At 38.2% G+C, this 67116-nt stretch overlaps 1 protein-coding gene across 1 annotated transcript; it reads right to left on the bottom strand.

The window, feature by feature from the left end:
* Positions 1 to 9848: 9848 nt before the first annotated feature.
* Positions 9849 to 12471, bottom strand: prmt6 (protein arginine methyltransferase 6). The gene has a single exon (XM_047349085.1). The coding sequence runs from the start codon at positions 11236 to 11238 to the stop codon at positions 10183 to 10185; it is 1056 nt and encodes a 351-aa protein (XP_047205041.1). The 5' UTR covers positions 11239 to 12471; the 3' UTR covers positions 9849 to 10182.
* Between the last annotated feature and the right edge of the window lie 54645 nt (positions 12472 to 67116).

The following is a 67116-nucleotide window of genomic DNA, read 5'->3' as shown; positions in this document are numbered from 1 at the left end:
GTTGTGAAGCTCATCTTTAGACTATTTGGCTCTGTTCTGTATTATACCTTCAAGGCTCACACACACAAAGTTCATGGTCTGTATGGGGATCATCAACATGTAGCCAATAACTGGCTGAAGTACCTAAACACCAATTATCAGTGCATATTAATATGTGAAAGAGGGATGTGTTATGAGATGTTCTAGAGGTCACATATGAGAATGTCTGAATGTGGGGAAGGATTTCTATTCATGAACCGGCGACGAATGTGCCCAAAAATCCATCAGCAAGTTTGGTTGATGGCTCTTAGACTGAGTGACCCTTGATCATGGTTCTGTTTTTCAGCATTTCACTTCCTCTCTTGTGTATTATTTACTTATTTTTTATTTTTCTCTATCATATTCTAATGGTTACTAAAAGACTGATGGGCTAAGTTGTGTATTTTTTTCATATCTCTGTCGGAAACCAGGAGCAGAAGTATTGAATTTTTGCGATTGCTCAATGGAGGGTAAAGTTGCCTTTAACCGGAAGAAACTGTTAGTCGATGAAGTGGAAGAAAAAGAAGAGGTTGGACTAATTATAATAAAAACCTTGCCAGGTTCTTCAAAAAAGACATTTACAATTCACACAAATGTTTAGAGTAATAATAGAAAAATCTTGTTAGAACTACCATACTACCAGAGAGATCTATTCATTTATTAAGATTATTTTTATTAATGTGCATTTAGCTCTTAGCTGAAAATGTCAGGTTTTCCCTCCAGAACAAACCATGTAAAGCAAGAGTCATGTCTTTTTTCCTAATAGTAGATTGTATTGTTTGAACCTGACCAAGAAGATTTTATTGCCTGAATCCAAACAAGTACATTTTAACACCTGACCCGAACCAACCAAGTAGATTTTAGTACCGGAACCTAACCAAATAACTGTTTTACCTGAACCTATCCAATTGCCTAAACGTATACAGGTCCTTCTCAAAAAATTAGCATATTGTGATAAAGTTCATTATTTTCCATAATGTCATGATGAAAATTTAACATTCATATATTTTAGATTCATTGCACACTAACTGAAATATTTCAGGTCTTTTATTGTCTTAATACGGATGATTTTGGCATACAGCTCATGAAAACCCAAAATTCCTATCTCACAAAATTAGCATATCATTAAAAGGGTCTCTAAACGAGCTATGAACCTAATCATCTGAATCAACGAGTTAACTCTAAACACCTGCAAAAGATTCCTGAGGCCTTTAAAACTCCCAGCCTGGTTTATCACTCAAAACCCCAATCATGGGTAAGACTGCCGACCTGACTGCTGTCCAGAAGGCCACTATTGACACCCTCAAGCAAGAGGGTAAGACACAGAAAGAAATTTCTGAACGAATAGGCTGTTCCCAGAGTGCTGTATCAAGGCACCTCAGTGGGAAGTCTGTGGGAAGGAAAAAGTGTGGCAGAAAACGCTGCACAACGAGAAGAGGTGACCGGACCCTGAGGAAGATTGTGGAGAAGGGCCGATTCCAGACCTTGGGGGACCTGCAGAAGCAGTGGACTGAGTCTGGAGTAGAAACATCCAGAGCCACCGTGCACAGGCGTGTGCAGGAAATGGGCTACAGGTGCCGCATTCCCCAGACCTGGGCTACAGAGAAGCAGCACTGGACTGTTGCTCAGTGGTCCAAAGTACTTTTTTCGGATGAAAGAAAATTCTGCATGTCATTTGGAAATCAAGGTGCCAGAGTCTGGAGGAAGACTGGGGAGAAGGAAATGCCAAAATGCCAGAAGTCCAGTGTCAAGTACCCACAGTCAGTGATGGTCTGGGGTGCCGTGTCAGCTGCTGGTGTTGGTCCACTGTGTTTTATCAAGGACAGGGTCAATGCAGCTAGCTATCAGGAGATTTTGGAGCACTTCATGCTTCCATCTGCTGAAAAGCTTTATGGAGATGAAGATTTCGTTTTTCAGCACGACCTGGCACCTGCTCACAGTGCCAAAACCACTGGTAAATGGTTTACTGACCATGGTATCACTGTGCTCAATTGGCCTGCCAACTCTCCTGACCTGAACCCCATAGAGAATCTGTGGGATATTGTGAAGAGAACGTTGAGAGACTCAAGACCCAACACTCTGGATGAGCTAAAGGCCGCTATCGAAGCATCCTGGGCCTCCATAAGACCTCAGCAGTGCCACAGGCTGATTGCCTCCATGCCACGCCGCATTGAAGCAGTCATTTCTGCAAAAGGATTCCAAGTATTGAGTGCATAACTGTACATGATTATTTGAAGGTTGACGTTGTTTGTATTAAAAACACTTTTCTTTTATTGGTTGGATGAAATATGCTAATTTTGTGAGATAGGAATTTTGGGTTTTCATGAGCTGTATGCCACAATCATCCGTATTAAGACAATAAAAGACCTGAAATATTTCAGTTAGTGTGCAATCAATCTAAAATATATGAATGTTAAATTTTCATCATTACATTATGGAAAATAATGAACTTTATCACAATATGCTAATTTTTTGAGAAGGACCTGTACAGGTACATGTTTGAACCTCATCAAGTATATTTCAATGCTGGAACCCATCCAAGTAGATTTTAACAACCAGACATAACCAAGAAAATTTAAATAAGTAAACCTAAACAAGTCAATTTTACTGTCTAAACCTAACCATTAACATTGTATTGCCTAAAGCTGAATAAACAATACCTGGAAGTGGAAGCAAATGTTGAGTAATGTTAAACGTTTAAAAAGCTGAGTCAGTTGTCGCATACATCCAAACAAAATCTTGATCTCCATACCAGAGTTTAGTAAATCCTATGTTAGTATATTCCTTTTTTGTTGTGTCAGTATGATAAATTAAGAGAAACTAATTTATAGATTTGACTTTGAAAATGTTATACCAACTCCAGTTATTAACATTTCTAATCCTGTTTATTGTTGGAGGTTCAGAATATTATAGAGTTTTGAAATATAGATGGACTGAGATAAATTGTTGGAAACAACATCTAATCTAAGTTCAACATTTCATTACCATTATAAAAAACTGTATTTGAACTGTAATATACGGATTCTGTGAGTTTAAATTGTGGGCAGAGGCAATAGGTTACTTGAGGAGAGGTGTTTATGTTTATCGAATAAAAAAAGAGCAAATGTTAATGTTTAAGATTCCATCCTGCAGTCGAAGGTGAGGTAAGTTGTAGAAGATGTTTTGTGAGTCAGATGGTTCACAGTGAAAAGCAGACTGACTCAGAAAGACTGAATCAGGTCATTCTTGCCACGTTTCTGCACCTGCTCTGTTTGGACTTTGGAGTCAAAGGTTTATCAAGGTCCTTTCAGCCTGCCACTGACGCGCAGCTCCAACCGGCTGCTTACAGACTTCTGCTGCTCATCCAATCCTCTGCCGTGTCCTAAGCCCATAACCCACCTCACCTAAATTGAAATATAATATTAAGTTATAAAACAATACCTGAGAAGAATTACATGGAGGTATAATCCAAAAAGTGCATGATTGAAAATGGATTAGTGGGGAGGAGGACGCGGCCATACATTTTGGTAGATTTGTACCTCGCTCACAGGCTGAGAGCCGTCTGCCTAGGGCTGATTGTGAATCAGGGCCATCCCGTTCAGATTTACGTGCCACGTCGAGCGATTTGGGATTTACCTTCTTAACAGGCCCCATCCAAAACCGTCCTTGTTTTGCTGTGTGTATGTGTGCGTGTGTGTGTGTGTGTGGGGGTGTGTGTGTGTGTGTATGTGTGTGCATGCGTGTGTGTGTGTGTGTGTGTGTGTGTGTGTGTGTGTGTGTGTGTGTGTGTTCGTCCATGGAGTCAAGCCTCAGTGCTTTCAGCTGGATGCATTTCAGATAGGCAGCGGCTTCGTCAGCTGAGCGTTTCAGCTCAGGGCTAGAATAAATACTGTTTCTGTTTTTCATTTAAGTGTATGTATCTATTACTCGCAAGGAACAAATGTGTCTGTGTAGACACAAACAGCACACTGGTGTGCTGTTATTTTGGGGTTGAGAAGTGGCCACAGGGGTCAGTTCTTGTTGCTAATGATAATGATGACAAACGGTGTGGTCTGCTGCTCCCCCAGATTAGCTTTTGTCAATAATATATTGTTAATTTGTCCTCACAGGATATGCTGACAGAAATATCGGTTACTGTAACTGACGGTGGGAATTGTATCCTATCGCCTAATTTGTGATGTTATTAGCTTGCAAGGATGAATGAGTAGCTGTGATTAGATACTGTTTGCAACCAGAGTCCAGTCAGCTTTCAGCAGCAATTGATATATAAAAGAGAGCTAAAAACATCTTATATTTTTTGTCAAAAATGTAGCTTTAAAAAAGGATTTAGGTTTAAACTAATGTTTTATTTTTACCAACATATTTCTTCTGACAGGAAGTCAAATGAAGGTTTTTGAGTCCTGGTTTGATTCTGATTAAGAATCTACAGAGGTCTGCTTTTACATTTTATATTATTTTTTGAGAGATGCCTGTCTCATTTCCTATCAGAAACAAACTTTTTGGTTGAATTTGAGTCTGCAAGAGGGTTAAAGAATTTTAGGCTTTCATTCCTTCATTCTGAGCAAACATTTGGTGACAGTGTAGAGGAATCCCTCCCTTGAAACTGGAAGAAACCTCCAGCAGAACAAGCCAGATAGTTAATAGGCATTCCAAGAAAACACACCTTTCAATTTAATTTATTAAACTAAAATTAGACCTTCAGTGTTGGTGGTTTCATACCACATCTGATGTGAATACCAAACATTATCAGCATAAAAAAGACTGTAACCTGTTAGAATATGCAAAAATCCTCAGCATGAGTGCTAAATCATAGAGATGCAGTGACATGGCTTTAAAGTTCCATATTTTATGCTAAGATGTGAAGATCATTTATAGCCAATCATAATTGTTTATCATTCATCTTCTAACACAAAAAGAGTAGACACTAGAAATCCAAAGAGAACTTTATTTGTTGCCACTTCTTCCTCTATAAATCTCCTAGTCTTGTTCTTCAGCTTTCCAATGAACAATGAGTGTTGAAATGAGTTAGATTAAGCACATAGTCTATTGATTGGCCGTTAAATTGCTGTGTGATACAACACAAATAATCCCATTTCAAGTACCAACACTCCTTTCTAATGGTTTCCAAATTATTTCAGACAGGAATGGATCACAATTAGTTTACAATCTACCAGCAGAGAGTGGATACGCATGCGAGAGTGAGATTGTCCACTCAACAGGCTGCCTGCGCTGCATTTGACATTTCCATTCTCTTTCGAAACCTTCCTTTGTCCTGTCTGCAGTTGTTTTTTTCTACCAAGATATTGAGCCGATTGCAACTTTATCTGAGTGGAAGATTAAAGAATCTGCCTGGCACAACAAATAAAACTAAAGGATTCGCGTGGCTTACTAATTGCAGAACACAGTTCATTTTTTAACCTTTGTTCTGAAATCAAATAATGTTAAATTAGAATAGCATTGATTTCCATCCATCCATCCTTTTCTGCTTATCCCAGGTCCCAGGTTGGGAGAGCTCTGAGGTTTGCTGCTCCTCTCGCCATTGCATTCGCGGGGGGCGCATTTTGTGGTGGGGGGTGATATGCAGCAGGGCGTGCTTGGAGGCTGTGTGCGTGGCTCACGCTGTGTGGATGTTCGATGTCTCTCTCCTGGTTGGGGGTGTCCTGTGGGAAAAGTCAAGTTGGGGTTTATGCCAGGTGGGAGATACATGGGTTTAAGTTGCAGCCCCTCAATTCACTGGGGGGTTGCGACTCAGAACCCCCCACTTCTGAAGCAGTTCCATAGCAGTCCCAACCCCCCACTGAATTGGAGGGTTAGGACTGCTTTGTCCTTGGGCAGCTCCGGTTGCCTTGCTCATTTGGACTTAGTTCCCCTGTCTCTGGATGGGGTCAGAGGTAGTTGGGGGCTGTGGTCAAGGCAGGGGCGTTGGGGTGTGGACCAAGTTTCCATCCTCCCAGCATCCATAGAATAACAAAGCAAGTAAGCTATCACAGTGAAAGAAATTACAGACCCTGTATCTAATCTTCATTTTCTATTAGTTTTTTTTAAAATAATGACTTATCATTTATGTAAGCATTTAAACAGTAATAGCATGTCTGAAGTGCGTCAGCCAGTTTTCAGAGCCCATCATAGCACTAAAACAGTGCTATTGAAAGTCAACAAAGATATTCTTATAGCTTCAGATAATGAACTTAGTTCTGTCCTTGTCCTGTTAGATCTCAGTGCTGCATTTCATACATTTGATCACAGCATTCTCTCAGTGAGGCTTAGGCATTCTGTAAGTATCAGCACTAAGCTGGTTTAAATCTTATTTGTCTGACAGATTACAATTTATTCCTGTAAATTAAAAATCTCGACACACCAAGGTTACTTGTGGAATACCACAGGGTTCAGTGCTTGGATCAGTTCTCATTGCTATATACAGGTACGTTTAAACCCACTGTGGAATAAGCGGTAGAAAATGATTGACTGACTGAATATTGTGTAAAAGTGTAATATCTTTTGCCAGTCATCTCAGTAACCCATATATTATATGAAATCATTACACATAGTGATATATTCAAAGCCTTTATTTCTTGTCATTTTAATGATTATGGCTTGCAGGTAAAGAAAACCAAAAAATTGGTGTCTTTGAAAATTCGAAAACTGTGAAAAAGGTCATTATTGGACACTCATGGTGTCACACCCTAATCAGCTAATTAACTCGAAAAACCTGCAAAAGTTTCTTGAGCCTTTAAATGCTACACAATCATGGGGAAGACTGCTGACATGACAGATGTCCAGTAGACAGTCATCGACACCCTTCACCAGGAGAGTAAGCCACAAAAGGTCATTGCTGAAGAAGCTGGTTGTTCACAGAGTTCTCTATCCAAACGTATTCACAGAAAATTGAGTGGAAGGAAAAGGTGAATCAGCAACAAGGATAACTGCAGCCATGAGAGGATTGTCAAGCGATATCCATTGAAGAGTTTGGAGGAGCTTCACAAAAGGTGGACTGAGGCTGGAGGCGGTGCATCAAGAGCCACCACGCACAGATGAATATTAGACATGGATTACAAATGTTGCATTCTTGACATCTCTAGTCAAGAAATGTCAAGAATGCGACATTTCTTGACTACAAAGAGTGTTGCATCCCTGAACCAGAGACAATGTCAGAAACGTCTTACCTGGGTTACAGGAAAGGAACTGGACTGTTGCTCAATGGTCCAAAGTCCTTTTTTCAGATCAAAGTAAATTCAGAATTTCATTTGAAAATCAAGGTCTCCGAGTCTGGAGGAATAGTGGAGAGCCACGAAATCCAAGTTGTTTGAAGTCCAGTATGAAGTTTACAGTCAGTGATGGTTTGGGGTGCCATGTCATTTGCTGGTGTTGGTCCACTGTGCTTTCTGAAGTTCAGTCAAGGAAGCCATCTACCAGGACATTTTAGAGCACTTCATGCATCCTCTGCTGACAAGCTTTATAGAAATGCTGATTTTTTTTTTCCAGCAGGACTTGGCACCTGTCCACACTGCCAAAAATACCAAAAACTGGTTCAATGACCAAGGTGTTCCTGTTCTTGATTGGCCAGCAAACTCCCCTGACCTGAACTCCTTAGAGAATCTATGGGCTCTTGTCAAGAGGAAGGTGAGACACCAGACCCAACAAGGCAGATGACCCGAAGGCAGCTATCAAAGCAATCTGGGCTTCCAATACACCTACGCAGTGCCATGCAGTGCTACTTAGGTAAACTACGGTCATGTCACGAAGACATAAAAAGATGTATGACTTCATTTTGAAATTAGACAAGACAGAGGTTGTTGTCTTTGAACCAAAGTTTCTCAAAAAAAAAACTACTAGTTGGTCACTTACACTGGATGGCATTAAATTGGCTTCCAGTAAAAATCTGAAGAGCCTTGGTGTCCTTTGACTAGGACATGTAATTCAAATCCCATATTAAACAGGTTTCTAGAACATATTTCTCTCACTTCTGTAATATTGACAAAATTTGAACTATACAGTGGTAACTGGCCAGCTGATAGGTTGTGTTAATCTTGCTCAAATTTGCTTTGGACCCACCGCTTTGTCATGTGTGTTGAAGAATTGTAATATTTCCAGCTAGATTCAGAGATGTCGCTATGGTGGATGGTTAAAACCAAAAATCTAGCAGTTTCTTACATTCGGGTTTACATTGTGGGATGTGTACTTGCTAATTAAATAATTCATTCTCTTGGAAAAGGGATAGACATTGAAATGCATAAGAAGTTTCTAGCATAAAATATGATTATGACATTAGCCACAATGCAGTTCTTATGTTTTAAGAAGTTTTGAAAAGTGATATAAGCCATTTATAAAGTGCAACCTGGCTTTAAGTCAGCATTCATACTGTCTGCTACAATTACAACATGTTGTCCTTCTTTCGACCTGCGAGTAAGACAATATTCCATAAGAACAAAATAGTAATGCAACTACAAAAATAGCTGGACACTGTTTCATCTGACATTACAGTTATGATCACTGTTTTCCCAGCAGTAGGTAAACTGAGATCTTTGTCCAGATGTTTCACAGTTATAATCTTAAGACATCGTTGGAATTTTATTGGTGTTTGAATATATTTTGGAATAAAGTTGTAATTTCCTCTTTAAACTAGGGCCAACTCAGTCTTTTCCATTTTAAGACAGCCTGCGTAAAAAATAAATTAATACATTTGCAGATTGTCCTAAAATGACGGCACAATAACAAAAAAACGGTGCTTGTACTATTAGTGTCATTCATTTGTGAATTTTTTTAATGCAGTTGTTTAGACATGCGAACAAAAAAAAACTTCCTTTTCCATTACCTCATATAGCAGGAGACTAGCTTGTCATTTATTCACCATTTGGTAATTTCGCTCGGTTAGGCATTTTGGACCCGAAAAGGAATCATCCGCTACCGGACTGTTCCTGCAGCAATGCCTCAATTAGAACCCACAACTGTTGATTTTGACTTATGTACTTATTCTGTATTCTAATTAGGTTATTTGACTACAATAAATAATATCTCCCAACAGATGAGAGTTGTTTTAATCAAGGTTCATAATCTGCCATATTTTGTAAAAATTATCCAGCTCAAATGGACATTAGAAATACAGCCAAAGCTTACGGGAAGTAATATGAAAATATATATAAATCCATCCATCATTTATACAGTACCTGCCCATCCTTGCCAATATCCAGTACTCAGTAGGTGTGTGCCCCTCATACTGAAGGGCAAAATAAAAATCATTTAACCTAACAGTCATTTCATTGGACTGTGGCAGGAAGTTGAAAGAAAAATAAAAAAAATCTACAATGGGACTGAAATATACATATGATTTAAAGAGTCTTCTAATTATCTATGTCATGATAATTCCTGACAAGCATGAAAAAATACAGATACATTAATAAAGAAAATAATTTTAAAACATGAAAGTAGAAGTAATGAAATGTCAATATGTGGGTACCAAAAGGCAAATTGAGCTTCCCACCCAGATCAAACTAAAGTAACACATCGACCTCCCACAGGGACCCAATATAACTCTGAGTCACATAAACACATTTTCATTATCCACATTTCTACATAGTAAACTTTGAGTATATAATTACTTTTTATCACCAATTGTCACTGACTATGAAACGTCCCAAAGGCAGGTTTGGACCCACACACGTTTGGCATAAAACATCCCACTGCAGACTTTTCCTTTTCATAACTGCACAAAGTTGGGTACAAAACAAGCAAAACTATAGTCCCTGTTGTAAATGCATACACCACATAAATATATAAAAGATCCTGAAGGTCCATAAAACACATTTTAAAAAAGGTCAAAATCACAAAAATGCATAAAAAAGATGCGATACGTATGCATTTTTCATCACAATTTGCTCTTTATTGAGTTTAAATAAGCATAAGTATTTTAACAACTTTTGTCTTTCTCAAATCAATTTGTAGCAACTGCTGATAAATTAAAAAATATATTTTAGTACTTTAGCCAGAACTAATGAGTGAAGACCAGAAATTACCATATTAAATGTAACTGTGAATGTTAACAGTTTGCATTAGTGAAAGTTACAGTCATATCTCCTGTTTCGTATCAATCCAGTGAGAATAGCTGGTAAAAATAACTGAGGTCTGGAGTAATTTTGGGCACTCAAGTGTAACGGTGAATGAACTGAATTAGTTTATCCTTAAATCCCACTATGGCTGAGAGTCAGAGGTCCAGTCAGGGATGGAAAAAGTCTTGGATTGTATTTTTCTCTCTCCTACAGTGTAGTCTACATGGATACATATGTGTCTGGAGCTGTCCTCAGAGGGAAACATGCTAACCTCTCCGCTCACCAGCGTATCCTGCACCACTTCCACAGGGAAGTCCAGGTACAGCACCGCCTGCTTCCAGTGGGTCTCCGGTTTGAACGGGGACGTGGACAGAACGAGCGACTGCGGTTTGTCCGAGCAGGGAAAAGTCACCGTGAAGTAAACACAGAACGCATTCACCGCAGCCGAGCCGAAGGATTCGCACCTGAAGCGGCCCTTCACCGTCCGCAGCTCCTCCGCCGTCACCGAGTGCAGGTCGAGCTCGGCGAAGCGGGCCGGGTGGGAAAGCACGTCCTCTACGGCCACGGTGCTCACCGTGATGTCCGAATTCTTGATGCACCTCCGAGCGAAGTCGGACATGCAGGACATGTCGACGCCATACTGGTCCTTGACGGTGTACCAGAAGTACAGGCGGTCCTCCACCACCGGGTCGCTGATGGGAGTGATGTATAGCTCGGCTCTGCTCGGCAGGATGAGCCCGCCGGCCTTGAGCCACCTGTCGCGGGCGTACAGCACCGAGTTGAGCATGGACTCGTGCAGCAGAGCATAGCCCATCCACTCGCTCACTATCACCTCCACCTTCTCCGGCAGCTCCACCGTCTCCACCGTACCTCTTATGACCTCCACTCTATCCTCTACGTTGTTCTGCTTCACTATTTCCATAGCCTGCTCGGCTATGGAGCAGGCCTCCACGGCGTACACTTTCTTAGCGCCAGCCTGAGCGCAGAAGATGCTTAAAACGCCGGTTCCCGCCCCGACATCCAGCACGACTTTACCCCTAATAGACTCGCTGTTCCTAAATATGGCCGTACGATAGGTGTTGGTCCGGACGTTGTCTGCTATCATCTCTTCATGTATCGTCACATCAGAATAGCTATCAAAATAAAGCGTGTCCTGTCGGGTTTTGTCTAGTTTTCTCTTCTTTCCAGCATAAGACATCTTCCTTCTGTCGTATGTTGCTACTTCTACTATTTTGTTGTATGTTTCCGCGTTGTCAAATCTGGAACTTGTAGTTTTTTATTCCGTATGATGAGAGAGACTCGATGTAGACTGGACTACAACTCCCGCAAACAAACGGGAGCCACACTGTGTTTAGGTGGCGGATTCGAGTTCCTACTGGAAAATGTAAATACGAAAAATATTTAAAAGTCCTGCAGTCAGTTGTCTTTCTTTATAATTTTAGCGATATATATATATTTGTAGCAAGTGTTAGTAAGCTTTTCTGCAGGTGAAATGGTTCGTGCGTCTTCTGGTAATTGAAATTTCTCATCAGAAACCTATACAAAAATGTATATTTTTTATTTTGTCTTAAAATCCACATTGAAATAAAATCACTTTTTTTTGTGGCCAGACACAGCTGAGTAAAAATCTTAAAATGTACAGCAAAACACAAATATTTGCCTTTTTTTTTGTTCATTTTTCATCTTCCTATACAGGCTTCTAACTCTGCATCCAAATGAAAGGCCCGATTCCTTCTGGACACCTCAATGATGTGGCCCGCGTATATTTTCACCGCAAATCAAATATAAATGGAGAAGAACATATGGACTAAACGCATATCTATAGTTCCCATGAGTTCAGACGAAGGTCACATGAATTTCTTTTTTTTTAATTGCATCTGAGTCCAAAGTCAGAAACACCCCTACCATGTATGGACAGTGACGTCAGAGGGAGGCATTATTGTACTTTGCTTAAAGAATTCATGTAAAGGGTTTTAAAATATGAGAAAATTGACAATGTTTCTGTCTATTCTCTGTTTATTTTACATTGTATTATTTTACTTATAAAAAATAAAATTAAGATATTAGCTTATCCACTTTGTGCCGTGAAAAGAAAAGACGCATGTAACTTAGTTTATTATTTGGCATATTTAAGAAAAAGTAAAATTCTCACATGTTTTCATTTCTGTTTTTGCTTAAAAAGTCATATTACTTAAATATGCACTGAACACAAATCTTTCTTGTTTTTATTTCTGTGTTATGTACTCGGTTATAATTAAAATTTAGAGCAGATTTGTCTTTTATTTAAACTGTAATGTAAATTTTCTATTGTTTTGTTTTTAGGTGTAATGCATTTTTCATTTCTCACAGGAAATTTACATAGTATTGAAATAGGCATGGGCAGATACCAGATTGTTACCTTGAGTAACAAAGTCATGGCACTTGACAATGCAAAAAATGTGTAAGATGATAAATTGTCTTTATATGTAAATAATAAAAGCAACTTTTATCAATATCTGGCTGTGTGGAACAACTGCTTTGGGTATTTATTCTGTAGGATTATTTATTTAAGAGACCAAGCAGGCACAGTACATGCAAAAAATAGCATTAAAATGTTGATTCGGCATCTCTCTATATTGCTTTTTTTCAGGGTTTACCATTTTTCAATACGGCCATATAAAAAATATCTGAAAGGATGTTTATAGCAGATAACAAAGTGCTCATTATCATTTCAGGACCTTCCCCAACGCTGCAGCAGGCAGAGCGCAGCTGCTTGTGGCTTGACTCAGCCCCCATGAGACCCTCTGCACTCTGTTTCAGAGATCTTTGGCAAAAAGGCACAGGACAAATGAGTGGGAACTGTATCAAATTTCATGAAGAGGAAAACCGAGCAAAGAAAGCAGTGTTGAGAGGAGATGGAAGACGCTGGCTGGTTTGTGGCATTGAGGACAGCCCAGTATAATACATGAAAAGGAAAATGTCACTGAAATGTAAGAAAATTAGAAATTTACATACTGTACCCTGCAAATGCATAGAACCTATATTGTCACATTACAACTACACACTTCCTTCCACTTCATTTTATGTCAGAGAACAACACAAAGTGCAGCATACTTGTGAAGTGGAAGGAAAACAAGAATATGTGGTATTCGTTTTTTATACAAAAATCTAAGAACTGTGATATGTATTTGTACTTAGCCCTAGTTACTTTAATATCGCTAAATAAAACCTAGAACAAACAACTGTCTTCAAAACTCACCTCATTTGTAAATAGTGTCAATCTGAATGTGAGTTGATCTTAGAATACTGCTACAGTGAAGTAATGTATCAAAATTGGAGCAAGGCCTGTCGCTCAGCGTTATGACTCGGGGAAGAAGAATGAAGCATGTGATGAAATGAACAATGTGCCTACAGTGAAGCATGGTTGTGGCTCATTGATGCTGTGGGGCTGGTTTGCCTCCGCTGGCCCTGGAGACCTGCTACTTTTGGAGGATAACATGAATTCCAGTATGGATCAAGCATAAGGAAATCATGGAAAAAATGTTGTAATTGAGACTGCAGTAGTTTATAATAGTGATATTTTGTGTTGCATTTTGATAATCCACTTGAAATATTAGTTGTTTCAAGCTGTTGAAACAATTCTTGTTTTCTTTTTCATAGAAAACGTGTGCTAGCTGGTACATTTTGCCCACAAAATTAATTTGTTTGTCGGATTTATGGTTTGTATTAATTGGGTTTGAAGGATTTTTGGTGCACTAGTAAATGCACCCAAAACACTGTAGTGGGAGCATCATGCCATCACAGTTTTGCACTACTTTGTGTTGGTCCATCACATAAAATCCTGCAACAATACACAGAGATGGTTTCAACAAGACAACATGTAATCAAGTTTAAGGTGTTGTAATTATGAATATGAATATATTATTTAATATTAATACTTTTAATATTTATCTAATTATATTTCGGTCTGTTAAGGGTTATCCTGTGAATACCAGCCCAATAAGGCGATGGTATTAGGACAAAATTGAAAGGGATGAGCCGAGCTCTGACATTATTGAACAGCAAAACTCTGCACACATGGAATGAATTCACACAATTTCTTAAAATACAAGAATTTATTAACAAAAATAAGTCAACTCAAAGTCAAACAAATTTCAATCAACAAACTCTTTACTATGCTGAAACAATCCAACTAAACTACCAAGCAGAATGAAAGAATAAGGAAGACTAATACGCTATGTACAATATAAACAAGTTGATCAAAGATGGTTGAAAACCATGACTGAAAGAGTGATGCAACATTACCATGCAATATTATTTATGTTTGAGAACCAAGGATTATCTTGAAGAATCTGGAGGTGAAGTTAAGTTAGTCTTGGAACCAACTTAGGCAATAATTGGCATACCTTTAGACAACCATTCACATTGTAAGATCAGATAAAATAGTATTTTAATAAAATAATATTTTAAGAATGATTTGCTGAATAAAACCAAGCTTCTGGATGACCAATTCTCAACAGTGTTTAATTAGCTGCCTTTATTTAGTAAAATTATATTTAAAGAAGTTTTATTTTGAATAAGAACCAAATCTTTCTGCAGAAATGGGCTTAATGGTGTTAACTTAGTTTTCAAGTTTGGTAAAATAATATTTAGGGAAATATTATTTTACTGGATTGAAAACTAACAACCTTCATGAGTAAATGATCTTTAGCAGGCAAGCACGTATTCTTAGCTGTTAGCGGTTGAAGCTAACAAAACAACCTTATAGCTTATCATCAGAATCAAACACATACCTTTAAAATACCATTAATAAAAGGGGTTAAAATGCATAAGCGTGGATTGCACGTTATGGCCAATCTGTGTTTAAAATCACCCTTTAAATAAAGTTTGTCTTAACTTTAAAAAAAAACACAAACACAGAACACAAACTGAGCCAATGTGTTGAGCAGATAATCTGCTAGTACTAAAATGGCTGAGTTTCAACATAAACAAAACCAAACTTCATAAAACAAAAATGATGTTTAGATTATTTCATTCTAAATTGCTTCTCTCTGTGCCCAAACCTAACCTCTTAGGTGAACCGTGCTGAGGAAAAGTTGTCCAGGGTGACGAACTTTGAAGAAAACATCCACAGTGAACAAAGGGTTAGCTGCAGCTACCCTCCGTAGCTGAGGGGTGGGACGGCTCGCTCTGTCGGCCGGTCAAACTGTATGTTACTGCTGTAACCACGGTGACGGTCCTGTTGTCCTTCCTTCAGACCGGGAAAACTGCTCCACTCTGTGCCGTAGAGACAGGGTCTCTGCTGGGAACTCTCTAGAACACAGTTTGCTTCTGTAGACCTCAGAAAGAAAAGTCAAGCAACGCTTGTACCTTAATTACCCGTTCATAAAAGAATACCGGATACACAAATAGCAATTCATTCCTACTAGACTTAGTGCATATGATCGCGTGATCATATGACACTCTTGGATCACGTTTGAAGAGTTATGTCTGTTTGCCAGCAAAGAGACATTAGCGCACTGTGTCCCTTCGTCCAGTTCCTTTTGGGACCCGTGTGGAAGAGACAGAATGTAGCACAAGCAGTCTTTTTATTTGGACCGTAATGTCACAGGAAGTCCGCTGTTATTCCTTTTCCCGGCTGTGCTGGAAGTAGGTTAATGTGATTTATTTTTAAAGTTCCAGAAAAGTTAATATAGGACTTTCATTTGTCCCTTTGGCTGGGGTCCCAACAAAGGGATATGCATTCTTTAACAAGGCATGGTAAATGAGTATTATACTAGAGGGATAGCAGGGTGTTTGTGCTTGCATGCACATTTTTGGATTCTTCTTCATTCAAAGAGCTGCCTTTAAACCTCTTAATCCACAATATGGATTGAATTATTCAAAAAAAAAAATTGAGCAGAGAAATAATGAGCTCTACATGAGCTGATATGGTTTCAGCTTGAGTAATGAAAATGAGGCACACATCCAGGGAAAATGACCAAAATTTTTGTGGCACACACTCACTCTGTATTCGAAGCATTTGTTTTTTGCCGTTGAATGCAATTTAATGGTGAATCAGACACACAATAACACCAAGCTTGATCACAATATGCAGTGTAATCTATAAAAGAGCCAAATATCATAGCTGGCCTTCCACAGAACATGGACACAAGGCAAATTGTAAATATACAATAGGATGGATAAGTCCAATGCTAAACACAGACTGAGGCACTTGGCAGGAGGGTTTGCAGGTGGTGTAGCAGGTAGGCAGAACAAACAGACAAGCAGCTGTTGATTTTCCTCTCCTCCTCCCGGGCTTTTGGTCAAAGCGCTGCCAGGTTCAAACACACAGCCAACACCCATCTTGTGAGGAGACGGCAAGCCATTGCTTTCTTTTATCCTTCAGATGTGTGTGTGTGTATCCACGGTCAGACAATTCTGCTTCTTTCCCAGGTGAAGTACATATGGATCTTAACATGTTCAGGTCATACATGCATGAGAACAAACCACACAGGTTGTGGAAAATCAGATTAGGGGTGTCTTTTTATATGAGCTGTCTTGCTTATTTAAAATGAGCAAGACACACAAAGGGACCCTTTAGTTGGAAAAAAATAAATATTAAAAATGCTTCTGGAAACCCTTGCAGACAATAATGGACAATGTTGGATCTAGAACTGCTTTGCAAAAGTATTCATACCCTTTGAATTTCCACAAATTTCAATGTATTTTTTAGGGATTTGTGTAATAAAACACAAAGTACGACATCATTGTGTAAAGAAAAAAAATGCTGCATGGTTTTCAAAGGTTTTTACAAATAAAAATCTGAAGAGTGTCACGCATTTGTATTTATCCCCTTTAACTCCAGTATCCCTAAATAAAATCCATCCCATCCAACTACCTATTGGTTGTCTACCTAAATCACCAATTTAACTCTGTGGTTGTAATGTTACAAAGTGGGAAAAGGTTCAAGGACTTTTCTTGCAAGGCATTGTAGGTATTTGTTAAATACAGTATGTGTATGCATGTGTAAATGCATGCACACACTGTAGAAAACATATACATGCAGGAGCACATCCACCTACAGCCAATACTTTAGCTGCCCTGATCACCCATTTTAGAGGAAGGCAGGCAGCTGAGAAACAAATACTAAGGAGCAATGGCTTCATATTGATTCTTTTTCCAAGGGATCAATACTTTGCTACTTTGATATCTATCCACTAGACACAGAGCCCGCATCTTTAAACGCTGGTGTGTCATAACACACTTTCCATTTTTTATTCAACTGCTCATTTGCCCCTCTTCTCCCAGCAAGAAGGACTCATCTCATCCAAAAACCCGGTTTCATGCACGGAACCATTTGGATGCTTTCTCCAAGTGTGTATTATCTTGTTTCATATGGAAGCAAATCGTTACCATATTTCAAATGAAAAAGCATTTTCAGAAATGCTTTTTCATTTTAAGAATGTGGCTGCATTGTTTGACTCATAAATGAAATTAGTTATCAATAATCCTATTTGCATTTTAATTTTCTTCTTCAAGACTGCTCATTCTTTCACTTAATTAAAATGAAAAAGAAAAATACTTTTGAGATTTATTTTTGAAAATGTACCCCAGCAAATAGATACATAAATTCAATTTGAAATGTAAAATTCGAAAATGAAAAAAAATTTCCAGAAATGCTTTTTCATTTTAAGAATGCGGCTGCGTTATTTGACCCATAAATAAAATTAGTAATCAATCATCCTATTTGCATTTGCATTTTCTTCTTCACGACTGAACATTTTATGCCATAATCAAAAAGAAAACAAAGCAGACATTGCTTTTTCGTTTTCGTGGTCTGCCCGCAAAGTACTGCCCAGAACTCGAAAACGAAAAAGCATTCCGAGCTGCGGGCGCAGAAGAGTGACGTCAGCAGCCGCCCTTCCTCAGCTCCCTGCCGAGAAATTGATTGAATTGCAGCAGGGCCGAGCTCAATTTGTGGCAGTGGCAGGCAGAACTGGTAGTTCTGGTGCCACCGAAGCTGCCACCGGAACTGCCACAGTCTGCCGCAGGGTGGCACGGGATTCCGCGAGGATGCCAGAAGGTGCCAGACCGGCCGTAAAAGCTTGCCAATGCGGTTGCCGCTGTTTTTGTGGAAGCTGATGCCGATTATCGGCAAACGTGATGTCATTATTGTTATAGCCTGTTACCTTTAAATAATGATTTCATTATTGATTATTATTTAATAAACAGCTTTAGACCCATAACATAAGGTGATTGTATTTACTTGACATGGAAAATAAATAGCACTATGTGTATGTGTGACGTGTGGAAAGGATGACGAAGATTTATTGCACAAACAGCCGGTTTATTATAGAGCATGAGCGGCTATTCTGAATTGTCACTCACAGAAAATTACAAATAAATGCTTAAAAACACGCTGGATGTCCCAGGCCATAAGGCTGCCACCGGAACTACCAGTTCTTCCTGCCACTGCCACAAATTGAGCTCGGCCCTGCTGCAATTCAATCAATTTCTCGGCACGTTTGCAATGTAATGCACTGCAGACGTGCACAACGCCTCCCACCGAACAAGATGGGTAGCTCGGTCAGCAGGGAGCTGAGGAAGGGCGGCTGCTGACGTCACTCTTCTGCGCCCGCAGCTCGGAATGCTTTTTCGTTTTCGAGTTCTGGGCAGTACTTTGCGGGCAGACCACAAAAACGAAAAAGCAATGTCTGCTTTGTTTTCTTTTTGATTATGGCATAAAATGTGCTGTCGTGAAGAAGAAAATGCAAATGCAAATAGGATGATTGATTACTAATTTTATTTATGGGTCAAATAACGCAGCCGCATTCTTAAAATGAAAAAGCATTTCTGGAAATGCTTTTTCATTTTCAAATTTTACATTTCAAATTGAATTTTGGTATCTATTTGCTGGGGTACATTTTGAAAAATAAATCTCAAATGTCTTTTTCTTTTTCATTTTAATTAAGTGAAAGAATGAGCAGTCTTGAAGAAGAAAATTAAAATGCAAATAGGATTATTGATAACTAATTTCATTTATGAGTCAAACAATGCAGCCACATTCTTAAAAGGAAAAAGCATTTCTAAAAATGCTTTTTCATTTGAAATATGGTAACGATTTGCTTCCATAGTTTCACGCTTTGACATCTTTCTGCACGAACACAGCATGTGCCGGTGCTTATCAGTGGAAAGGTTTTAACAATGACTGGAGGAAATTTTTCAGCTCCAGGAATTTTCATTCACAGGCCTTGATCCAAACAATCTTAGACCCACCGTTCTTCCTTTCAACCGCTCCAACCAATCATGTCACAGGATCTTGGCTTGTCATTTCAGACTGCTTGTAATCAGCTCATTACAAACACCCTCCCCTTCCCCTATTGACTCCCTTCCCCTATGCTTCAAAAGTATCCAATACACTACGCTGCAATTAGATTAAATTACTAAGTACAACCACCATACGACAGCATTATGGCGGCAACATGGGGTTATACTGCTGACTCCCTGACAGAATCATTATGCAGTTTGCAAACCGGTAATATTGTCTTTTTGTTAATGCCGGTTATTTGAGGAGGAATATCTGTACTCTGCCCATTAAAAACTCTTTTTAAAACTCTTTTAATAGAAATTCAAGATCTTTCACTAATGCCCCTCAAAAATAAGACTTTGCAATGTTCTCGAGACAAACAAAAACCAAAAATAAAACTCAGCGGCTGAAAAAGAAAGAATTATATGTCAGCCTTTGGAGGTACAGTTTGACATTTAGGGAAATACACTTGAGCATTTTCTAAACACAACTTAGAAGGGTGGATTATATTTAAATAGTGATGATTTCTCAGAACAATTGACTTTACAAGTGTTGAAAGCAACTGTATTGTTAATCTATATGGCAGTATGCAGAGCTACTGATTGGTTGAGCTGGTAAATGTTATATAATGTCTCCAAGGAGTAAATATTGGGTTTAGAAGAAGTTGATATATTATGTTATTGGTCTTTAGTTGTTTAGATGATGGGTACTCTTAAAATACAATGTCAAAGTTTCAAAATGTCCATAGGTTGACCACTGTATTAAAAAAAATAACAATTCAAAAGCTAATTTATTTAACTAATTCAGTTCAAATGTAAAACTCAAACAATCGTGGTCATTAGCACCTTCCACAAACAGGGTTTAAAAAGATGGTCACTGTGAAAAAAGCTGGCATTAGGTACGATATTCTAATATATTAATGGAATGTTTAGTGGAAGGAAAACATGTGGTAGAACAAGGTGTTCAAACAATAGGGTTTAACATAGCTTTGAAAGGATTGCAAAGCAAACCCCATTCAAAAGTTCAGGGGTGATTCACAAAGCATGAGCTTCAGCTGGAGTCCAAGAGCCACCACACGAGATACAATTGTGGAATTGCTTGTGTTGAGGCTCTTCTGAACCTTCTCAACAGAGATAACATTATAGGTATCTTACCAGAGTTGCTGAGAAAAAGGAATGGTCTGTAAAAGGCAAGAAAAGAAGGAAAAAAAGGTATTTTTTGCATTTTATTTGGAATTTAAGTTTCTAAGGTCTGGAAGAAGACTAGAGAGGCACATAATTTAAGTTGATGGAGATCTAGTGTGATGTTCCTCTGATATTTTTACTTGAGATGCTCATGTAGTTTTACTTTGGCTCCAGTTTTTAAAAAAACACACTGGAGGATGTATGTGACTATCGAGGTGAACAGTTCCTAGCATGCCTGGGAAAGTGGACCAGAACATTACTCTAAGGTTACGTTCACACTGCAGGTCTTAATGCTCAAATCTGATTTTTCAGAAATCTGATTTTTTTGTGTGGTCGTTCACATTACTTGAAAATGTTGTGGCTCTGAACTGACCCGCATTTGCATAAGAACAATGTGAACGTCGTCAAGCGCAGCACAACAGTAAACACGGAGAAATAGGTGTTATGGTTCAACTGCACAACAGAAGCCATTTATTGTCAGCGGGTGCTGTGTGGGAAACAGGTGAATAAAAGGAGAGTGAAATTCCGTTTTAGGGAGATCTGACTGCCAGTTCAGCACAACAAACTGTTTGGATGCGGAGACACAGCCAGCAATGGTGGAGCAGGGATGTTAACAACTTTACAGACACTGAGGTCGAGGGCAACTTTTAATCATATATGTCAGCACCTCTCCTCTCAACTCCACAGGCAGAAGACTTGATGCAATCCAGTGTATCGGACTGCACCAGGGGGCAGATCATCACATGCTCGGTAATCTTGATAGCATTTTAAAGTCCTCTGTTTGAACGGTTGTTTACGAATTTTACAATGCAAACTAAGTCTCACATCCAGACGGTTCCTATGAGCCTTTCAATTAGGCTTGAATAAAGTTTTATCTCTGTTTATAACGAGCTCTATGATCTCACTGCCTCTCCACTGTGCAGTACTATTCTAGCCCCCCGTCTGTTTTGCTAACCTGCTGGGTGGCGCAAAATTGTGAAGAATGCGACGGAAAGTGACGTCAAAGCCACATCTAAAGCGCCTTGGTCTATCCCACCGGAGTCACTTTCCAAAAGATCAGATACGAGTCGGATTCAGGACCACATATGAATGGACTTCAATTGTGACTTGAAAAAGTCAGATATGGGCCTGATATGAGCGTTCACACTTGTTTTAAAAAGTCTGACCTGGTCACTTGACCCCAGAAAAATCTGATTTGGGCCACATTTGCCTGCAGTGTGAACGGGGTCTAATAGAGTTGTTGAGGGGTCAAGGGAGTTGGTTGTCCAGTCAAATTCTGTTTTGTGGATCTGGAGAAAATTTATGACCATGTCACCTGAGGCATTTTGTAGGTCGGCGCTGTGGGGGTACAGGATGATAGTGATGGTGTGAGGGCCGATCCAGTCCTTGTACCCACATTCTCAGCATCAAGTCAAATTGGTTGCTAGTTAGACTCTGCCAGGGTTGCCCCTCATTCCCCTGCCCCATTTGTGGTGTTCATGGACAAGATCTCAAGACATAGAGGATGTGTTTGGGAACCTCAGGTTCTCATCTTTGCTTTATGCAGATTGTGTTCCTGCAACTCAGTCACATTTTATTTCATTTTATTTTAGGTGTTAATCAGTTTATAATCTAAAACATTACACAATTAGTAGAAGGGTGCTCTGTGATTTAAATGAGAATATTCCTATTCGGTGGTCAAATATGTAATGATATTATTTTTACAGTTTTCATGAGGTTTTGACATCTCTGTTTCTGTCAATACTAAATCCAGTATCAAGTATTACCAATCGTCTCTGATTTGGGTTATGATTTGATCTCAGACCATTAACAATCCACCAAAAATCTAATCTTACCTTCAGTCTTTTTCCCCTAAAAGCCAAATAATTATCTTGTGATGTGAAGTAAGCATGCAACAAATTTCAAAGGTCAGAGGAGGACTTGAAAATGCTGGTAACTATATGCAGATAAAGGGTTTGCCAGACACTGGATCGATCTTCTCAGCCAAGGGGAATTATATTTTGGTCATTTGTTTAGAATTACACATGGATATTAAGCTTCTCTCTTGACGTGTAAAGATAATATGAAATGCAGGAAAAAATCTGCACTACCTACAGAATAATACCTGCTCTCAAAAGACATTTGGCATTTTCTGTACAACTAGAGCTGTGATATTTTTATTTTATTTTATTTCAATGACTGTGTTCTGATGTTTTGGCATAAAGATAACTAAGGTGGACTCATGGTAACACTGAACCTTTAGCTAAAACTGATAATGCACATAAATTAGCCACCTGGTTCAAAGTCATCTCTTAATTGACAGGTGTTCCAAACTGGAGCCAGCACCCGCTCAGTTATAGAAGTTTCCATTAATAAAGCAGAGACTAAAGTCTCAAAAATTCGATGCTGACCTAGCAACAACTCATTGATTGACCTGTGGAGAGAACTTTTTTTTAATAAGATACTGGCATGAAGACATTAAACCAACTGATAATGTTGTGAACATCATGCTTGAAACTCCAAAACCAGTTTCAAAGTCCTGTTTAAGATAAACAATAAAAACACAGTGCATCAACATTACTAAAAAGTTAGATTAGCACTTGAGTAGCAGTTGTCATCAGAGCCAAACACATCAATTTTACTTTCATTAGGTCGTGAAACATGTCTCCAAAAATTAAGGGTTTCGTCCCTGGGTGCATTTGCTAAGTGTAATCTGGCTTTTTAATGGTTCTTCTGGAGAAAGGGCTTCTTCTTCAGGGCTGCATGGTGGAGGGCAGTTGATAGCACTGTTGCCTTGCATCAATAAGGTTCTGGGTTCCAATCCCAGCCTGGAGGTGTTCTTAATGAAATTAGCAAGTTCTCATACATACAAACATATAGCCACCAAAGCTGTTTATGAATGTTTTTATTAGTAGTCTGAGAAATGAAACTGTGCTGAGTCTGGAAGTTGTAAAGCATGTTTTCCCAAAACAGAAGATAAGCAGACTAAGAACAATTTTAAAATGCACACAGGTACTGCTCACAACAGGAACCATAAAATGAAAAAAATGTGATACCATGACACACTGAGCAATTTTCGTTCATTCAAATCTCTGCATTGTTTGAGCGTTTACTTATTTATTGCTTTGCTAAGGTCACACTAAGTCAGACAGTGAGTGGTCTCAACTTTATTTGAGTTTATTTTCCTTTCAATAAATAGACTGAGAGGAAGGCCCGCTCTTCTGAGGAGATAGGATCCTCCTGGCTTGTTCTTCGGGCTGACCTTGGGTGCTGCAAAGTAAAAATCGATGCTTTTTTCAGGGGACAGATGACAGTGTTCGCTTTCTGTTAAGGCGCTGTGCATCTACACGAGACCAGAGTGAGGAGGAGAAAACCTGTTAGTCAGGGCCTGACAGAGGTGGGTTAATCTGAACAGACAGCTGCAGACACAGACACAACAGTGTAGATAATACAGTATAGGTCAGCAGTAGTGGCAAATGTAGCTTTATTTATCGCAAATCAATCCTCAGTTTCTTGAAAGAGGAAGCACATACAAACAACCTTTTACAGCTCACAATTACAGCTGTGATACTACATATTTTAAAGGTGGTTGCTGTCTTTTCTTCTAGCTTCCACTGTTTTGGGTCCATGTTTAGCTATCTCTGCTTAGCACTTTTCACAGAGAAGCTTCACCAAAGCCCCTCCATGCTATTATTCCAGCAGGAAAGAGCAAAAAGCAAATAAACTCTGCTAAAAGTTTAAGGACATGCTGTCTCTGAAATAAAAATAAAAAACGTCAAAGATTAATAATTGTATTGCTCTAACTGGACGTGACAGCATGTCTTGCTCAGCTAAGAACCTTTTAGTCATCCACTAGCTTTAAAAATCAATCCCAAATTGTTGTCTTTAGGAATAATTTTAACAATAAAAATAATTTAAAAATATTTTCTAGAATGTGTAAGCTGTTTCAGGATGCACAACCATTCAAAGATGGGTGATTTTAGTTTTGATGCTGAACAATGAACATTACAGAGAAACACTGAAGGAACAAAACTCTGTGATTGGTGCTGGTCACTTTGACTCTTTGCCATTTCGTACCTCTGCAGTTGTGGTTGTTTCAAACACCACCTTTTCAGGTACAAACAGGGTTCGCATTTTATGCCGACTGTGTGTCAATTCATGTCTGTCGGGGGTATTTTGGAATCCATTTTGACAACAATTTGACAACCACAATTAATTTAAAGGTATATGACTTTAATAAATAGTTTTATTAGCAGGGGGTTGCCTATAGTTATTTTAGTTTGATTGGGGGTCTGTAGTATTATATCACAGCCAAATGGCTTAAATGGGTATCACAACCAAAACAAATGGCGGATTGCAATGCACATTTTTTAGGCACCAATACACAATGACATTTATTTATGTGATATTGGAGCATTTTTATCACAAATTATTTACATGATAAAAACTACAACAGAAATTGTGATTGCATCTGAAAAAAATGGCATAAACAATACAAGCTGTTAAAAGCTGCATCTTACATTTTCTTGAGCCTTTTGTATGTGACTGAGTCAAAAAAAGACTAAACGACTGAAAAAGCAGGTAATAATTTTAGTGTTTTAGACTTAAATGGTACAAAACAATAAGGAAACCTCAAGCAACCCTCAATTACAAATAAAGAAAAAACCAAAAGCTATGAACAAAAAAGCGACAAATTTACATCATAAACATTATTTTTAATGCACTTAATGTAAATTGATAAATAAAAGGAGTATATAAATGTGGCTTCACCTCCATTATCACGTTTGTTGCAGCATCACAATTGTAATCACATTTTTACTGTCAAACTGAGTTCTGCAACAAATGACTTTGGGAAAAATAATCTTTAGTAAATCATTGACTTGCTGTTAATTACAAAACCACTTCCAGTTTTATAAAATAAAAGCATTTTCTGTTTGATTCAATCTGAAATTTGACATTAACAGATTATCAGCCATCTGGATATTAACCTAGTATTTTCTTTAAAAAAAAAGAGTGTTTGTGACCAAAACATTACTAGATACATTTTGCAAGTTTACAACAGCAGTTAAAAGTGGTTTGTTACATGTTCAGTTGAATGTTTAAAAAAGAAAAAAACATTAAATGTTCATGTGATCTACAGATGGATACAGATGAGGCAATTTCTGTCAGACAGACTTAATGTAGAGTGAACTGGGAGGTGTAAATTAGAACCTATCCTTGCAGAGGGTTCTGGGAGATGCTGGGGCCTATCTGATTGGGGGAGAGGTGGGGTACACCCTAGAAGGGTCAGAATCTGACAAAAACAATTAAATTAACTATTTGATGCAAATAAATCCTACTGAAACACAAAAAAGATTAGCCAAAGGGGTCCAGTTCATTAATAAGTGATGACCTAACATACTGTAATCTATTATATTGGTTTTATAGAAATCTTCCAGTGTAATACATCATATCAATTGATTATTCCAGTGTGAGATACTTCTAGATGTAATTATAAAAGAAAAAAAAAAAAATCTGGATATGTGCTGATATTGTTAAAACATTAACTGAAGTGTTTTAAAGAACTATCACTTCATCCATTATATGAGTCCTTTACCTCCATGTGGTTGTTTTTCTCTGTGGTCCCCTGTGATGTCCCTTTGATCAACTCTGTTACTTCAAATTAAATTCTATTGACTGGTATCATCACATCTGTCCCTGCTCAGAAGAATCTGTTAAACAACTGCCGCAGCCCTGTGCTGTAATTGTCCCTGTTGTGTCTTTTGTATTCTGGTGAAAATCACATCTTGGCAGTGTTAGTGGACACAAGTGTGCTACTGTCACATTTAATGACAGACTGATGGACAATCCAATGGAATTACACGAGATAAACAACCTGTACTTTTTATTTAAAATCCTTATAGTTATTTCAGGTGTTGTATTAAAATACAACTACATATATCACATAATAATTTTTAAAGCCTTTTTATGAATGGAGCTATACTACTGGGAGCTTTTCTCTTACCTAGCTACATTATCGGAGAGCCGCTGACTGAGGGCAGATGGTGAGAGATTTAGCTGTACAGTATTGCTTTCCACCAACCAAATCAGAAAATCCATTAAAACGCATTAGCACAACTGCTAATTGCGAGGCTGTGTCTAATTGCACACATTGATCCATCCACAACCTCCCCCTGTTCAAGTGGAATTGTGAAATTAAAGACCATAAGTGGACAGATAAAGGATTTTGGACCGCTTTCACCCACATAATTTATATATATTTAAATGAGTTTTCTGTTTCTGTAAAACTAAAAGAAGTTTGGCAAGACGGTTAGATATTGTTGCTTAGTTGAAGTGCAACTAATTCACTTTTATTTCCAGAGATAACAAATAAAAGATCAATGTGTAAGTATTTCTTATCATATTACAAATCCAGTCTGTAATGAGTAGTTGAAATCTTTGAAACAGAGTAAAAGTCAAATATAACTTTTAGCTTTTACTTCACCTGACTTTGATTTCAAATTCATTGTGAAATGTTTTGCCAAATGTCACCTTTCATAGCCCTGAGAAAAACTGAGCATCTCCACAATACTGTATGCCTTTACTTTGATGTTCTATTGATAAAGGTCAGTTGCTCCTTGTCATCTTTAACTACACCATAACAAAACATCTGTGGAATTAGCTGTCATGCTTTCCTGAGATGACACTTTGATTATTGAAACTAGGGAAATCTAATTTGGGCCTCACTTGGATGAGAAGTGATGGGCATAAGGCAAACAGAAAGCGCTGACAAAATAAATTTGGAGTAAGATGAAATTCTAGTCACCATCTGGATATTTTTTCCCCATTTGAAATAAGTATAAATGACATCAGAATCAGAATCAGAATCAGAATCAGAATCAGAATCAGCTTTATTGCCAAGTTCGTGCATACAAACAAGGAATTTGACTCCGGTACACTTTGCTCTTTTGTTCTGTTTTTGCATTACAGAATATACAAATTTACAATTTACAATGTACAATATACACATACCTAATAGAAAAGGTGCATTTGCAACATCTGTATGCTGTTGTTCTGTACTTTATTGAATGTTCAACAGAGAAACAGCCTGGGGGAAGAAATTGTCTCTGTGGCGGCTGGTTTTAGTGAACAGTGCTCTGTAGTGGCGGCCTGAAGGTAAAGCTCTGAACAGTTTATGTGCAGGGTGTGTGGGGTATGCAGAGATTTTTCCAGCTCTTTTCCTGACCCTTGACCTGTATAAGTCCTGGATGGAGGGAAGGTCAGCCCTGATTATTCTCTCTGCAGTCCTGATTATTTGTTGCAGTCTGGACCTGTCCTGTTTTGTGGATGAGCCAAACCACACTGAGATGGATGAAGACAGGGCAGACTGAATGATGGCAGTGTAGAAGATGACCAGCAGCTCCTGTGGAAGGTTGAACTTCTTGAGTTGCCTCAGGAAGTACAGTTTCTGCTGGGCCTTCTTTCGAACAGTGTCTATGTGTGAAGACCATCTCAGGTCCTCAGAGATGGTGGTTCCTAAGAACCTGAAGTGGTCCACGGCCGATACAGTGTTGTTGAGGATGGTGAGGGGGGTGTATGGAGGTGGTGTTCTCCGAAAGTCCACCACCGTTTCCACAGTCTTGAGTGGGTTCAGTTCAAGGTAGTTCTGACCGCACCAGTGTACCAGCCGATCCACCTGCTGTCTGTATGCAGACTCATCACCGTCCTGGATCAGTCCAATGACAGTGGTGTCGTCTGCAAACTTAAGGAGTTAAAACACCAAGCCACTATTAAACCATACAGATGCGCTTTAGCATACAATGCTTTTCATATTTCGTCACATTACAATGAAGTACTGTATTATTAAGTGGAAGGAAAATGATAATTGCTTTTCAATGCTTAAAAACAAAAAAATAAGTATCTGAAAAATGTGTCCATTTGTTTCTAGCCCAAATGAATCAGTACCTTCTAGAACCTTCTTTCACTGCATTTACAGCTGCATAGCTTTGAAGGATGTCTTTACTAGCTTTGCACATCTAGGGACTAACAGTTTTGCATTATTTTTGTATGAATCATCTACAGCTCAGTCAGATTGGATGGGGAGCATCTATAATCTTTGCTTTTCAAGTTTTGCCACAGGTTCTCAGACATATTGTACAGGTTGTATGTTCAGGGTTATATCTCTGTGTTTGGCTCCATCCATCTTCTCATCAACTCTAACCAGCTTCCCCATCCATGAAAAGGTCCATGCAGCATGATGCTGCCACCACCATGTTTCAATGTAGGGGTTATGTTTACAGGTTTAATGTGCAGTGTTAGTTTTTTGCCACACATGGCATTTTGCATACATGCCAAAAATATGGATCTCATCTGACCAGAGCACATTGTTCCACATTTTTGATGTGTCCCCTGCATTGGTTACATCAAACTTTAAACAGAACCTTTCATGGCTTCCTTTCAACATTGTTTTTCTTCTTGCCCCTCTTTCACAAAGGACAGATTTATCAAGTCTCCAACAAATAGATGTCCTGAGATTCTTCCACATTGGACCTCCATCTTTTCAGTTCCTCTGTAGTTACAATTGGCCTCTTGGCTGCTTGATCCCTCTCTTTCCCCTGTCTCTCACTTCACGTGCACATCCATGACTTTATATATGTGCAGTTATGTTATAGCCATTCTGTTTTCAGATAATTTATTAAAAAGCACACTTTGAGATGTTTAAAGCAAAGGATATTTTTTTCCAATCTTGCTCTGCTTTGTACTTTTCCACAACTTTATCTCTGACCAGTCTACTGTGTTCCTTGTTCTTTATGATGCTGTTTGTTCACCAATGTTTTCTAAAACATCTGAGGCCATTACAGAACAACTGTGGTGGCATTAAAGGATAAATTATACTGAGATTTTTTAATTGCACTTCTGAAGGCAGTCCATTGCATTGGATTTTATTTGATGGTATCAGAGTAAATGAGGTTAAAAGTTACACTTTCTGATTTTTATTTAACAATTTTGAAAACCATACATAATTTTCCACTTCACAATTGTGAAAAACTACTTTGTTTTGGTCTGTCACATAAAACATTAAGGACTGTGGTTGTAACATTACAAAATGAAAAGGTTCAAGGGCTGAGAATCATTTTGTGAAGTACTGTCACTATAAACCGAGTGAATCTATGAACTAGATTAAAGGCACCCATTATCAGGCTAAACCTGAAACTCCAGGTATACAGCTGTTTTCATGTAACTTTTTTAACGTGTTCCCAACCATGTTGGCCATGGACTAAACATAGCTAGTGTTCAAAGATAAAGAAAAAACAGTCCCCCATACAACAGATTTTTTACCTATCTTATACAATATGAAAAATCACATCAGGTTGTATGTGAACATAATGTAGTTTTACCCAGTCAGGACAAGGTTATGTTGCCTGTGCACAGCCATCACCAGGGGTCATCATCATGTCTCAAGTCAAGTCACATTTTATTTATAAAAAACATTTAAGACAACAGGTTGTCACCAAAGTGCTGAACAATTAAAGACAAAAGCTGAAATTAAAAGACAATAAAACAAATTAATTGAAAAGAATCAGAAAAAAAATAAACGTAAAACACAGAGTAATAAAATACCAAAAACTCAAACTGGGTCAATTCAATTCAATTCAAAAATACTTTATTAATCCCAAAGGGAAATTAAATGTTGTTGTAGTTCATAATGAAGGTTTCTTCAAAGAGCCGTTGTAGATGCTGATGGCTGTGGTCAGGAAGGATCTCCTGTAGCGCTCCGTCTTACAGCAGATCTGAAGAAGCCTCTGACTGAAGACACTGTTGTTGTTCAACACTCGTGAAGAGGATGCTCAGGGTTCTCCATAATGTTCTTTATTTTATGAAGAACCCTTCTTTGCACAATGATCTCCAGAGGTTCCAGAGGAGTCCCCAGAACAGAACCAGCCTTTTTTATCAGCTTGTTGAGTTTTTTTAAGTCCCTGGCTCTGATGCTGCTTCCCCAGCAGATGATGGTAGAAGAGATCACACTTTCCACAACTGACTTATAGAAGATATGCAGCATCTTACTGCAAACACCAAAGGACCTAAGCTTCCTCAAGAAGTACAGTCTGCTCTGTCCCTTCTTGTAGATGGCTTCACAGTTGCAGCTCCACTCTAGTCTGTTGTCCAGGTGAACACTGAGGTATTTATACTCCTCCACCACCTCCACTCAAAAGTCAGTGATAACATGTGTTTTTAAGACATTTAAAAACAGGTGAAAGCAAGTGAAGAAGCCTGTCTAATGCTGGAGGGGAGACTGCAACATGTATTTTAAACACCATGATTTTAACATTAAACTTTCAATCTGAGTATACATATATGGGTCTTAAATCCACAGCTTCAAAGACAATTCACAGCTCACTGGCTCCTTCTTCTCTTTGAACCAAGCTTTTTAATCCCACAGTGTCTTTTTCCCAGCATTTCTCTCACACATTGCTTGTTGCTGCCCTGTGAGTGAATACCTCCAAACTAATCATCAGATCATCTCCACCTGGAACACACAGTCTGCTGCCTCTAGGCTGGGAGACACACCCAGACCTATACTCAGCCAGAGAGGGACAGGGCCTGAAGCTCAGCTCAACACCCAATGAGGCATTTATAGGTCAACAGGTGAATTTTAAAATCTATTCTGTGTCCCACTGGGTGCCAGTGAAAGAAGGATAAAACCAATGAAATGTGTTCAAACCTATTAAATCCAGTTAGGAGCCTAGCTACAGCATTTTGGACAAGCTGGAGACATGAAAGGTAGACGTGACTGACCACAACATAAAGTGCATTTCAGTAATAAAGTCAGGCTGTAATAAAGACGTGGACTAGTTTCTCAAAGTGTCTGTCAAACAACAAGACCTTAGCAGCTTCCTTCCAGGAGCGATCCTATTCTAAAAGTCTTGCACTTGCACCTCAGGTAAAGCCACTTCTCTACATACTCATCCCAGAACGATTACATCATCTATCTAAACCAATGCTCTGCACAAGTACCTCCGTTCTGTCCCCTAATTGGCATGGCAATGAGTGACTGAGGGGACATTACACTACATTCCTAAATCGCAACTCTGGGCCGCTGAACAGGACGCTTAGTTAAAGCTGGTCATTCTCCATCCCTGGAGAGCCAGTAAGGTGTTTGCCACATCTTCTACAAGAAAAGTCCAAGGACATACAATATGCTCTATATGACAGGATTGTTGTATGTGTAGGTCCCTGGATGCAGTGAAGATGGCAAGCCACACAGCATGGAGCTATGTCATGCCTCAGTGTATCTCGCTAATAAGCTGTAAGTAAGAGCCTAAGCTCCACTAACCGCTCTTTCTCTGTATTATTAGCAGCATAATAAGGAAAACATTCAGCCAGATCAGGTTTTCTTTAAAGGCTATAGAAAACTTCCCCACATTACCCCTTGAGCGTACCTTGTTTTCCAGCTTTGCTTGGGACGAGACAAAGGCAAATTGCAGACAGGACTACAGCACATTCCCAGTGAACCAGGGGTTAATGCAATAAATCAATGTGAACTCAAGCTGGCGTAATCAGTCTCATAAATAATGTTACTCAAGGTGAAAAGGGTTAAAAAAAAAAGTTGAAAGTTTCTGCTTTACCTTAATTGTTCAATCAGTTCCTCAAATAAAAAATAGCATAAAGAAAACACATTTTAATTATTATTATTATTTTTTTATCTTTCAGAAAAAAAGTTATATTTTGAAAGAATTGTAACTAATTATTTTTCATTTTTATTGAGGAGCCAGGACTATTGGATTTAGGTAACTAAAAGGATACAAGCAGTTAATATTTCACCTGCATTGCTCTCTTGACACCTAATATTTGTGCACATCAAAGAGGTTTCCATCTTTAAATGGCTCCAATCCTAAAATTGTCACAACAGTTCATGCTAAAGCAAATTTTGTAACTTTTGAACCATCTTCACATACGTTATTTAATCAAATGCCAAAGAGTGTTTACATAATGAAGTAGGTGGCAGGGCACCACCACCACCAATCTTGTGTGAAAGTATACTGAGAATGAAATATGAAAAGTGTTTCTGTTTTGCAGTTACTACATGATAAAAAATTAAACCAGCAGAAAAAAGTATTAAAGAGATTTCTGTCCATTTCATACCATTTATTGTTTTTACACTACATTACTTTTATGACTGGCAATCAATTTTTTATTAAAATTATCATTTGCTACAGCATAAATAAGCACCCAGGACAAATATGATGACAGTTGAAGGTTTTTAAATAAGTGACTGAGTTGTTTTAAGAAAGTTGAAGTCCACTTTGGTTCTGTTCGCTGTCAGACTAGCCGTCAGCTTTAACCTCAGGTTGCAACTGCCTGGATTTACAATAAATGAAGGCACCCATGGAGTTATCTTCTGCAGGTAAGACTATAGATACATGATTTAGAGTGAAAACATTTTTAGCATGCTCTAAATTAATTATTAAAAAAACTAAAACAACTAGGTCAGGAATTAAGCTGAAAACAAATGAGCAGATTATTCACATGCAGATTCTTCTGAGATTACAAAAACAGTTACAGTTGACCCCAAAATTATTAAAACCTTATTTTACTAACATATTTCTTCTAATTGGAAGTAACGTTTGATGTTTCAGAGTGGCCTGGCATGAGTCCTGACTTGAATCTGATAGGATATCTGTGAAGGGAGCTAAAGGTCAGGGTATTTTATTAAGGAGGACTACCTACCTCAAAGACCTGGAGCTCAGTACCAAAGAGAAATCATCAAAATACCAGTGGAGACATGCAAAAAATAATAATTACAATAAAGATTTGTTTCCTTGATTAATAAGAAAAGGTATACAGCACATATGTGCCACTCAAGTACAACCAACCATTGTAGTAAAACCTAGTACTTAACATAATCCTAAACTATGCAAATACGGTAGGCCTAGGTGTCCCACAGTGTGCAGGGTGGACAGTACTTTTTCCTTCTTTCTTCATCTGACAAAATAAGACAACTTCCCATAATTTGATTGTTTAAAGTTTAAAGCATGCATATGCATACTGTATGCATTTATATTTGAAGTTCGACATTTTAATTTTGACTAGCTTTCAGAATACAGTTTAACATGTCCCATTTTGCTACATACAAATGTGGTCTTTGTCCCACATTTTCTTGGTATGGGTCTAATCAACCTGTGCAGACGCTCCGTGCTCACTGATGAAGATAAGCTCACTCCTGCATGCTGAAGGCTTAAAGTGGCTCCAGCTGTTGGATAGCACTACCTACTTTCTGATTAACTCAGCTATAAGTTATTTGACCAGTTTGGGGCACTCGGAACACCAAACCTTTATCCCCAAATAGTTATGTATTCTTTAAATATGGAAAAATATACATGGCAAGATTGTGGGGTGACTTTAAAAGTAACATACCTTGTCCCAACGCCACAGAAAACTGTGATTTGTATACACTTCATCCCAGTTCACATTAGGCAGAACTTTGGCACATCAAATGCAACATACTTAATAGATGTGACAGTATGTTGGCCTATTGTAGACTGTGTAATTTACAAGTTTGCTGGTATGCTGGATTATTTTGTTTCTGGCAAACTCGTGGTGAAATCTTTTGACAATTAGTTTATGTATATGTTCCCTGCACACAAGTCCAACAGTGTTTTAAATACATACACACGCCCATACCATTGGGTCATCACCTCTGTGCTTCGCCATCAGCACTTTGCAATAGTTGCTTTGATCAGGCTCCTGTTACAGTTGCTGGATACCACCTAAGCTAATAGACGGTTTTAATCTGACACTACGATGTGGTTCAAATATTTCTTTGATCAATTTTGAATCCCCAGTTATACCACACGTTCTCCCAAATTATCTTCCTTACTCCCAGACTGTAAGGGGAAAACACTAACCACCACATGACCATCCTGCCTGCAAAAGCAAACCTGAAGCTTACTTAACAATACTTTTGGTACATAAAGAAATGTCCAAAGTATATTGAATTTATTAGGCTCTCAGTTTAAATCCGACCAACTGTAAGCTTGGACACAAACTAAAGCAAAAAAAAGAACAATGCACCATGAAGTGATATATTTCAACAGACACAAGGTACCCACACACGGCAGGGCTGTACTTAAGAGTTTTATTCAAAATGTCATCTTGGCAGCAACATACCTTGTGTTTGTTAACAGAGATAATGGCTCCTAATGGTCCTTGATTCTGGGGATACGATGGCTCAGACTAATGAGATTGTTTTGCTTAATTTTTTTAAAAACACGAAATGCTTAAGTTCAGCATTCTTACCTTAGCCGAGACCATATAAATTCTATTTTTTAGTCTGGGTCAAATGCAGCTGTCAGCACCAGCCTTAATGAAAATATCCCTGTATCCAGCAAAGAGCTCCCTTTTTATACAAACCGATGAATAAGCACTTATTGGATTGGCTTGTTATATGTAGTTGCCGTTTTATTATTACTCATAAAGAAAGCTAATTGTTTTTCAGTTTTAGGTTGACAATAGCATTATTAGAGCCCATTTAGTGATAAACTGTAAAAAGCGACCACATTTGTAAGTAAATGCATTTTCTTACTAAATTATGTTTAATTTAAAAGCACTCCAAGCTATCCTTGACATTACATTAAGGTTAGAGATGCATAGTCACAATTTTTTGTCAACTTTTTGTAAAGCTTGACTTGCTGAAACAGATTTGGTCAAATTTTGATTTCTCTTTAAGGGCTATAATGTTGGAACAGTCAGTCAGTCATTTTCTACTGCTTATTCCATAGTGGGTCGTGGGGGAGCTGGTGCCTATCTCCAGCAGTCTATGGGCAAGAGGCAGGGTACACCCTGGCCAAGTTGCCAGTCCATCACAGGGCAACACACAAACACCCATTCATACACCTAAGGACAATTTAGAGTGACCAATTAACTGAACAGGCATGTCTTTGGACTGTGGGAGGAAGCCAGAGTACCTGGTGAGAACCCACACATGCATGGGGAGAACATGCAAACTCCATGCAGAAAGACCCCTGGTTGGGAATTGAACCCAGGACCTTCTTGCTGCAAGGCAACAGTGCTACCAACTGCACCACCATGCAGCCCTATAGAAAAGTAGGACAAACTATTGTAAATCATTTTAAACAACCGCATAACCTATATTACTTTAAGAGACAATGAAGTCTTCCAAAACAAAAAAAAAGGCTCAGTGTCTGCAGAAAGGTTTTTGTAAATACGCCTGTTATTCTATGCATGATATAATTCCTTAACAGCCTGTTGTTTTGTGTTATTTTTAACCCACAGTAGTGCGAACATGCCGAATGACTCCATGAATACAGCAGCAGCCTTTGTTACCTCACATAATGAGACCTTACTAACAACCAAATGAATCGCTACTCTAATGAATCCCCTTGCTGAAACGGCTTTGCAGCTTCTCTGTTGATCCAACAATGGAAACAAATTTGACAGCCGTTATCTTTGCAGCCTTTCCTATAATTTCTTGTGATAGCAAGGCCTCTCTGAAAACGGAGAAAGAAAAGTTCTGTAAAAGAAATCTTCAAATTTCTCCTGTTTTGTATCTTTATCTGGTGGAGTCAGTGAGGAACAAGCTCGATCAGATATTTTAACTTCAGTAAACAGGCTCAGGAGGTTTTCCTGCTGTGCTAAGTAGTGCAGTTTGTAATGCAGTAAGAATGGATAAACTCTGGTTTTGCTGCATACTATTTCCAAACATATCTGATGAGCTGCATTAGTCACTTTAATCCCTTTGTATCGTCATGCTAATGAAGTGACAGAAAGAAGTTCAGCCTAGCTTCGAAATTGTCAAACAAAAACAGAAAGCATCCAGACCAAACATTTCCTTCCACCATGCAGAGTACTATCTGTTCCTGTTTTGCAGTCTCTACACGTGACAGGGTCTCTGCTTTCTATTAAGGTGACTAATTTCATTTGCCTGATTTGACTGACCTTTGCCAGAGTCATTTGAATGGCGATGATTTCCTGACCTAATGCTTCAGTTAATGCAGCAAACAGAGCTGCAATTGTTCAGGAGTCTGTTTGATGTTTTGAACTCTCCAAAAAACATTTGGTGAGCTCAGCAAAAAAATGATTAAAAAGGCAGCAAAAGGTGAAGTTAGTTTTTGGAAACATTCTGTGAAATGGTTGCATTTAGGGGGTATGCAGAATATAACTCATTAACATATTAGGTCTTATTCTGTTTACACATGTAAACAAGCATCATTGAGGTTCATTCAGACAGAGACTTCTGTCGGAGTTCTGGGAGTTTCTTTCTGTTCACCTGTTTTACCTGCTACTAACCCCATCAAACCTCTAGGTGGCACCAGACGCACAGTAGGAGCAGAGTCCACTGGTGTTCTCCATCAGCCTCATCAGGAGAGGAGCTTAAGTACCCAACGTTGCCAACACTCCGACGCCTGAGTGTTAACCTGCAGTGGTAACTCTAGCTGGCCAAGAAAAGTCTCCTTGTGATTCTTTTCTGAGTACTTACCTCCTCGTATCCTCCTTCCCAGGTTACCTCCAGTCCCGATCTTCTTATCCAGTCTGCGTATGCAGAAAATCCAGACTCTGTCTCCGCAAGAGAACTTCACAAATTATCTTCTCAGTTGGCTGCATTCGGGTTTCAAGTCTCCTCTCGTTACCTGTGAACGAACCCGGCTCACCCTCCACCATGCTTCCCACCAAGATCATCCTGGTGCCACCTCCACCTCAAGTGCAAGTAAAACAGAATTACCGGGACCTTTCACTTACCAGACACGCTCCCGGAGTATCCATCATTCCATCATGTATCTTCTCCTCCCCCCTGGTGGATCTCCTAACCACCCTCTGTAAGCAAAACATATCAAGATCAACAACTCAGAATTTTACCTGTCACGTACCATTGATCCCCTCTCCACACAGCGGCGAGTTCCTGTTTCTCCAGCAATATCGAAATATTTCTTAATAACGTTTTCCTATTTTTCTGAGTCTTATTTCTGCCTGTGGGTCAAAGCAGCTAGAAAAACGATGACAGAACACTCAGGCCAATCTGACCCAGCAGATACACTGAGAAGGACTCTTTCAGATCATAGCCTCCAGATCCAGTCCCACAGAAACTCAGTTCGATCACGCCGCTGAGTCCGCCGTCTCACAGCAACTTCCTCATTCCTGTGACATAATTTCCCCCAATCCGGAGAAGTTTTCCAGTGAGGTTGGTAGTTGTAGAGATTTCCTCCTACAATGCTCCCTAGTATTTAATCGCTCTCCACAATCTTTTCCCCATGATGACGTTACAATTTCTTTTATTTTAGGACTCCTTTCTGGAAAGGCACTAAGATAGGCTGAGGCTCGCTTTACCGATCATAATTGCTTCGGCTGCAATTATAAGGATTTTATAAGTGAATTCAAGCAGATTTCTGACACTGAGTTAGACCAGACCAATACAGCCCGCCGCTTGTGGGCGTTAAAACAAAGAAATAAACCAATTTCTGAGTTTTTTTTATAGAATTTTGTACATTAGCTGCTGCTTCAGGTTGGTATACCTGCGCTCATAAAGCCACCTTTTTCCAGTCCCTCGATGAATCTTTGAAGGATGAGTTAGTTTTGCTAGATGAACCAAAGTTGATAATAGATTGAAAGATAGAAGAAAGTCACTTTTTGAAAGGTTTGCTGTGAGATCACAGGCACCTCAGAGCTCAGCTGCAGCACCTCGACCTGAACCACTTACACCTTCCCCAGAACCCTTGTAAGTTGGTCGAACTCGGCTCTCCCCTGAGGAACATCAACGAAGAATGGAATCCAAGCAGTGTTTACACTGTGGCACACACGGACACTTCATCGCCTCTTGTCCAGTGCGACCCAAAAGACTGGTCCGCCAGTTGTAAAGGGGAACCTGACGGACCACCATTTCACTCCTACCAATAACCGATTCACCATACCAGCTACTGTCTTGTTCTCCCAAGACTCGCTCCATTTATCAGCTCTCATTGACTCAGGAAGTGAGCAAAATTTAATCGACCAACGTCTGGTGGAACAGGCTCAGATCGACACTAAACTCCTACCTATCCCTCACCTGGTTTCTGCCATTAACGGTAAGAACTTTTACAACATCACACACAAGACCAAGCCTTTGGAATTAATAATCTCTGGCAATCATCGTGAACTGATATCCTTCTTCGTGCTTCCTGTATCTCACAACCCCCTAGTGTTAGGTTTCCCCTGGCTCCAGAAGCACAATCCACTCCTTAACTGGTCAAGCTGTCAAATTAGATCCTGGTCCACTAACTGCCTCTCCTCCTGTTTACATTCAGCCATTCTACCCAAACAACCAGAACCTGATCCTGGAACAGCAGAGTATCCTGACTTAACTTCAGTTCCCGAGGAGTAAATGGATCTAAAACAGGTCTTCAGTAAGACTAAGGCTCTATCCTTACACCCTCACAGGCCATACGACTGTGCCACTGACCTTCTCTCTGGGGCACCTCTGCCCACCAGTGGACTTTATAATGTCTCACCCCCAGAACGACAGACCCTCGAAAAATATATCACTGAGTCTCTAGCTGCAGGAATCATTTGTCCCTCCATGCATTGACTACAGGGGACTTAATCTTATCACAATAAAGAACAAATATCCTCTTCCACTCATCTCCTCCGCATTCGAACCCGTACAGATGCTATCATATTTTCCACACTTGACCTCCGTAATGCTTACCATCTCATCCAAATCTGCCAAGGGAACGAATGGAAGGCAGCTTTTAATACCCCTTTAGGACATTTTGAGTATCTGGTTATGCCTTTCGGCCTCTGTAACGCCCCGGCCGTGTTTCAGGCCCTAGTGAATGATGTCCTGAGGGACTTCATCGGTCGTTTCGTTTTTGTGTATTTAGATGACATCCTCATTTACTCAAAAGACCTCTCAGAGCATCAACAACACGTCCGCCTGGTCCTTCAACACCTCCTAGAGAACCGTCTATATGTAAAAGCTGAAAAGTGTGAGTTTCACAAGAACTGTCCGTCGGGAGCTCCACAGGGTCAATATACACGGCCGGGCTGCTATAGCCAAACCTTTGGTCACTCATGCCAATGCCAAACGTCGGTTTCAATGGTGCAAGGAGCGCAAATCTTGGGCTGTGGACAATGTGAAACATGTATTGTTCTCTGATGAGTCCACCTTTACTGTTTCCCCACATCCGGGAGAGTTACGGTGTGGAGAAGCCCCAAAGAAGCGTACCACCCAGACTGTTGCATGCCCAGAGTGAAGCATGGGGGTGGATCAGTGATGGTTTGGGCTGCCATATTATGGCATTCCCTTGGCACCAATACTTGTGCTAGATGGGCGCGTCACTGCCAAGGACTACCAAACCATTCTTGAGGACCATGTGCATCCAATGGTTCAAACATTGTATCCTGAAGGCAGTGCCGGGTATCAGGATGACAATGCACCAATACACACAGCAAGACTGTTGAAAGATTGGTTTGATGAACATGAAAGTGAAGTTGAACATCTCCCATGGCCTGCACAGTCACCAGATCTAAATATTATTGAGCCACTTTGGGGTGTTTTGGATGAGCGAGTCAGGAAACGTTTTCCTCCACCAGTATCACGTAGTGACCTGGCCACTATCCTGCAAGAAGAATGGCTTAAAATCCCTCTGACCACTGTGCAGGACTTGTATATGTCATTCCCAAGACGAATTGTCGCTGTATTGGCCGCAAAAGGAGGCCCTACACCATACTAATAAATTATTGTGGTCTAAAACCGGGTGTTTCAGTTTCATTGTCCAACCCCTTTACATTAGCAAGGCAAATGTTCAAAAACAGGTATTAACAATAGAATGAGACAAAAACCACAACAACTAATGTATTATTATTATGCTCTACAAGTAAATGTATTTAAACTTTGTTCAGAATGTTAACATTTTAATGTTTAAGTTGTTAAAGGTTTTACCAACAAATTTAATAAAATGGTATTTGTTATTATCAATATACTTCATTTACAGTGTTATATTTTTTATATCTATGAACATAATAAAATATTTAGAACATTTTAAATGGCTGATTTATAAACGAGAATAAAATAAAAAGATAATAAAACAAGAACATTTTAAGGAAACAAGTCTATAAGCCATCAGGAACATGTAAAAGGGGTAAATAAAGACCATGTTCAGTTATTTACAGTGGAGACAGAGGTTAACGCTTGGGCTCTTTTTTTATGGCTTCACAGTTCTATGCTAATTATTTCCATCCTTAATTATAAAGGTATGCTAAATTATATTAAACATACATTTTAATATCATTATTAAAATCTAAAACTATAAAATGTATTATTTATTTAGGGTTAGCTTTAGGACCCAACGTCCTTCAGTTTCTACTGAAACACCTTCCGTTTCCACTGAAATAATTAGAAAAATTTTCAGTAGTGTGTATGAGAGTATTTCAGTTGTGCGTATGAGAGTATTTCAGTAGTGCGTATGGGAGTAAATTCAGAATAATGTCCCTAATTGCCCCTCATAGGACTCTTTTAGTTTCCACACTTAGGTTATAGGCATTATTTCTAAACTGAATATATTCTTTGTAAGCAACAATATCTTTGTAAGCAAGGATTGTAACCTTTCCTTCAGCCAGCTGACCAGCAGTGTGCAGCAACAGGTTGAGGACAGTGTGCTACCCTTTGCTCCAAAGAAAACTAGCCAGAGAAAACTCAGGTAACTGGCCCTTTCTAGTTGTTACATATAAATACATACTCTTCAAATCATACATTACCTTGAAATTTAAGTACCTGGGAAATCCTTAAAGTTTTTGATAGGTATTTTATGTATTCTTTTAATGGATAGATTTTACAGACATTTTGAATGCTTATATTTACCTTCTGGTATATTTGTGCATGCACACACAACTGGTTGACAGAAACCAGGAGATGACACAGCAATGAAATCAGCACTAAGAAAACAAATGTAACATAAGAAGTATACTTTAAAAAAAATTTTGTGATAGGTTGACTATTCTGTGTTTCCAGCTGTCTTTTCAAACCTGAGTAAGTACAGGTACAAAGTGCTCAGCAGTTAGACAAAAGTTTTGTATTAGACATTTTCTTACTTTACACACTCCCTGTGACCATATAAACAGGATCCTCTGAAGCAGCCAAGTCATCAGATGTCATAATTATGATTCCTCAGAGCATATACAGACGTGTTTTATTTGTTGTGAAAATGATCCCATATAATAACCTGCCTCATAAACTTAAGATGGCCTTTAGTTTACCATTACTATTAGCCTAACTGAAGCTTTATCTTACCATAACAGTGGTAGGATAAAGCCACAATGATAACATTGGTCATCCCCTCTGGCACCTTTATCCTGTGGGGTGCCTCAGGGGTCTATAGTTGGTCCCTTTTTTTATTCATGTTTCTTTTGGGACACCTGAAACAAAAAAAAATATGCTTTTCAACAGTAAGAAGATCATAATTGTTACACAAAGAAACAATTCATTGTGAAATTTGCATTGTGTTTTTATATTGAAATGTCTAAGAATTTGTAAAGGATATTGATAAAATAAATAACAAAAGATTTCAAAAGAAGAAAGGAAAGGAATCCTGTAAAAAACAGACCTACATAAATGTTAAAGGGACATGCCCGCCCATTCAAATGTAACAGGAAAGTAAAGCAGATAATTTGGCTAATTTAAGTAAACTCTTGCCGTATTAGTGAACACTGATTTTGTAACTTGTCCGAATCTGCTAACATTAAAATCACATGTATGCAAAAAATAATGTGCATATCACTAAAATCATTCAAGTTTAAATACATCAAACCCTATGAGCAACAGCTACAACTACACGTTTTTTTATGTTTAGAATAAAATGTAAAAACATTAAATGGTAATAACATGTGTGTGTCTCTTGGGTGTGTCTCTGCTCTTGTCTGTAGCACAATTTCTGTCAGTGCTTCCAAACTGATCCATCATGGGCTATTAGCTGACTGCATTACACCAACACTACATCATTTTTGTGGTTATTACTTTACTGTAAAACTTCAGTCAAAGAAATAAGACAAAAGTGTCTCCTAGATAGGAGACGTCACGCATGCACAGAAGGACATTAGTGACAACTCACTAGTCCTCTGTGTCACCTGATGAAAGAGGATGGGATGTCATTAAATGACTGCAGGGAAATGTGCTAGAACTTGAGGCATCAATGGATTCACTGTAATTTTGTCAGGTTCAGTATCTGCTAATCTCTTTATGAACTTAGTGCTAAATATGTTCCTTTTTTTTTAAACCAAATGAGCAACAATAGAGCCTCTTCTTGTTTTCACTGCTGTAACATTGGAATAGTGAGTGTCTAATCACCCATAGATGCAGTATTAAATTCAGATAAAGCAGATAAAAATGCCAGCTTACAATTCTTTGTTGCTTTCTCTTTTGCATGCAGTGGAATTCCTGAGGGCCATGCATAGTGAACAACCCACGGGAAGAGGGACCTGAACAAAAAGACTGTTCATGACAATGACCTGCATGGCAGACATTCTTTCCTGAAATGTTTGCATTTGAAAAGCTCTGGGAGATCCTTGTCTGGCAGCTTTCACTCCTAAAGCTGGACTGCTCCCAAATTTCTTTTAAGCTGTCAGGTTTTCCTTATAGCACTCATAACAGATAGCATTTCTTTCACTACCATAAAATGATTAGTGAGAGGACTATACATCTATACCAGTGCAGCTTATTTGTGTCGGCTAACCTCATTGTTCATGTTTGTATCTTTTGTGATATCCACTCTGCAACAGCTGAAGCCAATGGATCTGGTTGTAGCATAATTTATTTTCAGCAGTACAAGAGGCATATTTCCTTAATTTAGACTGGGCAATGCAAATGAGGATAGCGAAATAGATAATTGTTTTTTGAAATGTGTCTGCATTATTTGTACAAAGTAGGAATCTAACTCATCACAGCAAAGCCATTAGAGATGATTATATTTAGTTTGAACTGTGTTCATTATTGTGGATTTTGTCTCTGAAACCGTTAATGATCATCTTTCTTCAAATTTTGTTTAGTTTTTGATACATCACAGAACTGCAGCATTGAAAAAGCAGATATGCCCCAATCCGATCCCAATTATCCAGTCCCTTCCAAAGCATTTTTAAATGATTGGTATTGAAGTCTCTAAGTAAATTCAACTCATGCTACATTTTGCTTGTTTCCTTGGCAGACTGATATTTTACAATCATAGAGTATTTTTGTGTACACAGCTTGTAAAACGTACATGTTATTTTATTGCTAAAAACAAAAACTAGTCTTATAAGTGTAATGTTTTTACACAATTACATTCCCAATGATTTTCACAGTAAACTAGACAGACTGTATTGGCTGCAGTTTCCTGTCTGTCTGTGTGTGTCATGACCCTGGTTAGTTGTGTGTGAATGTGAGTGAGAAACGTGTCTATTCCTGAAGGATCTCTGCTGAGGGGCGTGGCCAGCAGGACTCACACATGTTGGCAATTTTCCACCTGGCTGCTGATGATTTAAGGTGCTGCAGAACATCCACTCCTTGCCTGATGTTCAGCCTTCCTGGTTGAAGACCTCTGGTCAGCTACCATACCCAGCCAAGCTCCAGTCAAGAAATCTCTCAGACTCTGTGTCGGATCCACCTTCCTCAGTTACTCTCTGCAGCCTTGCACTCTCAGCCACCTCAGCCTGCCCGGTATCCAACCAAGCACCTCTGCGACTCAGAGATTCTTTTGCCTCCCCCACATTGGATATCACTCTCAGAGATCTTTCCAGGACATTGACACCCCTTCCCAATTTAAACCCCTGCTCCACTTGTTTAAGTATTACCCTCATCACCTTTCTCCCGTATCTAACTTCTATTCTCCTCCTCCAGACACCACAGAAGCTGTACGTCCGAGCCTTTACCTTCTCGTTTACCAATTCTGTGTGTGATTTTTGCATGTGGGTCAGGAAGCTTCCTAGAGTTCTGACAGTGTGATGTTACCTGTACATTATGACCTGACAGCTGTTGGTGCAGGGAGAGACACGATGATTGTAGCTGAAATGCTAGTAATTAAGTTTTACAACGTATTGAGTTTATAAAGAAGGAATACATCAAACGCCCAAATTTTCAACAAGTCTTATCAAACAAAGAGGAAACATGCTAGTGTTAACACTTCAGCAAACAACTTTGAATGAAAACAACTGACTAAAGTCAGAGATTTCTTTAAAAACAGAAGGCGGTCCTGGAGGAACTCCTGTGGCATCCGAAACATCATTGATGAGTGAGTTAATGGTGATAAAATGTAATGGATTATTTCACTACACTTTAAAGCTTCTCAGTGGGCAAAAACAATCCAGATCAGGACATCCCAATAAAATGACTTTAAAGGTCATATTGATTAAAACTCCTTTTACAAGACAGTGTTTGTCACAGAGCATATGTGAAGGGAAGCTTGGAGCAGGATTGTGAGGTTGTGATAATTTATAATTTGTGTGACCATATGGCTGCAAAATATAAATTTATTAAGAAAAAATAATCAAAATGTTAATTTCTGAGAAGACTGAAAGGTAGATACATTTGGGTAGCAAAAAATTACTTGCTGAGTTAAGCAGATCTGCCCTCATTGTTTTGAAAACAATGGTGTAGGCTAGATATCCAGTATTTCATATGATCAAGTCAAGGCGGCTGAGTTGCACAAAAGTTTGCTTTAGTTCCATGTTTCTGGCTGCATGTTGAATAAGCACGCAGTTTGGCTCAGCTGGTGTGCTGTAAATTACCAGCCATGTTTGCAGGTATATTGCTGATATTGGCTTAAAGCTCCAGGTGAAAATTGTCCTAGTTTTCATGTGTTTAAATTTCTTTCTTGTAATCAAAAGGCCTTTGTGTGCTGTGACCCCTCTGTTTGCATTGTCAACATTGGACTCGCTAACTGGGTATATGTACGTATTTGTATGAGAACCACAGGGGTGTTCCAATGAAATAAATGTTCATATTAGTTTTGCCACAGAGTCCTTTGAAGATGTATGTTCTTGAGAAGATCATTGTTATGAGTACCTACAGTCTGTCACAACTCCCAGACTCTCCCTTAGAACTTGTACCTGCACTCAGGCAACCAGACAACCCTGAGAAAAAATTATTATGCTTTCACATGCACTGTACCTTGGTAAAGTCAGCATTAGGTCTCTCAATTTAACAAGAACTCAAATGCCCAGAGGAAATTGAAGTTTTAATGCAACCTTGTATGAGTTTAATATGGCATAGTGTTAAAAATACGCAAATTTTACGTGGGTCTATGAGTGAAAACCTTAATTTTGATTACTCACAGACCCAGATTTGGCATATAAAGACACGTGAAAACAGATGTTTACAAACACTGTATAAAAAAATACTGTATAACCTATTTTTCTTTTTTCACATGTATCCTTGGGTGATAACATGGCAAAAGCAAAAAATTCCAGCAAACATTCAAGATTAGAATTGCAGGCCTCCACAATCTGGTTAATCTATGAATATAATTTCCAGATGCCTGAAGGTGTCCCGTTCATCTTTTGAAACATATATGCAAGTTTAAACAGTTTCGGAATGTCCAGCTATGGCACTGTTCAGGAAATAGACAGGTTCTGTGTCCCAGAGGTGATAGTGTTTTGGTTTAAAATGTCCATAACCACTGCAGAATAAAAGAAAAAGACCATTTTAAAGAAGCTGCCTGTAGCTGGAAAAAGAGTGTCACAGTCACACTAGTCCTTTGCCAACATGGGCTGAAAGGCCACTCAAAGTGGAAGAAGCCATTAGTTCAAAAAGCAACTTAAAAAGCCAGATTACAGTTTGCAAACACATTTTGGAACGAAGACCTGATTAAAGACTTTGGCTCAAATACTTCACATTTGGAGCCAAAAGAGGGAAGCTTGCATGCCTGATCCCAACTGTGAAGTAAAAGGGTGGCAGCATCATCCTGTCATGAGGAGGGACTTGTGCGGTTCATTAAATAAATGGTATCATGTTTTCTATGCCCGCTTCTTTTTTTCAGGGTCGCTAGGGAGCTGGTGCCTAAAACAAGAAAAGTTTAGTTTGATTAAAAAAAAGTCGTGTCTTTCTGTGATGTGTATGTAAACATCTGGTTTTAACTGTTAATGATTTACATGCTCTTAAAATTTTACTTAAAATACATTTTCCTTATAATTTATCTATGAGATATAAACCTGCCTCTTTAGTAACAGTAGACTGCATTGTGAAGAGATGTGTTTATTAAAAGCATTATCAGACATTTAGACTTCGATTTAATAATTAAATAACAATTTTGTACCTGTGTGAAGTGAAATCAATCTGTAAATTAGGATTTTAAAAAAGGTAATTACTTGACAATAGTCAAAACTATAAACCTTTATAAACAAATAAATGAACATAAATAGATAAATAAAACAATGATGGAAATTGAAGTTGCATTTAAATCGATGTGTTATGTAGGAAAACTGAAAATACTTCAGGCCCAACCTCTGTTCTTACCATCTGGTATAACCATATAAGTTTTAATATTATTATTCAATTTTATGTGTTCATATATTATCTTAAATTAAATAATCTAAGCATTGTAATACTGATTTCAGTACCAATTTGAGATTTCTGGCTAAATAACTTTTCTTTAATATTATTTTATATTCACTGGCAATAAAGCATTTCAAATATTAAGTACTAACGGTTATAGTTGGCAAAATAGGAGCAAAAATAAGCACTGCCCTGGTAGGCATTCTTTATTATCCTGCTTAAAAATATAGTGACCCTAAGCCAATCCTAGCAATCAACTGGCAGGAGTAAGAAGATTTCTCAGCAGATCTGTACATAAACTAGTCTGTGTAAAAAAAAGCTGGTGTGTCTGGAGAAAACCTGTGAATTCAAAAGGTTAAAATACAAACCAAACAGAAAGACCCGAGCAGTGCTTTGAACTAGCAACATTCTTACTTTGAAGAAGCAACCCTTTATACTATTGTTGTCCTTAAAATGTTGTGTGACTGTGTTTGGGGCATCAATTGCTACAGAAAATTTCATGACTTGATTGATTCGGATCATCTTTGGCTGTAAATATACTTTACTGACATCAAGTTCACAACTGCAGGTATTAATCTTTTCCAAAGTGACAGGTTTGCCACATCTGTCTTTAAATAAGCCATACCTGCAATATTACAGCTTGTTTTTTTTATTTTTTTATCTAACTTTAAGCTCCATATTCTTAGTACAACACAACCAGTGAGTGACAGCTAAGTATATAAAAAATGTTTCGCCCAAGAATGAAAACTTAGTGAGATAAGGCTCTAATCGGGGATATGCGGTTTACATGGCCGAGGAGCTGAGTCAATGCAGGCTGCGCTGATAACAATAATCTGCAAACGGGGGAGCATTTATTTCTGAGCTGTGCTGGCTGCAGCTGCAGTTGTTGTTCATCGGGATGGGGGATAAAGAGGTGGCAGCAAAGGCCGGTGAATCAATTTTAGAGGGTGACACACAGGCAACATTTGAGGCAACCGGGGTGAGAAAAGGCAAACTGGAAACACTAGCTGTGCTCCAGATAGAGCTCCGCAGACCATTAGGTCGCCGATCATGATGGGACAGGATGTCTCGGGACAACCCTCGACTAGAGACCAAAGATATCAGACAGCGCAGCAGCATATTTTAAATCTGCTGCTTTTTCTTACTGAGCTTGGCAGAACGATGCAAGAAGGATCTCGATGAGACAATTTTACCACTAAATGGTGACCTCTGCAGAAGTGTAGGAAAGCAAACGAACAGGCTACAATCAAACAATTCAACTTGTAAGAGCATCAGAAATGCATCTCAGACATTCACACTATACTCATACTTTGAAACATTTCGGAAGATTTTTCAGTATAATGTAAAGGTTCACATGCATTGCCTGTGTTGTGACATCATTTTACCTTTGACTTGTGGGCAAACATCTAAGGCACACTATAAATCCACACATCCACTGCATTATCTGCTTACATTGAAGAGCCAGTCCTGAGATAGAGAAGCTTAAACAGGTAACCAAGTTTTCCCAATGTCCAAAACATGCTGCAAAGCCCTGGTGATTGGTAGGGAGGTGCTGATGAGCCTCTGATCTTTCAAATCTTCTTTCCAGCAGAGGAAATTAAATATGTCCTGCTCTTGAGATGCATATAGTCAGGTAATATCCCTGGAGGATTAGCAATCCTCTCTTCCAAACAGGCAGCCCATTTATGTATGCAATTAGGTGGGCAGGGGCTTCATTTGTTCCATCTCTCTTAATGTCAATGGCAGCAGCTTTAACAGTCCTGCTGCCTCCTATTGCCCAAGTAATAAAAGGCATTCTGATGCTTTCGGGGGACTTGAATGCCGAATTGCTATTTTATCATCAATGGATAGGTTTTACCCGGGGTTATGATCAAAGTGAGCAACACCTATATAAAATATTAAGAGGTCATCTGAGTCAAAAGGAACCACAGTTGAAACCAGGTATTTATATCCACTTTATACCAAGACTTTGGAGCTAATTTGGGGCCATAAAGTTTGTCTGAAAACATTTTTTTTTTACTAAAAAAAAAAAGGATTTGAAACTGAAAAATATTTTTGAAACTGAAAAAAGGATTTAAAACTGAAATGAAGTGTTTAAAACTACTTTTAAGATTCAAGTATTTTTTCCGTTTCAGATTTTTCAGTTTCAAACTACTGCTCCCCCAGTGTGGGGGCGGGACATAAATGACATGGGGTGTGGAATGATGACTGACAGCTTAGGCGCCTAAAGGAAATATCCCAGGTGTTGCATTCAGGAACCATGGGAACTAGAAATGTCTTTAACCATCATCAATCTTCTATGATTATGTAATTGGTTTAGAAAAATAATATGCTTCACTGATCCCAGCTGTTTGTGTCAGGACACGACACAAAGATCATTTGAGAAATTATGATCTTGACAAATATGCACACCATTTTCAGTCCACGTTGGACATTTCCTATGCTCTCAAAGTAAAGCGGAAAATCCGCCAGACTGCAGCAGCGGCGGCTGGCGGGAGTAGGACAGTACGGCTTCCTCGTCGTCTGCGGACGCCAATGACCAAGTAATAATATAAACGCTGGTTGTCATTATATCGCATAGATAGAGAGAGAGAACAAACATATTTACTACTTAAAGTAATTGAGAGAAACCGTCTGACATGAATTATGTGCTGGTCTGTCGCTGCAGGATTGCAGCAAGGGAAATGTCCATTACAAACTAAAATTGCTGTGCACATTTTTCAAGATCATAATTTCTCAAATGATCTTTGTGTCATGCGCTAACATAAACAGCAGTAAAGCATATTATTCAAAACCAATCACATAAACATAAAATATCGATAATGTTTTAAAGACATTGTTAATTCCCACGGTTCCTAGTAGTTTTAAACATTTCTTTTCAGTTTCAAAACTATTTTACAGTTTCAAATCCTTTTTTTTTTTATTAAAAAAAAAAAGGTTTTTGGACAAACTTTATGGCCCAAATTTAGCTCCATACCAGACACATTAAGTTTTTTTTTCCCTCACTATCTGATCTTAAATCACAATACTGGTTTTGCACAGTTAAGATTTACAAATTTATTCCTATTTTCTACATGCCGGAATTAGAGGCGAATAATTTACATACATGTTCTTAGTATGTGGTAGAAATAAGTTTTAAAGTGTAAGACATGGGTCAAACATTGTGGGTACCTCTTTATAACAGCATAACTCTGTTCATCAATAAAAGGTGCTTCATTTATGGTTTAAGGAAACAGTTTTGTTCGCACACGGTTAACTGGAACTGCAGAGACAACATGTTCTGATCCAAATGATCAACCAGTGCCTCTTATCAAAGAGAGGAAAGCAAGCTAGCCTGCTGTTGCTGTAAGCTCCTCCTGCAGCAGAGTTCTTGAGTAGAGTGAAATGTGTGTGTGTGCTGACTTTTTGTAGCTGTATGGACCAAGTGAAGTCATCATTTCGAAATAAATGATGAAGCTAAGCGTGTTTTAGGTGACATGTTGCTGGAACGTATAACATCTTTGTAAAACCAGGTTAACCCTGTGTTGGAACAAAGGAGAAGCATCCTGATCATTACTGGTGCACATGTTAGAATACATTTACAAAAGTATTGGTATCATGTTAAAGTGACAGTGTGAAAATAAACTTCATATCTGAACAGTTTTTAATTTACAGAAAGGATTGTTTTTTAACTTTCATATGACACATTCTTCCATTTTACTACTTACAACCACAGACAACTGACAGGTGTTTTATAAAAATATTACATTTCCAGTAAATGTGGCCCTTTGTTTCCATTGAACTGTTGAAATAGATTACATTAACCTTATGTTTAGATACTTATGATCAAAGAATGTGTTTACTTTGTAATCCGTGTAATTATAAAAAATAACAATGGAATTTGGGAAATAATAAAATTGAATTTTCGATAAATAAAACTAGTTTTACAGGGTCTGTTATGGCTAAATCCAAGGCCACACTCCAGTAAAGCTGAGTAATTCTCATGCACCCTCATTGTTTATTCATCCAAACACAAAGATACACTTTAGTTTGCAACAAAGTTTTATTGAGGTATTTAAATGCATGGGATCTATTTGTAAGCATGCACATTTAGTTCACATGTATTTTTATCAACTCATTTCTCAACTTTGATTTGTAATTATTGCTAATTCTTGTTTCTCTTATCATTTTCTTTTTGCCTTCCATGATCCCTGGGAGTTTGGCCAGACAAATGGTGATGGCCAGAGCTCAGAGCACCCAAATACCCTTTGGGGATTATTGGACTGCACCACCAACTCCTGCTGGAGATGGGGGTTTGTATTTTCTTTAGTTAAAGTAGCTCTTCTGCATTTGACTAAATACTTGTATTCAAAGATTAGTGGTTTTCATTACCTTCTTTAATGTTTAATTTAAGCACCAACTTAAATGTATGGTGCTGTTTTCTTGTATTTAGTATTTGTATTCTTTAGTTCCCCCTATTGTGTTGTAATGGTCTGATCAACCAATATACACTGCTCAAAAAAATAAAGGGAACACTTAAACAACACAATATACAGGTCCTTCTCAAAAAATTAGCATATTGTGATAAAGTTCATTATTTTCCATAATGTCATGATGAAAATTTAACATTCATATATTTTAGATTAATTGCACACTAACTGAAATATTTCAGGTCTTTTATTGTCTTAATACGGATGATTTTGGCATACAGCTCATGAAAACCCAAAATTCCTATCTCACAAAATTAGCATATTTCATCCGACCAATAAAAGAAAAGTGTTTTTAATACAAAAAACGTCAACCTTCAAATAATCATGTACAGTTATGCACTCAATACTTGGTCAGGAATCCTTTTGTGTGTCATGTCTTAACAGGTCAGTTGGTTTGTACACATTTTTGCCTAAATTAAAAAAAATTTTATTGATCACTTCTCAGCTCAGTTGTCATTTTATTAAATATAACTTTTTGGGGTTAAAATAAAAAACTTTGTTTTCCTGATAATTCTTGTGACGACTCCTGCTTTTCAATTCGCTCCATCACAGGATCCTGGATTTAGGCATTGCATTAAAGGCAAACAACTTACAGTATTTCTTGGTATCTGTACGTTTTAGCTCAGTTGTTTAGATGTTACTGTGTCTTGCTGCACTCTAAGTTTAGTTTGTTTACTCTGTTTATTCTTGTGTGCAAAGTAATTAACTTTTTTTGTTGAAAAGTCCGTCAAGCTTAATTTAGGGTTCTTCTCAGAAAGTTTGTGTGCTCATTGCATCTTACTGTCAAAAAAGGGACCCATCTGCAAGGACTTCAGCAGTGGCCTATATCCAGTCCATACCGAAATTCTCAACCGAATGTTTTGGACATTTCTTCTTCGTCTGATTTATTGCTTATTCAGAGCCAATCTGAATAAGCACACCGTATACAGAGACCAGGAGAAGGGTAAGAAAATTTGTATTTTAATTATCATCTGACGAGTGTGATATAAGATTTAAGGTTTAAAATGTCATATTGTAAGCGGAAGACGACGAACGAACAAATGTCATATTGTGTTTTAAAGGATTCCACAGAAGACTGAAAGTGTAATTGTTATATAGCCCTGCATGTCCCTGAATATTTAAATTTGGATGAAAATATGACCACGAGTCATTTTGCTAAGCTGTTCTTCTGGACCTTTGAACAAACAACGTGTGGGGGAAGCTGTGTCTGTGCAGTGGTTTAATGATATTTACAGCAGAAACAGATTAATATTCCAGAAATGTAACTTCTAGCTTCTAACAATAAATTATCTAATAAATGATTTCAGATTTTTACAGTAGCTTCTGAAGTCGTGGCAACACATTTCTGAGATCAAGTTGCTGTATGTATATGTATTTATATTTTTCGAGCAATGTTCGAGCAATTTCCGACATTGATGGGATATATGATGATAATCCGATTTGGATCTTGGAGCATAAAGTTTCAGAACCCCTGTTTTATGAGCTTCTCAAAATAGTATGCTTGAATTTTGGCTGAATCCTGCAGACAGAACTGCTGAAACTGAATTAGGCTTGCACAGACCTTTTCTGCTGTGCACCCCATTTTTCTGTATGACTGAGATTAGGTGACTCCAGAACTTACTCACCTTTGTAGCTATTTTGGTGGCATGCTTGGGTCATAGTTCCTTTGGAAGAGCCTTTTGTATCCAAGTTTCAACTTTCTGAGTCATTCCTGAGATCTTGCTTCAGCATATCCAGATAATGTTCTTTCCTCATTTTGCCATGTATTTTGTGGAGTGCAACAGTGTCTCCTGCAGACAGACAAGCCTACAACATGATGGTGCCACCCCTGTACTTTATAGTGGGGATGGTGCTGTGATGCTTGCAAGCTTCCCGTTTTTTTCCTTCAAATGTCTATTATGACCAGACACTTTAATTTAAGTTTCATCAGACCACTGTACATGCCTCTAAAATTTAAGATATTTGTTAGTGAGTACATTAGTAAACCGTCATCCATCTTTAGCAGTCTGGGCTTCTTCCTCTCTGAGTGGCCTTTCTGCCTATGCTGGTAGAGGACTCTGACTGATATGGCAGCTTCAGGCATCGGTAAATTGTATCTAAGGACGAACCAGCTGGTCATAAAACACCTTATAATTCAAAGGTCTGCCCCAATTTAACTCTAATGCTTTGAATTAATCAATCAGGAGCTTATAATCCAAAAATATCGTCTTCCAGGCCTTCCCAATTATTTTAAAGGTACAGTAAACCTCAGTCTTTAGAAAAAATAATCCCTAAAAAAGACTCTCCCATTATTCTTGCATTTACTAAATCGAGACATTGGTAATCCTAACTGTCCTAAGCTGGAAAAGTTTAGTCTCATTTTATGCTAGACAATGAGGAAGAAAACGTTTTTATGTATGCATGCAAATGTCTGGTTTCAACTGTATTTCAGATCGACTCAACCTTCCTGTTTTATAATTTATATCCCAAAGGCAACACTTACTTTATGTTAACTTATTGTACTGCAAAAAACTGGTTTTCCAAACTGATCCGTCACGTGCATTATATATCCACTGTTCACTGGGAGGAACTTGTGTCTTTTCAAAAGCGAGTGCTTGAGTTCCTGTGAGTGTAAGCCTGCAGACTATTAAAGTGCTGTCAGGCTGAAGCTTGTAGCCAGAGAACTCATGCCATTATGAGTTGCCTGTGGCTTCATGTACTGGCCGCAGAATGCCAGGTTATTTAATATGGCTCAAAGAAAGTGCATTTTATGAATAATCTTCTCTCGCTTGTATATATCAACAGCCTCACTGTATTCTTCATTCTCTTGTTCTCTATTCTTTCAGCTGGTAGGACGTGGATATCAGAGGGAAACAACAATGTGGCAGGGCCAAAAAACAGTGGATCTGGTATGGTTTTCTCTGTATTAGAGATAGAAGATAGGACTAGAAATATAAATGTCATTCACTGGTGAAAAATGGAAACCTGAAGTAAGAGCATGTGTGATCCCTTACTGCTGTAAAAGTATAAAACATATTGTTGACATTTAAATAAAATCCTGATATTTTTTCAGTGAATACTCAATACAGTATGATGAGAGTCTATTTATTCCCAGGTTTCCTTAATAGATCTCAGATTGTCTAAAACAAACAGCTTGTCCTCGTGAGGAATAAGATTGCAATCAAAATGTACAATAACATCATGAACTGCAATCCAACGAGGTCCCAAGGAGAACCTGGAAACTTCTCGTTGAATGTTCTTAATCTGGCTCTGTAACAGCTTTTTGGATTTCAACAGGTGTTTTGATGATTTATGTTTGATGATAAGCTCCAAGTCTTTGAGGTTGGAAGGCCTCCTTGCCATCACCCTAAGATTTAGCTCCCTCCACAGTTTCTCCACAGTTTTATTTTTATTATTTTTTGAAAGTAGGCTGACAAGAGGTGAAGTGGAGAGAGGGGGAGACATGCAGCACAGGTCTCTGAGGTCAGGACTCGAACCCAGGACAGCTGTATTGAGGACTGAAGCCTCCTTATATGGGTGATGCGCTCTACCACTATGTCACGTGCCACACCACCTCTCCACAATTTCTTTAACAATAGAGACTCTGGCTGGGTCACTACAAAACATTAATATTACTCCCACACAGAAGAAAAATGTGGTAAAATTAAAAAATTACTTTAATCCTAAATCTCTCAGAGGTATAAATCATTTTGTTCTTGACCATATCTAAAAACACATGTCTGAAGTATTTTTCTAACGATGCACCCCTGCACTGGGGTGAATGGGGTAATATGCACTGCTACTGCATTGGGGTGGAGTAAATTTTATTATAAAATGTTCATATTGTTTTTGGAATCATCAGTTCATTTTTTTATTTATTTTCCCATGTTTAAGGATCACCTGACATTCTTGGGATGAAAGTTTAATGCTCCATACACAATCTGTTAGTGCCTCCAAGTGGTCAAATACTTTTTAGCAGAATTTTAGCAGAAACTAAGTCAGGCTGCCGTCAGTTAGAGCCACTCCAAGTATTCGGTATAACGTAGTGAGTCTTCATCAGCTCAGACAGAGCATATGCATAACATGAGGTTGATTAATGTTATTGGGTCATGGGTGCAACATTTGAATAGCAGTTGAATCAATTTAGAAGGAGACAGCCCTATGTGATGTACATATTGTATGTCAGATTTGTGTTACTTATGTCATGGAAGCTTTGTGTGTCAACGTGGCTTGGTCTGGAGATCAGTATCAGATGCATAGGAATGCATTGCTCGAATATTATTTACCTGAGGCAGCATACTGTATCTTCTTATGCCACTAGAGCAAAGGGGAGATACAAAATATAATGATGAGAGTAATAATGTCCAAAAGCTCTTAGATAGTTCACACTAAAATGTTTTTCCTCTTAAAGAGGGAGATTGCAATTAAAAAGCTTTAACAACACTGCAGTCAACCCAGGTCACATGGTGAACCTGCAGAATTGTCCATCAAGGCACATTCAAAGTAGAACTAATTCATTTATTTGTTGAAACTCACTGTCACATCTAATTTAACAAGGAGCCACAGAGGCTTTTTAACAAAGTCAAGCAATCACAATTCAGCTTTAAGACTTTTTATGCACTACAGTTTAGAAAACAAATCTTGATAGGTGTATTGTATTTGAACAGATGTGAAAAGCCTGGTGATTGACAATAAAATGCACCAGCCTTCAGGGATGACAAAATATTTCCTAATTATTGTATAGTTTTTCTGAATTGGGGTTGTGTGAGTTAGCTATTAATTGTCAGTATTTTACCTGCACTGGAAAGGGGTAAATGTAAGCTCAGTTTGGACAATCAGTGTGTAAGAAGTTATTTAAAGTCTTGTGTAAAAGTTTTAAATCATCTTGTATTTTATTACATTTTATACATGGCTTTTGTTTTATACATGGCTTTTGTAACCTTTTTGTGAACAAAAATCATACAGGCATGACATACATTTTTACTGAGCACCTTTACCCTTATATCCCTAAACAAAATCCATATTCATTGCAAACAGCTCCCTTCAGAAGTCCCCTTATGGGCAAACGGCTCAGAAATAAATAAAGCCGTTCAATCTTTCATCCAAAATAAAAAGAGTATGGTACAACTGCATATCTACAACTGTATGACGGTTCACCGAAGCTGACAGGCCCAGAAAGGAGATCAGAAATCAGAGAAGAAGCAAAAAAGTTGCAGAGATTCATCGTTCAGATGGGAGAAAGTGTGGATAAGACAACTATTTGTCATCAACTCCACAAATCAGACATTTTTGAAGTTCACCATTGTTAAAAAAGCCTAAATAATTCCCATTTGCGGACCAAGACACATTCATATGTTAGAATGGCTCATGGTTCAGACCTAAATCAGACCTTTCCATCCAATATGACTGAAGATTTTTTGCAAAGAATAACATGCAAACTTTTCCATCTCTGGATATGTGAAGCTGGAAGAGACATATTCCAAAGGTGTCAGTGACATATGATTCCACAAAGTACTAACAAAAACATTAAAACACCATGTATCAGTTTTACTTCACAGTTATGCTCCACTTTGTGTTTTGTCTATTACATAAAATCCAAATAAAATACATTGAAGTTTGTGGTTGTAACGTAATAATATGTGAACACAAGGGAATAAATACACTATTTTCTTAAATAAACAATGCCCATGCTATAATAAAACACAGTGGACAATGCATTAATGATGCTAGTTATATGTGGCAATGTATCATCTCTGACTCTCAATTTTTACTTGATTTTACAAACTGAGATAGCACTTCCAGCTGAGTCAGGTAAGATACTCACTCCTCATAACTGTCTCAAACAACCCTGTTTCAAAAATATAAACTTGTTCAGCAATAATATTACCACAAATGATTTTGTTATCCATTACAGTAACAGTGCTTTACAAAGAAAAGTGAACTGAACCGTTAAAAAACAAAGTCCAAGGCTGTGATTTTGGCTTACAAATTTTAGCTTAAAGCTGTCCTCATACATTTAACTGCTTTCTTGGAAAGACCTTTGAGCCTTAGTGTGACTCTGAATATAAATCAGGGACATCCTTACATGTGTTTAGTCACATGCTGATGAATAATAGCTGACTGTTTATGCTTTCCTTATTAAATTGACGTTGTGTGTGGACATGGACAGATGCTGCCAGCAGGACAGCAGCGTATAAATAGGGATGAGAGACCATTTAGAATGGCAAAAAAATAGAACATGACTTAGCATCACATTAAATTCTCCAGTCAACAATCTTTATTATAGCCAGACGCAGAAAGACTGGCGAGAGAGATGTACAAATGCCGAAGTTTGTGATTCCAACTAAAAGGTTAGTTTGAAATACTAACCTCCAAGTTCTCTCTATTTTTTTATATATGTTTTTCTGAGACATTTAATATACTTTTAAAAATCTGACAACTGTTGACCTTATGTTTTTTCATGTAAATTTAACAATGACAGGTAAACTATAGATAAAAATGGAAAAACATAAATGAAACTTGTAGCTACATGACTTTAATTAAAACTGCTGGCTGTCACTTACTTTAGAACCTTAACATGTTTGTTTGCTCAATATGTTAATAAAATATTGTTTACCACTATCCTTTACACTGCCATTCCCCCATACGTTGCTGCACACTGCCAGACAACTACCAAAAAAGGGGGCTACATTTTTCACTTGATAAATTAAAATGTTTAGAAATATTTCCATTTAAGAAAGTACATGCAGACATGGTTTTGTTATACCCCCAGCCATAGATAAAAACATGGATGAAACATGGACTGAACTGTACACAAGATGCCGGTAGGAACCTTTATGACTATGATCCGACGGTAGAATACCCGCCGATCGAGCGCAGCAAAGTTAAGTATGATCTGTTGCTCAAATAATCCAGCAATCATACGAAAGTGGTAATTAAGACATGTGTGGCTTGAACTTTTCTTTCTGAGGGCCAACAGAGAAGCAGCCTGTGTTCCACAGAGTTCCCAGCAGAGAGCCTGTCTCTAACAACGTTGAGCGAAGTGGTTTTCCCCACGACCTGGAGAAGGTATCGGAATCACAGTCCTAACCCCCACCGCTACTGAGAGTAGCCACCACTTTCCTTTGTTCTGCCCACCACGTGGCCAGACCGGACCAACTCCGCTTCCCAAAACCAGTGCTCTTCAGACCCCCTGCTTCAGAGCGGGTCACAAAAGAGGTGGTGTTTGGGCAGAGGAAATTAGTTTAGGATGAAATAATCTTAAAACTGTTTATTCCATGATGTTTTGTGTTGTTTGTGGTGAAGTGGTATTAAGTGCCAGCAGGCTATTTGTTCAGCTAATGTGAACAGACCTTTAAGGTGTTTTTTTATTGAGCAAATCATTCTTTAAAATATTGTTTTATTAAAATAATATTTTATCTACTCTACTTATTTTGCATTGTGATTGGTTGTTTTTGGAGATACAACAACAGTTAATTTCCCTTTATGATTAATAAAGTATTTTTTAATTGAATTGAATTGAATTGAGATACTATATTGTTCTTAGTTAATTCTAAGACTAATCCAACCTCATTTCCAGGTTCCTCACGATAAACCTTGGTTCTCAAACATAGATAACACTGAATGGTAATATTGCATCATTTTATTGGTCACGGTCCTTAACCATTTTTATTGTTTCCTTTGTTCCTTATTTGTATAGAGTTCATTAGTTTTCTTTATTCCTTCATTTTGCTTGGTAATTTTAGTTGAATTGTTCTAGTATGGTGAAGAGTTTGTTAACTGAAATATGTTTACATTGCAGTTTAATTATGTTTGTTAGTAAATTCTTATATTATAAGAAATTGTGTGAATTTATTCCATGTTTGTGCAAAGTTTTGCTGTTCAGTAATGCCAGAGCTCAATTCACCCTTTCATCTATTGTCTTAATACCACTGCCATATTTTGCTAGTATTCACAGGACAACACTTGACAGACCAATTGGTTATTTAAATATATATAAAATAATATAAGCATACTGATTGCATCCAACAGTTAGGAAACTGAAGGAGTGTCATCCATCTCTGTTAAAACTAAACACTATTTCAAAACTCAAGTTAGCAAGCTACAAGCAGCATGTCTGTTAAACGGGAGACTGGAGGCTGGCTAACTGAGCAGATAGCCTGACTAATTATAATTCTATAATGATTCCACATGAATAGGACGAGAAATGGATTAGAGTTAGTTACAAGCATTTTGAATTAGAAGTGAGTGAAATTAATGGTTTCATTTGAAGCATCAAGTTTTCTCTCTACTAAGACTGCCAAAAAAAGTGCCTATTAGATGTATCTTAAAGGGGAAATATCATGCTTTTAAATCACTCCTTTTCACATGTAAATCATTCAGTTGTGGTCTATATAAAGTGGAACTGCAATGCTTTGCTCTGAATTCCTTTTTATGATAGCTCCAAAGGCCCCTCCTATTTTTTTTTAAGATTTTGTTGCGGCACTATTGGCCTTTAGTGTCACCAGTGCCTGGACTCAAACCCGGGATACAATGACCCATCTTTTACCCCGGTACTGAGGGGTGTCTGATAGTCAGAAATACAGTATCTGCAACCTTTCTAGTTAGCAACATCCTTTTATTTTCTCTGTAGAGGTCATAATTCTAATGCTAACTGATATGCTCATGACAACTTTACATCAATATGTGGTTTTATTTTACAATTTGCTATTCAGAACAAATTTGTTTATCTGTATTCAGTTCATGTGTTTAGGTGTACCTGTAGTAATTTCTCATCAATGCCAACAGAAATTAAAAATTGATGCTGTGGAGAAATTCCCAAGGTTAGTGTGATTGCTAATACATAGGCCGTTTTTCAATCATTTCTGCATTATAAATGAAATACCGTTTGTTAGGTTACTGTCAGAATGGAGGAAGTACCCAGCCAACTAACATCCAAGGTGGATCATCCCGGATTTGAGCCTATGTGTCTCACTAAGCATTCACTCCAGTATGCAATACATTTTTACAAAGCACAGTTTGGACCATACCTCTAAGAGGAATTGTGCGGTAAGGGATTGTCTTTTGCATTTTCTGTTTTAATCTAATGATTTGTGTTGAACATTTTGTAACTTCTCCTTTTTGTATTTTAGTCATTACAGGCATTGTGCATACAGGTGCTTTGTGTCCTGGCGTTGGGGATATGTGGGTCGGAGAGTGTGTGTTGTCCTGCCGACTTGTGTTGTCCTGAGGATCAGGCAGGAGTTTCAAGATGATGAGGGGCATCAGACTTGGGCTTCAGAGCGGTCCTGGATTGAAGCGAGAGACAGACAGAAGCACTGTTGCATTGTCAGGTCATGGATGCTGAGACGAGAGGTTTGATGGGATGTGGATCTGATCAACCTCATCTAAATGTGAAGTTGGGTTGTGGAAAACCTGTTCAAAGACCAGCTCCATGATGTCATCTACGTAATCTGCAATGACAGATAATAATTTTAACAACTTATCTTTGTCAGTTCAACGTGGCACATACAAGATAAAAAAAATAATAATATTGATAATAAAAAGAAGAAATAAAAAGCAGAAGTAGAAGAAGAAGAGTCCGGGGGAGAACAATAGTGCTTTACCAGGTCTACATCTTGCTCGAGCCTAAAATACTAATGAATACAGTGTTAGTGTTAGTGGATTTACTGCAGTTACAATGAAAGATTTCTTGTAGATGTTTTGTTCTGGGCCAGTGGGGCTCTATATCATGTGCCTGGTGGCATCAGAGTGAAGGAGTGATGCAGGGTGGATGATATCCTCAGTGATGAGCATGGCTTTAAGCTTCTCTACTATGTTATCCTGCGTTGAATTCCACTTGTGTAGAATAGCTAGCTCGGTAAAAAGTCTGGAATGCCATCAATAGGTGTTGTGCTGGAACATTGCTAGACTCATTTCCCGAAGGATCTGAAAAAGTAAAAAATTACATAACATGCAAATATTTACCACTGTAACAAATGTGAAGCATTAATTCTAAAGCCACTTTGGAAAATGAGCCCCGTTGCAATACACAACAATACCCGTTGCAACTGAAGGTTGGAGATTCCCCGCTGAAGTACCCCCATATAGTGGCTGACATTATCTTAAAAAATCACAGTGTAGACATCACTGCTCTACACAAAGAAAAGTTCTGATTTTTCTGGTCCGCACCCTTGCCACTCATTGACACACAGGGCACACCTCAAAAAGTTCCAAAACACACTTTTCATAAACTACATAAGTAATTGCTCTATAGGCTGTTGTTGAAGGGTCCATTCTATAGTGAAAATTAAAGAAGAAAAACATAAACCTAGAATCTACAACTAATTCATGCATGTATCTCATAAAATATTTGCCGACATAGCTTTGTTTACATGTCTTCAACAAAGCACTTCAGGGCCATATGTGGGATCCTGTGGGCTCTGTATGTTCACAGTAGAGCTGTTTTCTAAAGTGACATCACCCACTTTGGTCCGCTCCACATGGGGTCTCTTTACTGGTGTGATTTCCTCCTCGATATCACACAACAGGTGTCGTTTTACTGATGTGGAAAGCATGTGTTTGCATAAAGGGAGTAGTTGAAGTGTTGATTCCAACATCTGAGCACTTTTGGTTCACCAAATTTGTGCCTTTGAGTAAAAAATTTAACACTGACAGAGTACCTGGCTAAGTTTTGTTTCATTAACCTTGACTTTTTACATAGGGTTCGGAGTTTATGGAAAGCTGTGTCCCAACTGAGCACAGCTGGGGTTTGGTTTGACAGCCTGCGTTGGTAAATGATGGCTCCTGTCTCATTGGTGTAGACCTCTGAAAAAGCAAAATTACATTACTTTTCATGCCCGACAACTATATCAAACACAACTTTCTAATAACCCAAAAGCATAATATGCAACATGTTTGACTGGTAGGCACACCTGAGTCCCTACTTCCGAAAGCTCCCACAGATCAAGAGTTATCAGCACTTCACTTATCTATTATGCAGACTTCCACAATCTGTATTTGTCAATAACAAAGAGACATGCAATATTTTATTGTCTTTTGTATGCTTTTATTAACAGCTGTGATACCAAAAGACCTGGTGTGGTCCTAGCTAGGACTCACAGCGACGCAGAGCCTGTTAGCTTTCAGCTGCTGTGTGACCCGGGAGTTCTACCCCCTGTCGTCTGTGTTCCTGCCCTGCCTGCACCTGGACTGGCCACGGACAGACAGACCTATCTTTATTCAAAGATTAGGCCTTTCTGTTCTGATGAAGCGAATAACATAACATGCCCAGTACCACAAAGCACAACACAGAATAGCACACAGAAGAGGATGATGGTGTGACACTGTGACTTTGGCATTTTGGCAATTTGTAATGTGTAAATAAAGAGTTGTAAATAAAAATCACATTTGTGACATGATCAAAGTCAAGTTATTGCCCATTTCTCTTCCTTGGTCCATTAAAGTCAAGAGGTTTGCAAGAAGAACACATTAAGAAGAACACATCCATATTACCCTGATATTTTGCTAATTGCTGTGAGATAGGATTTCAAACTCTGCCTGAGGCAGAACATTTAATAGACTGGAACTTTAAGTGAGACGTATCTAAAAACAAGAGGAAAGCAAACCAGTCACCAGGTTGCAGACATTAGGTTGTAGTCATGATGCAATTCACAGACATAAATAATATAAAAAAAATAGATTGTAATGCAGTGCTGTAAATTATCTTTACATAGAAAAATACTATGAGTTAAGTGACAGAAGTCTGTTTCAGTCCGTTGGAGCTTCTGTTGACAAACAGTTGGGGGAGGTTGGCTATTCAAAGTTATTCAAATTAGCAGCATTTGTCACAGCCCTGCTTTCAGGGAGAGAAAACAAGGATCTTTCAGGGCTGATTTCTCAGAAAAGTAGTCTGGCGAGTGCAGACATTCAGATGGTCACATCTTCTTCAATTCTTTTTTTGATTTCCACAAGTTTGACATCATTGGAAAGCTTAGACTCCACTCTTTCAGGATCTGTAAATAACTCAAAACGACCCCGGGTAAACTTGTTCCTGGTTTTGCCATGGCCAGTCACGTATACAAAAATTATAGTACTGACAATGTGCTATGCTTAGCAATGCATAAGAAACAGCAGCAGTGAAATCATTATTGCAGCTGTAAGCTATGAAAGCCAACAAGTACAACAGAATACCGTGTAACGTCTAAGCTAGAAAATGCACTTTTCATACACAACAAAGAAAAAGATAATCACAAACCATGACAACTGTGTGTTTTACGCTAGTAAAGCACATGAAAAATTTCAATTCTAAAGCAATAGAGCAGAAAACACAAGCTATTTCACAGTAGTAACAAAAGCTGTAATCTTTTTATTAATGTTACTGACAATATTTTAACACAAACTACATGTTAGTTCTCTTTTAAAAATATAAATTATACCACAATATGAACAAACAGGCCTTGTAAACAAGGCCTCGACATAGTTATCAAATTAGCTAACTCTAGAGCCGAGAAAGTCACTCAATGCAGTTGGATCATGTGTTCAAGACAAAAATGGCAAAAACAATGTAAAACTGTTTATGTAATAATACTGTTCAAAACACAGTACGGTTATGTTTTCAAGGAGCTAAAAGCAGCACACAGCACTAACATAAGCAGAAGACACAAAGTCACTGCTGTCAAAACAATGACCAGGATGTCATATCAACACAATAAGTTCATGTCTAAAATAAAGTTTGTTGTTGTTTTATTTGCAGCTTACTGCTTTGCTGTGTCTGTTGTTTCCATAATCGGAAGGAACTGACCCCTTAATCAGATGAAGTCTTTCACCAAATCCTTCGCGACACTGGCGGAGGTTGCTGAAGAACTCAACCTTGAAGTGCTTGTACAAATAATTTCCCCACTGATGTGGGAACATTTCCATGAAAAAAAAAATTTAACCAGGCACTTTGAAGAGGTTCTAATGCTGGGGGAAGATGTAATAAACTGGGTTAATACACCCAATAACTGAAGCTTTAGACTTATCCTCTTGCAGCTTCGGCATACTTGACCTTAGACTACAAAACCAGAGCAAGAAATGAAAATTGTGGAATCGCAAAATTGGCTAGCCAGAACGCCATGACCTTGTTTAGCTATTCTGCAGTTCAAAAAACTTGATAGGGAATAGAGAAAACTGAACGGATTGAAAAATATGCCCTAAATAGAATATAAAGATATCTACGCAGGACATGGAGACACTAAATTCTAAACTTTTAATACTAAACTTTCTTCTTCATGTGATACATAAATGTGTTTATGTATCACATGAAAATTGAGAGTATTTTTTCAAAATGAATTTTTGTGGCTGTGCTATGATCCATGGTTTGCATTCCATGAAATCGTTTTAAAACTAAGGCCACAGTGTTGCTTGTGAGCTTTGCAACTCTTGGATTTCCTTAGAAGGATGGTTTGGATTTTTGAATTGATCTTAAATTAAGTTCTTACTACCAATAATTTCCTTCTTATAGTTAACAGATGTGATATTGCACTGGGTTTCTTCAGAGAAGTAAAAGCCTAACAGCTAGATGTTTCAGTTTAAGTCGAATTTAGCCATTTAAAACACATTCAACTAAAAACATTCATACTTTTGCCATGTTTGTGAGGTATTAAGAACTCATGTGCAGAAGCTGATTGTGGGAATGGAAGACTTATAAAAAAACTAAGACACAAAGAAACTGTTAATAAAGATGAAAAGACCAACTCTGAACTTTGTGCATTTGGAAATTATTCCAAATCTATGGTAATATGGAACCGTTACTTTTTTTTATAACCTACTTGCTTGTAGTTCTAACCATGCCGAGTCATTCTAAAATCTGGACGTCAGAAGACTGTCGGTCACTGATTGGGTAGGGGGCAGCATCACTAATCAGAGCATATTGTAAAAACTAATATGTTCAGCCGTGAAATCGTACACTGGGCTTATTGTGTAAATGACCTCTTTAGGTAGCATTAGCTTAACCTCACACATCCTCTAGCATCTACCACTACATGGCTTCCCTCTCTCTCCTGTACTTATCCAGAGTGCTCCACCTTGTTGTCCGTAGCCTTCTCTGGCTCTTCTTTCACTCTGAGTCTGACATAAGCTATAGACAATGCAGCAAGTCCTCCATTGTTGTTGTGATTATGTCACATACAAATCATATCACGTTACGTTTTCACACTGTGTGTCCTCCCTACTATTATCAATCTAACCCACATTGGGATGGTACACTGAGATGGTAGGACATGTAGAACTGACCCAAGATGAACCGTGCTGAGTAGGTACTAAGCGTACTAAGGTACATAAGAAACTAAACACAAAGAAATAAACTAATATGGAAACACCTACTAACAATAATGAACACAGAGAAATTATCTGAATATAAACAACAAGAAAACACAAAAGAAAAGATGGTTATGGAATTGCCTGGATCAATACTGTATGTCAACATATCATCAGCATATAACATAGGTTTGTGTATAGTCCCTGTGATAGGTAATCCAGGGATATTGGGGTCTTTGTGGATTGCTAGAGGCTCCAATGCCAATCAAAACAGTTGTGGAGAAATTGGTAAATGGTAAACCTTTTTAGTTCCCACATCCTAGCTTGACATATGAATAAATTATATTAGTTTTTAAACAGCTTCCTGTGGTGCATTTTGTAAAAGCTTTACCCACTTTATAAATATCTGCCTAAACCCATAAGTCTTTAGCATTTCAAAAACATTTTGCCACAGTCAAATGCTTTTTCATTGTTGAGGGAGATTGTGGCTGCTAGGTATGTTGTAGTTCCTTACCGCTCAAATAACATTGATGAAACACTGAATGTTTTGAGAGGCCCACCTATTACATATGATCTCAACTGGGTCTGTATGTATTAATGTGGTTATGACACCACAAAGGTGATTTGCAAGGATTTTGGAAAGAATATCATTTTCAGTTGACATCAGAAAAATTTGACAGACGCTTTTATATTCTGCAGGCTCCTTGCCTTTCTTTAAGATCAAACATATTGTAGCCAGAGAAAAAGTAGAAGATAACATCCCCCTCTCAAAAGCTTCATTATCCATCAACTACAAAAGTGGAGAGAGTTTATCAGAGAAACATTTAAGAAATTCTGCTTTGAATCTGTCAGGCCCTGGTGATTTAATGGATCGAGTATCTCCTGTTGATCTAACCTTTCCAAAAAGGACTGAATGTTTTCCTTTATTTTTGGACGACAATGTGGAGGTGTGTCGTGTAAAAATTGTACATAGCTTTATTTATGTCCTTTGGTTTGGTCATGAGACATTTTGACATAATTAATGTGTAGTGTGATGGTCCACCATTCTTATCCACAATACCTAGCGATTTTTTACATTTTAACAATTTTCCAGAAGCATTGTTGTATGCTTCATCCAAGCAACATTTAACAGATGTTGCAGAATACCTACTTATACATAGCACCAATGTCATCAATAGTAGACTACAATGTTATAGTAAGATTAGGACATTCTAAATGTTCTAATGATGAAGGGACCTAATGGCGTTTGCATAGAACCAAAAATACACAGATTTTGTTGTTTTAAAGTAATGTACATTACAAAATGTAACACATTTCTTGTATATCATTGTCAGACCTGCAAAGTGCATTCTAACATGTAAGAAAAAAGCTTTGACTTCAAGAAAGGTCACCTCTGCCCTCCCTTTCTGCATGGAAGATACATAAATCATGT

Source organism: Girardinichthys multiradiatus, chromosome 21, assembly GCF_021462225.1.
Source record: "Girardinichthys multiradiatus isolate DD_20200921_A chromosome 21, DD_fGirMul_XY1, whole genome shotgun sequence".
Classification (NCBI taxonomy): Eukaryota; Metazoa; Chordata; class Actinopteri; order Cyprinodontiformes; family Goodeidae; genus Girardinichthys; species Girardinichthys multiradiatus.
This window is presented reverse-complemented; position numbering and strand designations above follow the sequence as displayed.

Bases quoted from the DNA above. Each gene is read 5' to 3' on its own strand.
- prmt6 (XM_047349085.1), bottom strand. From the start codon at position 11,238: ATGTCTTATGCTGGAAAGAAGAGAAAACTAGACAAAACCCGACAGGAC.